The sequence below is a fragment of the Gossypium hirsutum genome, chromosome A09, assembly GCF_007990345.1.
Source record: "Gossypium hirsutum isolate 1008001.06 chromosome A09, Gossypium_hirsutum_v2.1, whole genome shotgun sequence".
Lineage (NCBI taxonomy): Eukaryota > Viridiplantae > Streptophyta > Magnoliopsida > Malvales > Malvaceae > Gossypium > Gossypium hirsutum.
The window spans coordinates 5,257,233-5,329,321 of record NC_053432.1 but is presented as its reverse complement, the minus strand read 5'-3'; the positions used below and the strand labels follow the sequence as shown (position 1 = coordinate 5,329,321).

Sequence of the window (72,089 nt, the reverse complement as noted above, 5' to 3'; positions counted from 1 at the left end):
CTTGCCCAGAGGCACACATAACAATATTTTGTAGGAGAATGACTGGGTATGTAAACAATGATCAACTATTGATCCATTGTTTTCAAGACAGCTTAGTAGGAGCAACGGCTACGTGGTACAATTAGTTGAGCCGTACAAGAATTAGTTCATGGAGAGATCATGACGCCGGACAGGATCACGCTTCAAAACATGGAGAAAAAGCCTAATGAAAATTTTAGGCAATACGCACAACGATGGAGGGAAGTAGCAATGCAAGTACAACCACCACTGTTAGAAAAAGAGACCACCATGTTTTTTATCAACACTTTGAAGGCACCGTTCATCACTCACATGATTGGAAGCACCACGAAAAGTTTCGCGGATATAGTTATTGCAGGAGAGATGATTGAGAATGCCATAAGGGGTGGTAAAATTAAGGGGGAAACGGCAAAAAGATCAGCCCTAAGGAGAAAGGACAATGAGGTGAATAGTCTCAACTCGAGGGCAATCACAGTTGGTCAACCTAAAGCAGCTGTGGTCGAGCAACAAAGTACTCAAAGATAGGAATTGGGCACAAGACAGGATTCGGAAAGGATGCAATTCATGCCTATCCCTGTGTCGTATCGTGAGCTTTATCAAAGCTTATACGATGCACATGCCATTGCTCCATTTCACTTGAAACCACTACAGCCACCGTACCTCAAATGGTATGATGCAAATGCTAAATGCGAATATCATGCAGGAATATCGGGGCATTTGATTGAAAACTGCACCGGATTCAAGAAGACCGTGGAGAGGCTTATCAAGATGGGGGTTGTGAAGTTCGACAGTACCCCTAATGCTGAAAATCCATTACTAGATCATGGCAATCAAGGAGTGAATGTCATTGATGAAACTAGGGAAGAAAGAATCAATGAAGATGTTACTAAGGTGAAGACACCCATGAAAGTAATATGGGAGGAGATAGTAAAGAGAAGTATGTTGACCTCTGGACAAGGTAGAGAAAGAATGGGGAACTATTGTGAATTCCATAGAGAGATGGGTCATATGATCCAAAATTGTGAGGACTTCAAGGCCATGGTGCAAGGCCTTATGGTTAACAAAGAGCTACAGATTTTTTAGGGTAGTTCTTGCAAAAGACAAATATGTGTGCTGGAAAATGAACGACAAGGAACCAGCCGACCAAGAATTATTATTTCCTGGCCGGGGAATAATAAAGTGGGGGCGCGAATCGGGCCCAAGGTCGTCATCCATAAACCCACTCTTTTCCCTTACAGGGATGACAAGAGGGTACCATGGAGCTATGACTGCAGTATAACAGTACCTGAGGGGGAGAGTATATCCAGTGTGTCTAGGAGCGAGCAAAATGAAGGTTCCCATACGTGAAGTGGGAAGCGTTATGATGGGAGGCATCAGAGTGGAGCCCACGAAAACAAAGGAGGTTGACATTGAGAAGAAGAAAGAGGTTGAAGTGCCTGTTAAGGAGCCGGTAAAGGAGGAGGAGGCTAAGGAGTTTCTAAAGTTCCTTAAGCATAGCGAGTACAGTGTGGTCGAGCAGTTGCATAGGCAGCCGGCGCGTATATTAGTATTAGCCCTACTTTTGAGTTCTGAGGTATATCGGGATGCGTTGTTGAAGGTACTTAACGAAACATATGTCACCCACGACATATCCGTTAACAAGTTGGATCGGTTGGTGAATAACATCAGTGCTGGCAATTTCATCTACTTCAATGATGATGAAATTCCACCTGAAGGCATAGGGTCAACCAAGGCCTTGCACATCACTACTCGGTGCAAGGGATACACGCTTCCAAGAGTACTCATTGATAATGGGTCAGCTTTGAACGTCCTTCCATTGTCCATATTGAACAAATTACCCATTGACATTTCGCATATGAAAACATGTCACAATGTGGTAAGAGCCTTCGATGGAACCGAAAGGAAAGTGATGGGACGAATTGACATCCCTTTGGAAATTGGGCCAAATACATATGAAGTTGATTTCTTGGTGATGGATATCAAGCCCTCATATAATTGTTTATTGGGGAGACTATGGATACACTCGACAGGAGCGGTGCCCTCCTTATTGCACCAAAAATTGAAGTTAGTGACAGATGGACGGTTAATAACCATCAATGCGGAGGAGGATATTATAGCAGCAGTCACTAGCAAGGCCCCTTATGTCGAGGCGAATGAAGAGGCTATTGAGTGTTCTTTCCACTCTTTAGAAATCATCAATGCAACCTTCATTTTGGAAGGAAGTGAGGTGCCGGTACCCAAAATGTCTAGAGCCACAAGGATGGCCCTGCAAATGATGATGGGGAAGGGAGCATTGCAAGGAAAAGGACTAGGAAGACAGTTGCAAGGAGGGGTTCAAATCCCAAAAATGATTAAGAAGAAGGATCGCTTTGGTTTAGGCTTCAAGCCAGACCATAAGCACAAGAGGCAAGAGATTGAGAAGCACCAAGCGAGAAGAAATGCGCACTTGAACGAAGGAGAAGTGGATTGGGAACCGATGACATTCCCACCTATATCCAAATCCTTTAAGACAGGAGGGTTACTGGTAGAAGAGAGTCATCAGATTAATGCTGTACACAATGAGGGATTGGAGCAAGGAAGCCTCGAGGGCATTCGCCCTTGCGAACCAGGGAGCTCTCTGAACAATTGGACTGTGGAAGACCTTCCTGTAGTCTTTAGGAATTTTTCAGAGTAATTCTCGAAACATGTCTGTTACTCTAGGTCCTAGGAGTAGTAAGATTTCATTTGTGAAAGAAGGATTATGATCATCTACTATTATTTTAATAAAACATAACTTTATTATCAATTTGGACGAATATGGTTTTTTTTATCAATCAATATTTCATTAAATTTTTGCAATTCTCATTCTTTCATTCATAGCACATAAATAATCATTCTTAGATTCATTCATTCTTTGTATATTCTTTCATACCCCCACAGGTCCCTAGAAATCAATGATATGAGCACTGATACTGTAATTCCTGATTTCTCTAGCGATCAAGACATGTGTTTAGAGGAATTTCAGGATTTTGAAGATGTTCAAGATTGTGATGTGTCTCCTGATCTGTTAAGAATGGTTAAACATGAGGGAAAATGAATTACGCCGCATGAGAAAGAGGCAATAGAAAATGTAGCCCTAGAGGAGGGGAAGGAGTTGAAAATTGGAACACTGATTACCAAGGACACAAGGCATGGTCTGGTTGAGTTGCTTCGAGAGTTCAAGGATATCTTCGCATGGTCATATCAGGATATGCCCGGATTGAGTACTGACATTGTAGTACATCATCTTATGATAAGACAGGATTGCAAACTAGTCCAACAAAAGTTACGGAGAGTGTGGCTGAACATTGTTCTAAAAATAAAAGATGAGGTTAAGAAGCAGTTCGATGCAGGATTCATACAAGAGGTCAAGTACTCCGAATGGGTATCTAATATTGTGCCGGTCCCTAAAAAGGATGGGAAGGTACAGATGTGCGTTGATTACAAAGATCTGAATAAAGGTAGCCCAAAAGATAACTTTCCTTTGCCGCACATCGACACTTTAGTAGACAACACGACAGGACATTCGTTGTTTTCCTTTATGGATGGTCAAATAAAGATGCATCCAGAGGACATGGATAAAACCACCTTCATAACCTTGTGGGGCACCTTTTGCTCCAAAGTAATGCCGTTCGGACTAAAGAATGCAAGGGTAACCTACCAGCGGGCCATGGTGAACTTGTTCCACGACATGATGCATAGGGACATTGAAGTATATGTTGATGACATGATTGCTAAGTCCCGAACAAAGAAAGAGCATATTGAAGTTTTGAGAAGACTATTCTTGAGGTTGAGGAAGTTTCAATTAAAGCTCAATCCGGCAAAGTGCACCTTCGAAGCTAAATCGGGAAAGCTATTGGGTTTCGTAGTCAGTGAAAAGGGAATAGAAGTTGATTCAGACAAAGTCAGAGCAATACAATAATTGCCTCCACCGCAAACTCAAAAAGAAGTTCGAGGATTCCTTGGAAGGTTGAATTACATCGCTCGGTTTATTTCACAACTAACCGAGAAATGTGATCCTATCTTTTGCCTCCTCAGAAAGCAGAATCAAGGTACTTGGGATGAGGAATGCCAGAATGCTTTTGAAAAGGTCAAGCAGTATTTGTTGAATGCTCCGGTATTATCTCCACCTAGCCCAGATAAACCGTTAATACTGTACTTGCCAGTGTTCAGTAATTCTATGGGATGTGTGCTTGGTCAGCATGACAAGTCAGGGAAAAAGGAGAAGGCAATTTATTATCTCAGTAAGAAATTCACTGACTGTGAGATGAGATATCCACCGATTGAAAAGTTGTGCTGTGCGCTAATTTGGACAACTTGGAGATTAAGACAGTACATGCTATACCATACCACTTGGCTTATCTCAAAGCTTGATCCATTAAAATACATGATGGAGTCAACGGCTCTAAATGGGAGAATGGCGAGATGGCAAATTTTGCTTTCAGAGTTTGATATAGTCTACATAAGTCAAAAGGCTATAAAAGGAAGTGCGGTAGTAAACTTTTTGGCCAGTAGGGCTCTAGAGGATTATGAGCCATTGAACTTTGATTTTCCAAATGAGGAGTTAATGTGTATAGCAACGGCCGAAGATTTTCCTTGGAAGCTAAATTTTGATGGGGCTTCTAATGCAATCGGAAATGGAATTGGGGCAGTCTTGGTATCCCTGAATAGCGATCATTACCATTTCACGTGCAAGTTGGACTTTGATTGCACGAATAATATGGATGAGTATGAAGCATGCATCATGGGACTTCAAGCAGCTATAGAGCGAGGTATAAAAACCCTAGAAGTATATGGAGATTCTGCGTTGGTAATTTATCAGCTTAGAGGTGAATGGGAGACAAGGGACCTTAAATTTATCAATTATCGAAAAGTAGTTTTGGGGTTACTTGAGGAGTTCGATGACATCACCTTCAATTATCTCCCACAAGATGAAAATCAGATGGCAGATGCGTTAGCAACCTTGGCCTCAATGATTAAGGTGAATAAAAAGGAAGAGACGAGACCAATTCAAATGAGTGTTTTCCAGGCTCCAGTTCATTGTTGTAACCTTGAGAAGGAAGAAAAGGATGATGACCTTTGGTACCAGGATATATTACGATATGTGAAAGATCGTAAATACCCTAAACAGGCTAATGAAAATGACAAATAAACTTTAAGAAGGTTGGTTGCGACTATGTCTTGGACGGGGATATCCTGTACAAGAGAAGGAAAGACCAAGTACTTTTGAGATGTGTCGATGCTGTGGAAGCTAAGCTAATTTTAGAAGAAGTTTATGAAGGTATATGTGGGACGCATGCAAATGGGTTCACGATGGCAAGGCAAATCATGAGGTTTGGCTATTATTGGGCCACGATGGAAGGGGATTGTATAAACTATACCAAGAAATGCCATGAGTGTCAGATTTATGGGGACAAAATTCATATACCACCGTCACCTTTGCATGTTATGACTTCTCCATGGCCCTTCTCCATGTGGGGCATGGATGTCATTGGACCAATATCACCGAAAGCTTAAAGTGGACATCAGTTTATCTTCGTGGTAATTTACTACTTTACAAAATGGGTAGAGGCTGCTTCTTATGCAAATGTTACTAAATCAGCTGTAAGTCGATTCTTGAAGAAGGAGATCATTTGTCGGTATGGAATGCTTGAGAAGATCATATCCGACAATGCATTGAACTTAAACAATAAAACAATAGTAGAGGTTTGCGACTAGTTCAAGATTAAGCATCACAATTCTTCTCCCTATCGTCCAAAAATGAATGGGGCAATGGAGGCCGCAAATAAGAACATTAAGAAAATAGTGGGGAAGATGACTGAGACTTATAGAGATTGGCATGAGAAGTTACTGTTTGCACTCCTGGCCTATCGAACATCTGTCAGAACCTCTATTGGGGCAACCCCATTCTCGTTAGTTTATGGATGGAAGCAGTGTTACCTATTGAAGTAGAAATACCTTCTCTTCGAATTTTGACAGAGATAAGGTTAGATGAAGCTGAATGGGTTCAATCCCGATATGACCAGTTGAACTTGATTGTGGAAAAGAGGCTAAGAGCCATTCGACATGGTCAGATGTATCAGAAGCGAATGATACGAGCTTATGACAAGAATGTTCAACCAAGAGAGTTCCACGAGGAAGACCTTGTACTGAAAAAGATCCTTCCTATTCAAAAGGACTTTAGGGGGAATGGATGCCGAATTGGGAAGGGCCATATGTCGTGAAGAAAGCTTTCTCTGGCAGTGCATTGATCTTAACGGAAATAGATGGGAAAAGTTTACCCAACCCAGTGAACTCAGACTCAGTTAAAAAATACTTTGTCTAAAGGAGAAGAGAATCCAAGGTGAAAACCCACAAAGGGCACTTTGAGGTTTCGATTTAAAAAAAATAAAAAATAAAATGGAGAGGCCATGGTGAAAACCCGCAAAGGGCACCTTGTGACCAAAGGGGTTTTGAGTTGACCAAAGGGGCATCGACAGAGTACTTTGAATCTCCTAAACACATGCCTTCATGAAGTTGATGTATAAGCGCTCAAGCGGCGATATCTAGGGCATCTAATTTTAGCCTGTTTGCTATCTTTAGATTTTTTTCTCTCTTTTCAAAGATAGGCTTTCAGATTAATTTCCTTTGTTCAAATCCAATTATTCTTAAAATTTATTCATCTTCCATTATTCTTTAAGTATGTTGCATCAAAATAATGATAGATGAACTAAAATGTTTGCAAACGAAGTTTTGCGCATTACTCTGGAATTTCTAGATAATACAAGAAACTAAAACAGGACAATTGTTCGAGAAATTCACATAAGTAAGGGATGAAGGAACTCGAGTAATTTCTTTCTTCCAGTCCAAAAGGAAAATGGACAAAACCAATGATTTACAGACATCCTCAGTGGATCGTAACATTTAAGGAAGGGTACAGGCCTGCCGGTTGAGCAAGAATAATACTTTGAGAAAAGAAAAGACAAATGAAGGAATGAGTGGTGACGTCTAGGATAGGGGTCATGTTCACAACATTTTGCATCATAACATGTTTAATTAGGAACAATCGACTTACTTCGATCATAGCATCCTAATTATCAGGCATAATCATTCTACATGTTATCAAAGACGGCGCGCCTTAATCCCCTAAGCAGTAGGGTAATAGGCCGTAGCATAGCTGATCTAGCTGAAGCAAGATCCAAGATGGTTTGGCATCCTTGTGCTTACAAGGAACAAATCGAAGACATAGCTGATTTGGCTTTCACGTGCTTACGATGAAGCAAATCTAAGATGATTTGGCATCTTTGTATTGTCAGAGAGCAAATCGAAGTTTGGCGTCTCCATATTGACGGAGAGCAGACATATAGCAGATCTGGCCTTCAGATGTTTATACTAAAGCAAGATCCAAGATGATTTGGCATCCTTGTGCTTACAAGGAACAAATCGAAGACATAGCTGATTTAGCTTTCACGTGTTTACAATGAAGCAAATCTAAGATGATTTGGCATCTCTGTATTGTCAGAGAACAAATCGAAGTTTGGCGTCTCCATATTCGACGGAGGGCAGACACATAGCAGATCTAACCTTCAGATGATTAGACTGAAGCAGATCCAAAATGGTTTGGTATCCTTATGCTTACAAGGAGCAAATCGAAAACATAGCTGATTTGGTTTTCACATGCTTACACTGAAACAAATCTAAGATGATTTGGCATCTCTGTATTGACAGAGAACAAATCGAAGAAGCAGATTTGGCGTCTCTGTGTTCAGCGGAGAGCAAATCGAAGATATCAACATGACAGTCATAAGTTTGCAAGAAGCAGATTGAAGACCATGATTTGATGAGATCGGTCAAATTTGGTCTTTCTAAATCTTTGCTCGATTCCCGTCACACAGCAATGAGCAAAGAGGGGCAGCTGTAGTAGCCCAAATTTGACCGGGCCTTAAACCAAATAAAATAAATAAATAAATGTTTTTTAAACAGTCTATATACAGAGCCCAAAACAAAAAATAATACATAACCCAGCAGCCCAAATACCCAAGTCCTACCTTAAGTCTACCCAGACCCAACAAACAGTGGCCCAATGAGACTCAAGTCACTCGGGCCCAAAAGGCCCAGTAACTTAAAGAACCAGCAGGAAACCCTAGGGTTTCCTTGGAACTTCAGCGCCGTAAGAGCCGTTCTAGAGGCTTTGCCACAATCAGTCCAAGAGTCACGCCCCTTCGACTCGTGTCCGTTCGTCGATCCAGCTACCCTTCATCAGCGCCGCAAGCCAGTGCGCAGTCAGTGAACTGATCTGTCGTCACCATCGTCAAGCCTCCATCACCGCTGGATTTTTCGGCGTTACCTGCAAAGGAAGGAAGGAAACAGCAACAAATGAACGAAATAGATATGGAAAGAAAATATTTCTTTCCCAAAATGTAATAGAAACAGTGGCTATAAAAGCCCCTTTTGTAACCTATAAACGATACGAATATAGAGGCAGAAAAAAAAGTAAATACAAGCAATTTTTCAAGAGGTGAATCTTCTATTTTATTTTTAAAGCATATACATACACAAACAGTTTGATGAATAGTTTTAAAGTGTGAAAAAGGGTTTTACCTTTCATATTGTGCTAGAAATCGAGGTATCCAACCTCTGAAGGTCGTGTACGACGATGAAAAGGGCGGTGCGTGGGCGCGTAAAGAGCGTGAATGGCCCAATGATGGAGGCTTGGCCAGAGCCTCAAGGGCCCCCTTTTTCTTCCTCTTTCAGAGGACTCTCTGAATTTTTTTTTAAAATCACAGATCAAAATGAAACTTTAGAGTTTTTTTTGTATTTATAAGCCTCTTAAACGACGGCGTATTGGGGTGATCGTTTAGTGACCGAAATGGCGTCGTTTCAAGGCCTCAAGATCTGCATGTTGACCCGTAACCCGGGGAAGATCCGCGTGTTTTTGATACTTGGGTTAATTGCTTAATTGATCCTCTCGTTTTTTTCCTTCATAATTTCATTTTTAATTCAGCCCTAATATTTTAATTTTATTTCGATTTGATCCTTTACAATGGCTTTAAAACTGGGTTGGTGGAAGCGCTGTCGTTTTAGGATTAGGGTTAATTCCCAAGGAGTCCTCTGAATTTAATGCACATTTCAATCAGGCCCAGAGTTTTCGTTTATTTTGCGATTAACCCCCTAATTCCTTAATTAGATTCAATTTTAATCTTTTTTTATATTTTTAAATTTATTTTATATACTTTACATATTTTTAAATATTAGTTATATAAGCAGTACATATTTTTTTGTTATATTTATATTATACTATATGGTATATATTTTTAATATATATATATTATTTTTATTACTATATTTTTATATAAAAATACTTATTATATTATTATTATTTTATATATATATTTTTATCATATTTCATTATATTTTATTTATGCATTTTTATTACATGCTATATTATCTATTGTTCCTTGCAATATTTATCTTTCTTATATATATTATATAGATTTTATTATATATCTTTATATTATTTATTATATGATTTGTATATATTTTATTTGTAAATTATATCACACACTCTATTTTACCATGTTTCTCCACATTATTTTTATTTTATTATAAAGTATACCCTATAATATGGTTTTTATATATTAATCTTTTTGGGTTTTCTTTTATTATTTTCATATTAATCTAAAGTCTATGAATATTTTTATTTGATTTATATTTCAAATGTTTATACTTTGCTTAGTTTTCATATTTCGTTATTGTTTAGTAAATTATTTGTTATTGTTGTCACGTATTTGCATAGAAGTTAATTATTTATATTAATTTAAGGAATATTTGCATAAAATGTTGATATATAGATGTTATGTTATTGAATTCATTATACTCTATGTTGAATTTTTTTGCATGAAACAATGATACGTGAATATTTAGGTCATTTATGATGATATATGTCTTAAGTGGTAGTGTATATTGTGTAATTTATGTCAAATTGTATATCATATATCACTTTTAAGTTAATTATTATTTTGCATGTTTATATGTTTTGCTTATTCATTTTCAATATATGCTATGTCTATCTTTATGGGCATGATCTAATTTTAAACACGTAAGTATCTAATGTATGATTTCTGCATTATTGCCATTGAATTGCTTAAATGCATGTTTTAGCTACCTATTATTTGTAATATGCTATCCTATATGTTATATTCTATAATGTTAATATGATTCCTCATGCATTAATCAAAAAGGAGATTCCAAAGTTTTCAAATAAAAAGGCAATGCTTGGTATTTGGAAGCTTCGAGAAAGGTAGTGCCCTAACTTACTGGGTTGCAACTTTTCTCGTCAAGTTCGAATAGCCAAGCACCCTTCTAAGTTTTTAAGGTTTTCAAAGTACGAGCAACTGTCTTGGAATTTCAAAGCGTTGTGTCCTAACTTACTAGATATGGTGTTTTGTTGTTTCGAGATAGAGATTTTCAAAAGGTTAGCTTAGCTTCGAATGTCTTAAAAATATTGCTTCCTAACTTATTGGATGTAATGTTTTAATTCATTTGATATAAGTGAACCCTAATTTTTAAAAACTAAAATATTCTAAAGAGGATTGCATCTTCAAACTTTTAAATTTTCGACATTAAAGACACTTGATAATCAATTAGGTACCAATTTTTGGGCGTTAGAGGGTGCTAACCCTTCCTCGTACGTAACCGACTCCCGAATCCGTTTTCTCGACTTTCGTAGACCAAAATTAATGTTTTAAAACAAAACATTTTATAAGGTGATCCAATCACACCTAAAAAGATTGGTGGCGACTCCCATTTTCATTTTTCTTAAAGTCGATTCCCATTTTCCAAAACTCGATTTAAAAATGGTCTCGACATTAGAAAATAAATAAAAATAAATTTTATTAATCGTTTGTGTAAATTTTTTTTTTAAATGTATGAATATATCCAATTGTTTAAACCTTTTAGGCTACACATGTAATGAAATAATAGATACACTATTTTAATTGGATATATTCATACATTTAAAAAAATCCTTAGACTTTAATATATTTTAAACTAAACTTGAATGAATTTGGACATATTCATTAGGGACTTAAGTTTTAAATGTTTTTATTAAATTTTAATAATGTTTTACACATTTATAAAAAACTTATTTTTTTTAAATGTAAAAAATATTAAGCTTAGAAACGAATGAATTTGAACAACTATATGTTTAGGTTCATTCTAGTTAAAAAAATTTAATATTCCTTTTAATTTTTTTTAAAAAAAACTATTTTTCTTATTTTTGTTGACATGGTAGTTGACTATCGCTGACATAAATTAATGACCACATTAATATTGTTAACAACCATGTCAACACTGTAACCGCCATAAAATAGATGAAACACCTATAATTATAAAAAAAAGGACAATTTCCATAGAGTTCGACTTTGAACGTGGCCTTTTTCAAGGCTTTATTTTTGGTAAAGTGAAAAGAAATTTAGGAGGATAGAAATATGAAAGAGTAGAAAAAAATCACATAATTATGAAAAAGTAATTTTTAATGGTTTGTTTTTATTCATTAAGATAGGAAATAGGCATTTTTTTCCCTCACTCTTCTTTTTTACCAATTACACTTAAGTTGGCAGGGTGGAAAAGTTTAGAAATAGGAGGGAATGGAAAAGTAGAAAAATAAATACATTTTGATGTACGTGATAGAGAAGAAAAATGAGTGAAAAGAACCCTTTTTCATCGTAATGTATAAAAACTAATACTTCTAAATTGGAATGATGAAAAAAAAGAAAATGATATAGAGGTGTATGCTAGTTCAAAATTATGCAATTTTAAATGTTTTATTTTCTTTCATTTCAATTTTCAACTCTACTGAGCAATAGATGGAAAGAAAATAATTATTTTTTTCGATTATTGCATTTTTCTTGCCAAGCACAACTATGAGAAGAAAAATTATATTTTCTCTCCTTATACTTTTCTCTCTAGTTTCCCATTCCTTCCACTATTTGACTCAACCAAGCACACCCTAAGGCTTTGCTTAGTAGAATGGAAAAAAAATTTGGTGAGATAGAAAATTTATATTCCATATATGTGTTTAGTAGGAAAGATGGAAAAATTAAAAGAAAAGAAAGGGTAGAAAAATGGACAGATGGAAAATAGAAAATTTCTTTCCATATGTCTGCATAGTAGGAAATCTGAAAAAATCGAAAGAAACCGTGTGGCTCACAGAAAATGCCCAGGCCGTGTGATTCCTAAAAACAACTCTTTTTGTCCGATTTTGACCCGTTTTTCACTCCTTTCACTTCTCTATGCTCACCTAAGTATAGAAACATAAATTTAAAGGATTAGGCGTATCAAATTCACTAATTCACATAATAAATCATCCAAAAACATGCCAAGAATGGATTAAAATAGAGGTGCTCATGGGCCGAGCCGAGCCGGGTTCGGGCCGAGCTCAACTAAAAATTTAGGCCCATTCATTGGGCTCGGGCCAGGCCGGGCCCAAAAAAAGGGCCTAAAATTTTGCCCAAGTCCGACCCAAATAAAAATACTAAAACCCAGGCCTGTCTCGGCCCGGCCAACCCGTATTTATTTTTATATTATTTTATATAATTTTTAAATATATATAATACATCAAAAAATATTAAAAAATCAAAATAAATATTTTCCAACAAATTGAAAATAAATTTTTAAAAATATGTAGACTTAAATAGCACTAAAATAGATGCAACTTAACAAACAAATACCTCTAAAATAATAATAAAATTAACAAATGCCTTTAAAATAATAACAAAATTAATAATAAAATAAGTTTTATATAATATTCAAATAATAACAACAAAATATGAGCAACTAATAGTAATATGGTAGCAAAATAGGGAGAAAACAATAAGAAAATAACATTAAAAAAAAAGCAAAACTTTTTTGTCATTTAGTGAATTCGGGCCGGGCTGGGCTGGGCCCGGGCCAAAAATACCTTACCCGAGGCCCGGCCCATTTTTTAAACGGGCCTCATTTTTTTGTCCAAGCCTATTTTTTGGGCCTATATTTTTGCCCAAACTCTCCCACATTTCGAGCGAGCCTTCGGGCCGGGCAGGGTAGCCTGACCCATGAGCAGGTCTACATTAAAACATGTTACTTTTATGGTTTATCAAATATCCGCACACTTAAGTATTTTCTTGTCCTCAAGCAAAATCCTCAACTCACAATTAAAATTAAACTTTCTCAACTCATAATTCTCATCAATAATGTTTTGTCATAATTCACAAATAATCATACATTGATAATTCAACTAAAAGAGCATTAAAGATTCAAACAATCCAAGTCGAACATTTTAAAGCATGAAAACATAGGTATTTCCCCTTATCTAAGTAATTACCTTTAATTCAAAATTGACAAGAATCGACATCCTCACTAAAGATTCACTCAAATCACTCAAAGTGTTTAAGGTTCCAAAATTAAGTACTCAAAAGTCAAATATGAAAAGTCATTACCATAGGCTTGCATGAAAATCAAATCTCCACCACTATATAATAAGATGATGCACAAATCAAAAGGTCTTTAAGAGGTTGTAATGGGACTTAGTTTAAAGGTGTGGAGAAAGACTGAAAAAGAGGGTTAGAATCAAGATCGAATTGATAAATTAACAAACTAGAAAAATAACAAATGCTGAATTACAAATAATTACATCAATCGAAACTATTCAAGAATAACATGAGCTTCTTTTCAAAATATGAATTTAATTGTTCAAGCTCAATTAACAAAGAACTAAATAACTAAATATGTATATATATATTTATTCTTTTCTTTTTTTAATCATTTTTATGTAAATAAGAAGAAATAATTCAGCAACTTAATCAAAAGGCTTAATCAGGCAATTAACCAAATCAAATCTCGATAAAAATAGAGGCAATAAAACGAGAAAAATTCTTAGTGAACAGAAAATGCATTATGGGTTATCATTAATGGTTAAATCAAGAAACGATGTGTTAGGCTCAAAGGGGTTCACTAAGGGTTAATTATAAATGTAGGCTTTTTATGGGATAAATAGGTTAAAACCTAAGTGCCTTTATCATCTTAGTATATCAAATCAAAGGTGTGGTCTCGACATGCATAATCGAAGCAAGTTCCAGAATAACACATCAATATTGACACATTCATAACCAATAATAAAACGAGCAAGAAAAGTTTATGCTTTAAAGGCTCAAAATCTCACAAAAAATTATGATTTTTGATCTCAACCTTGCAAATCTCAAACTTCAAGGTAATACCTTAATTCAGGGAAACAACCTAAAATTTTTAATTCTAAAAATAGACTTATCATATTTGGTTCTCTCATGTCTTAAAGTTTAAACAATCAATGCACAAATATCTATGAATTTAATCTAAAACATATCAATAAAAATTACAAGTCGATAAAAATTCATTCTAATAGTAATATGAGAAAATTACTTGAACACAAGACATAATGCAGAGATTTTCTAATAATCATATATATAACCTCCCCACACTTAAGATGTACATTGTCCTCAATGTACAAACAAAAATAATCACAGTAGAAATAGGATATCATAAGAGAGGGAGAGAATTGAAACTACCTGAATATTGGATGAAATCCCCAGAATAGTGAAAAGTGGAATTTTAGACAAATATTAAATGTAGTGCATGATTTTGAGTTGCTAATAAGAAAATAAACACAAATGGTGAAGAAGATTAAATGGTTACTCGATTAGGAACAACCATAATAAATAAAAATATAGTTCAAAATATAAAAACAAAAGAAGTCTAAGAAAATAAAAATAAATATAAAAATAGAAATAAAAATAAAAATAAAAATAAAATAAATAAACTCAATGGTTTTCATCAGACACATCGGTGTCTTGAGTCGTCGGTACTGGAGAGGAGATATGAAAATGCTGACAGATCCTCTGCATTGTCGCATCAAGACTGTCAAACCTCTGAGCGTAGTATTGCTCAAAACGAGTGAGCCGCTCTGAGACGTCCTTTAAAGTAGGAGTAGTAGGAATAGGGCGGTGACTCAAAGATGGATGCTGTGGTGGATCCTCGTGATGGAGAGGAACATCATCAGTGAAGTCCTCGGGTTCATTCTGAGAGTTAGAATGAAACAATCGATACTGAGGGGTATCCACTCTATGGTGCTGCTCGATTATCCTCATGTGTATCATGCTCAAGATTCCCTGTGGGGACATCTAGCCAACAAGTGTGAGTGTGGAGAACTACTTCGGAGTGTCTAGAAGATCGAAGTGTCGAGCGAAGAGAGTCACATAAGGGCCTAAACAGATAGGGCCCTTCCTGTGGCGATCAGTCTGATGGCGGAAGGCTAAGGCGATGAAGTACGCTAAGTCAAAGACATGCCCGGTGGCTATGCTCCATAGAAAATATGCGTCATGAGTACTAATAAATCCGGTGCTCTCCCTACTACCGGTCAGAGGGTGATCTAAAAGTGCATGAAGGTACTGTGAGGTTAGACGAAGAGAGGTCACTTTTGAGCGACTTGCATCATATAGTGTCTGACTCACTGTAAGCTCAGTCTAACAACCATGTGGAGAGTGATAGATGTGCCAATGAAGTCGAAGGAAGTTCTCGGCACTCATAAATTCCTTTGTGTAAAGTCCCATAGTAGTACCGAACTCGGGGACGCTCATGTGGTGAACCAAACCACCAAGTCAAAAAGTGATGGTGCCTGGCTTATCAACAGTCATCATGACCTGTTATACAAGAAACGTCGAGCAGAACTCCAAGGTAAGCTCCATGTAGGTGGGCTAGATGATGGACAACGGAGCTGTGGTAATGAAGGCGCGAACATCGTCAGCTAGGCAGACTTGCTTCAACTTGGCCCAATCGATACAACGGTCTAGACTGAGTGGGTGTTGTCTAAGTAACTGAAATAGATCCTCTTGAGGGTCTGTCAAGAATCAGAGATAAATGTGGCAGGCTTCGGTAGAAGTGCTCAAGAAAGAAGTCATACCATGGGTCTTCCACTTTTTCAAAGTGGGGACGGTGGCTTTACTCTTTCTGCATGTGTTCGTCATGGTGTGCCTACAAGAACAGAGAATCAAAACATGTGCAATATGCAATTATTATTGTCGTAGGAATCGACATAATGGATTAGTGTAATCATGAACAAAACGACAATGAAATCTAACGAAATCCAAATATCGAACATTCAAAGAATTACTTGAATCCAAAATGAAACATAGAAAATAAATAATAATAATCATATCAGAAGAATAGAACCTACGAATGAGTAGAATAGAAGACGAAAAACAATAATAGAAACAATAAGGAAATGTAATAGGAGAATAATTAGAAGTCAACACTAAATAATCTAAATGGAAAATCACTAAAGAGAATAACTAATCATAATAAGAATAGTCATAAAAGTAAATAGGAATGGAAAGAATAATACTAAGCAAAAATATAAATAAATAAATAAAATAAAATAAAGAAAATGGGGGTAAAAGGGGAAACCAACGGGGCGGTGGTCGGAGGTACGGAGGCGTAGGGGTCGGCGCAGGGAAAAATGATGGCAGAACGGTGGTGGTTTTGGGTAGTTGTGTGCAGGACTATCGAGGGAAGAAGGTTGAGAGAGAGGACAGGGTAGGGTGAGGGAGTCATATGGTGCGTGTGGGTGCGATGGGCGTGCGGCTGGGGTTGGGGAGGGTGAAAGGGGTCGGGGTGAGGGTGGGAAGAAAGAAAAGGAAATTGGAGGAAAAAGGAGATGGAGGGCTGGGGTGGTGGCGTGGCAAAGAAAAGGAAAAGGAAAAAGGAAAGGGAAGGGTTAGGGGCGGTGCGATTGTAAGGAGGAAAGGAGAAGGAGAAAGGGAAGGGGGCTAGTGCGGGCGAAGGTGGAGCTGCGTGGGGGTGTTCGGAGACTGGAGTGTTGAGGTAGGGGAGCGGCGGCAGTTAGGGTTGGGGGTTAATGAAGAAGACAAAGTAAAAGTAAAAAAAATAAAAATAAAATGGGATTAGGGTTTAAATGGGTGACACGGTCATGTAAGGGCTCATGTTGGGTCGCCACACGGCCGTGTCACATGCCCTTGTGGTTCTTGGTTAGCCAGTGTGCGATAAAAAAATTTAACCCAATCTTCACACGGCCGTGTTGCATGGCTGTGTACAACCTCCTCCGCTTCTCCCATGCTTGTGTAACCTACCACACGCCTATGTGGCTTGGCCGTGTCTCGCATACGGCTGTGTGTCTTGCCCATGTAACTTTTTGACTTGTTTTAAAATTGAAAATTTTAGCTCTAGGTTTCACACGGCCTAGGACACGCCCATGTGGACTATTTTAGGCCTTGTCTCTATCAATTTTTGGAAAAATTAAGTCTTAGGCTCCACACAGCCAATGACACACCCGTGTGTCCAGGCTGTGTAACTTACTGTCGATTTCTTTAAAAGTTTAAAACTAAGCCTAAAAATTCCACACAGTATGGGACACGCTCGTGTGTCAAGGCCGTGTGGGTTAAAAACACCTTTTTAGAAAAAAATTAATTAATTTAAAAAATCATGAAATAAAGTTAATAAAATTAGCAAAGTTAACACTTGGGTTGCCTCCTGAGAAGCCCTTATTTAAAGTCTAAGCTCAACTTACCTCATATTCACATGGTCACAGTGGTTCGCGGAGTCGAAACTCCCTTTTCTCTCGCTGTCAATTCTATTATTGAAATAAGGTTTGAGTCAAGTAATATTTACCTTAAAAGTGCCAAATTCAGAATGATTTACCTTGATTGTACCGTATGGGAAGACATTGAATACCATAAAAGGAGTTGTTCCGTTCACATTAAACTCTGAAGTGGCAATTCGAGGGTTCATTTTATCTAACAGCACCTGGTCCCCAACCTTAAATTGATTTGTTTCATTCTTATGCTCGTCATGGCGTTGCTTTGGTTTTACATCGTGTATTCTCAGTTTCTCTTTGACATATGTCCGCCATTTGTCTAGTTCATCGATTTGCAACATTCGTTCTTCATGAGTTGTTTTGTTTTTGTCGCATAAGCTGAAATGTGGCTCCATCATGTTTTTTCGAGGGATTTCCTACAAAGAAGGTTGACCCACAAGGTTACTCACATTAACGGAACTCATATAATCATCTCAATTACTAGATATCTTAGCAGAATCACGAGCTTAGAGAGTAATCGTGTCATCTCCTACACGAAGTATTAGTTCACCTGTACCAACATCAATGATAGTTCTAGCAGTTGCTAAAAAGGGCCGACCTAGAATTAAAGGTACGTCACTATCCTCATCCATCTCTAAGACAACAAAATCAATTGGGAATATAAATTTGTCAATTTTAACAAGAACGTCTTCAACAATACCCCTAGGAAATCTAATGGTTCTATCTGCCAATTGAATACTCATCCTAGTTTGTTTGGGTTTCCCAAGACCTAGTTGCTTAAACATTTTATAGGGCATGACATTAATACTTGCCTCTAAATAAGCCAAAACATTATTAACATTTAAACTACCAATTAAACAAGGAATAGTAAAACTCCCTAGATCTTTTAATTTGTTGGGTAGTTTATTCTGCAAAATAGTTGAGCAAACCGCATTTAGCTCTACATGCGACAAATCATTTAACTACTGTTTGTTTGTCAAAAGCTCTTTTAGAATTTTAACTGAATTGGGCATCTACGAAAGAGCTTCAATAAACAGTAAGTTAATATGCAACTTTTTCAAAAGTTTAAAAAATTTACCAAATTGTTCATTTGTATGGTCTTTTTTGGTCGTGTTGAGATATGGCACACGAGGTGTATATTCCTTGCCTACCAGTTTTCGTTCACTGTGGCTCACCTCAACCTTAACTTTACTTACCACACTTTCTTGCCTTAGTTTTAGTTCAGGTTCAACTAACCCTTCTTCATCTCGAACTGTAATTGCACAAAGCTACTCTTTTAGGTTAGTTTCGGTGTTGCTAAGCAAGCTTCCTTGTGGTCTTTCTGAAATAAGTTTAGCAAGCTTACCGACATGATTCTCAAGTCCTTGAATTGACGCTTATTGATTTTTGAGTGCGGTTTTAGTGTTTTGGAAGTGGTTTTCTAACACCAAAATGAATTTCATCAACATCTCCTCAAGGTTCGACTTTTTCTCTTGCTGGTATGGTTGTTGAAAGCCTAGAGGGGGTTGTGGTCTCTGGTTTCTTTGACCACCCCAAGAGAAATAGGGATGGTTCCTCCAACCTGCGTTATAAGTGTTACTATAGGGATTATTCTAAGGTCTAAAATTATTACCCATATAGTTGACTTGTTCGTTCTCTATGCTAGGGCTGTAGGATTGGCATTCTGGGTTGTTCATCCCTTCTCCATTCGTATTGCACTACATCACTGAATGTACCTGCATAGAACCATATAAACCATCAATTTTCTTACTTAAAAGTTCTACATGATTCGATAACATGGTGACCGCATCTACGTTAAAAACACCGACTGCTTTCATCGGTTTCGTCCTTATGACTTGCCACTGATAATTATTTAATGACATCTCCTCTATAAACTCGTAAGCCGCTTCTGGTGTTTTATTGTTCAAAGTACCACCGGCAGCTGCATCGATCAATACCCAGGAAAGAATCCACCTAGACTTCACCTATTATTCTGAATCTGATTTAAACGATTTATTCACTTGTGCCTTGATCCGTAGAAATCCCTAATTATGTTGATATCTCTTTCGAGAATAAGAACAACTGACTCTAGGTTGATTAATTGAAATCTCTTTCAAATTAAAACCCCTATTGTCACATTAACTCGATCTATGGATTCCCCTATTATATTTGACTCTAATTCGGTAGATTTATGTCGTCCTATTTCTAGGATTGCATGCAACAGCACTCAATTATGCTAGATCTACTATTAAACAGGGACTTTTGCTCCACTGAAATAAGCACATCACACTTGAATTAATATCCTGAAAATATTAAAGCAAGAAATAAGCATACATAATTGAGAACAAGAAATCAAGTATTTATCATGTAAATCAGAAAATAAATAATAAGATCCCTCCCTAGGTATCTAGGGAATTTAGTTCATAATATGGGATGGAAACATCTCAAAATTAAAATAACAACAAGACATAAGAAACCTAATAAAAGTTCGAGGGAAATTTGACTGGAGATCTTCAATCTTGTAGGATATTTGCTTTTGAGTTGATTCTGACGGTGTTCTTCAAGTAATTTTTTTGTTCTACTTCCGTCCTCCATTTAGTCCTCTTCTAGTATGTATTTATAAAATTTAGAATGCTTAGAAACTTTAAAAATTAGGTTTTTCCACGTAAAAGAGACGTAGGGTTCAAAATTGACACGGGCTGGCACATAGGCGTGTGGCTATCCCGTGTGGCTCACACGGGCGTGTGTCCATCTCATGTGAAAATGCCCATGCTGTATGATTCCTGAAAATAGATCTTTTGTCCGATTTTGGCCCCTTTTTTCACTCCTTTCACTTCACTATGCTCACCTAAGTATATACACATAAATTTAAAGGATTAGGAGCATCAAATTCACTAATTCACATAATAAATCATCCAAAAACATGTCAAGCATAGGATTAAAACATGTTACATTTATGGTTTATCAATAACAAAATGTTTTACTCTCTCAAATAAAACATTCCTTTATGAACTAATAAGTGCTTTCAAATACTTCATTACAAAACCTATACAAGTCTACCAAATATATAGAAGTTCGAGACTTGCTAACATACTAGAGATCAACTATAATCCAATCCTTTATTCATAGCAACTAAAATAGCATAAATACAATATAATAATAAAGACCGATGTAAATTGGACTATTGGAGATAAGTCTTCAAATTTTGTCCCGATCCAACATCCTTAATCCAATGGATTAGTTTTGTAAGATCCAATTCGACCCAATCCTTAAATTTGTTTCTCTAAATAGATTGATCTTCATTGATGGGCTTAAAAACTTCCACAATTTCAACATCGACTATAGACCGAAAGATTTTGTATCGCCAACTACAAAAATGACAAATAACAAACTATCGCAATGATGATGGAAGTGACCATTTCCATTAGCACTTAGCCAGCCACATCACAAACTCGCCTCAACAATATTTCTCTTTGTCAAATATTTGAACAAAACCAAACAAGTCAGGAAGCTAATAAATAAAACACCTATAATTCCCCCTTTAGCACAATCCTTAATCTACAAACTTAACTTAGAACATAATTAAGTAGATTAACCACCAATGCTTTGCCTAGAATATGCATTAACAACAAGAAAAATTCTAAGAAATTGAAAATTTGATTTCAACCATGACGTTTAGATTATTTTTGAGCACAAGTTAAAAAATCAAATTGAATTTTATTTCTTGTTTAATTTATTATTAGTTATAATTTTATATTATATAAAATAAATATTTAATTTTTAAAATAGTGAAATAAATTTAAAAAATTATTATTATTCTTTAAAAAAAACAAAGAACGACCACCATGACTAGCTAACATTGTTATGGTTTTGAAAGAAAAAAAAATTAAGAAATTTAAAATTTGATTTGAACCATGGTGTTTAGATTATTTTTGAGCACAAGTTAAAAAATCACCATTATTTGAATTGAATTTTATTTCTTGTTTAATTTATTATTAATTATAATTCTATATTATATAAAATACTTATTTTATTTTTAAAATAGTGAAATAAATTTAAAAAATCTATATAAAATGTATTTAAAAAAACACTTTATAAGTGATGTACTTCAAAATTTATTTTTTTGGGAAAATATTTATAGAAAGATTTAATGACATATTTAATCCTCAACAATTATATTATTTGTGGTCAATTTGACCATTATTCCTTTTATTTTTTAGCTAGATTTGACAATTAATCTTTCTAAAAGAGTCAAAAAAAAATTTTTAACAAAATACTAAAAAAAACATTAATCAAAATAGTAGAAATCACCAATTGATTGGATTTTTTATTCAACATAGAAAAACAAAAGTTGGATTCAATGGAGGGTACGTGTATGTCTTCTTTGCCGATAAATTTATGTTCAAAGACTTAAAATCAAGTGGTTGCTGACAAATAAGAATAGGGTAATCGTTTTTGTTCCTAATCATTATATTTTTAAGTTCTTTCATGGTTCTTGAATAATTGGTTTCTCAATCCAGTTTTTTTTTATCTGAATCGGCTTGTTTGTTCACAATCCCTTTGTGGGTATTCCAAGTTTTTCTTTCTTACTGTTGATTTTGTGTTGATTTACCTTGCAATTTAAAAAAAAACAAGTGGAAGTAATATAAGAAAATTTTACATTCTCAATCATCTGTTCTACTGCATTAGTTTTCGCTTTCTTTGATTAATTTCATTTTATATGGAATTATTTCACTTATTTTGTTTTTATTATGTGTGTGAAATCTTGTATGGAAACTCGTAATCTATCACTCTATCGTGTGTGCCATTGTTGTTGTTGATATAGAATGGATTCAGGTTGTATATGTTATTCAAAAAATGAAAATCTTTCTTGTTAATGAATAGTGGAACTGATCAGAAATTGCCAGAAACAAATTAAAGGCTACTTATTCTTATAATAGAAGGTAAGACCGAAGATCAAATTGTTAGAATAGATCGTGGATAGTACATCCATCTCTGGAAAATTTCTTGTCAACTTTCATTGGAAATCCTCCTTAACTTGATTTCTTGATATGCTTCTTAACTTGGTTGATAGCAACTTTTAGTAACTGCCTTAAAAGAGTGCTGAAAGGAAGGCATACTTTTTGTTATCTTCTTTATGTTGATGTCACACGATGTTTGTATTCAGGGAAGGAACTATATTGATTTGACACTATGCTTGTTCTTGTAAATTTGTATATCTTTCTTATGTTCATATAAATGCATGAATATAAGTACATAAATATTTATGGGTTTAAATTTAAATTTTAATATGTGTGTCTGTTTACATTGTTGGCATGGGTCATATTATGTCATTTGCAATGCAATACTTTGTTCAGGCTAAGATTAAGAAACTGAAAAAATACATTGTTTACTTAATTACATGTTACTGCTGGTGAAAAGGGCCTTCCTTTTTATTTTTTCTAATGATGATCTTATTTTTAATATAATTTGTATATCTTGAACTTAATCATTTATAGATATTATGGCAGCTTGATTCCTTCAATAAATTATAAATGCAGGTTTCATTACTTAATTACATGTTATAACCAATTTAGCATTTGACTTTAGACCTTTAAGCCGATAGTTAAGTTTTTGAAATATGTAATCTTCTCAGACTTACAGATTGATATTAAGAATTGTGATGGCCGGTAAATGCTCCCTCGATCATGTTGATGATCAAGTTGCTATAGTCCCACCATCAAATGCTCTCTTGCTTATGTGTTGTCGATCTGCTCCTGCTAAGAGTTGGTTAGAAGAAGCTAACAAGGTCAAAGAGGACAAGGAAGATCAAGGAGATAAATAAGAGTGTGAGAGGAAAGACGAGGAAAAAATAAAAAAGTTGTCCTATTTTTACTGCAAAAAAGAATTCATAATATTAGTAAGTCTATCAACTTTATCTTCTCAAGTTGAATTACTTAGCTAGTGAACCCTTCAGTAGGTTCAGGATTGGCTTGAAATTGCTAAGTATTTGCAGCCATCATGGATATCAAGTCCCTTGCCTGTTGGGAGTCATGTTGACCAATGCCCCTCCACTAGCGGCATCTACCATATTCATTTCTATGGGCTTCAAGCCCTCATAGAAGTATTGGAGTAGAGATTGTTCTGTTATTCTATGTTGTGGGCAACTTGTACACAACTTCTTAAATCTCTCCTAGTAGTCGTAAAGAGACTCCACATCTTTTTGCCTTATCCCAACAATCTCCCTCCTTAACTTAGCTACACGCGATGCTAGGAAAAATCTGTTATGAAACAAATGGGAAAGATTTGTCCAAGTTGTGATAGATCCATGAGGCAAATAAAATAACCATTCCTTAGAAGAATTTTTTAGGGAAAAGAGGAAAGCATGTAATTTGATTTGATTATCAATTACGCCTTAAGGTTTCCTACTAAGACAAACCATATGAAACTCTTTTAGATATTTGAGTGGATTTTCATTTTGCAATCCACAAAAAGTCGGCAGTAACTAGATTAACCTGACTTCAGTTCAAAGTTAGTATCCATAGTAGGATACACAATGCATAACGACTGTTGTTCTACAGGAGCTTCGGCCATTTGCCAAATCGTTTGAGCCATAGGTTGTTCTGCTAGATTCGAGTTTTCGTTAACCCTAGCATTAGGCACTTCTTCTGGTGGATTGACTCCTATTCTTTCATTCTCTAGTGTTTGAGTAGGGTTTCCGTTAATCCTAGACTCAACTTCATTGTCTGTTTCTATTTCTGATAGTGGGTTACTCTGAGTTCCTACCACCTCTGATTGTTTTTTTCGTAGCTTCGTTTCCTTGCGATTAGCTTTCGCAATCTTTTCTATTTCTGAATCGAATGCAAGATTTCCTAGAGCAGATCTAGTCATAAGAAAAAGAAACAAGATTAGTATGTTACCAGTCCCCCGCAACGACACCAAAATTTGGTGTGTCGTTGGAAGCACCAAAAATAACCTATCCCTATTTCATAAGTTTATTTTTGAAAAATAAAAGGAACAAAAAGCTAAGAGCTTTAGGGAGAGGGAGTTTCACAAAAAGATAAGTGAATATTTATGTCACTCCATCCCCTATTTATAGTACATAGAAAGCCTAGTTTGTTCCTATTTAAACTCTAAAAGATAACTAAAGATAAAAGTTGAAATTAAATCTAAATAATAATCCTAACAATAATCCTAATAAAATTTAAATTTAAATAGAGTCTTATGTTTATAAATCTCTTCTTTGAATTTTTGCCCCAACTCTTTCACACTTTGTATTTCTAGCATCACTTCTTTCCTATTTCACATGCTAGCTCATTTTGACTTTAAATTCACGCTTTTTGGCCCAAATTTCCTTTTGCCTTCAATTTAGTTCCTACAAAATAAAAAAAAACCATAAACAACCCAAATTAGTAGGATTATGCTTAAAATATATATGTAATCAATACATAAAAATATGTCATTTCAAAGTATTATCAGTATTATTGATAACTATCTATAGTAATTAACACTTTTTTTAAAAAATTTAAATTTGTAAATGTATAATTACAATTTATACTATTAAACAAGACATAAAGAATTACAGTGTAATTACACTCTATCCACCAAATGCATCTAGAAAATTATAGTTTTTTGTAATTACAAGAAGGTGACATTACTACCTTAATAATCACATTTTCATCTAATTACTCTATGGTATCAAAATACACTCTACATGTATACAAGGAAACACCTTGTACATCATGTGCTTATACTATGCACTAATGTAAAATTAATTAAAAAGACATATCAATAGTTAAAGAAGGGATTTTAGTCATTAAACTTTTTTGAAAAAATCAACTAAGCCCCTGTGAACTTTTTTCACCCAATTGAGTCCCTGAACTAACAAAATTGGTCAAATAGACCTTTTGACTAATGTTGACTGATACATAGAAAAGGATACATCAATAGTTAAAGAAGGGCTTAATGGTGTTTTTGGTCATCAAACTTTTTCAAAAAAAATCAATTACGCCCCTATGAACTTTTTGCACCCAATTGAGTCACTGCCATTTGACTAATGTTGACCATTACAACGTTGACGTAACCATTAACGGCGTTGACGTGGTGCTTCATGTTAGCGATAGTTGCTAATGTTGTAGTACCACGTCAGCTACCATGTCAACAAAAATAAAAAATTAAAATTTTTAAAAATTAAAAATAAAAAAGAATATTTAATTTTTTTAAAAAAAGGAATAGTTGTTGAAGTCACAGTACTAGGTTCATTAGTTTCGAAGCTTAAACTTTTTAAAAAAAATTAAAAAACATATTTAAAAAATTAATTTTTTAAAAATTTTATAAATTTGTAGAAAAATTATTGAAAATTTTAAATAAAGTTCAAAAATTAAACATTAATAAAAATCATTTACAAGTTAAGTCTATGTCCAACTTTATTCAAGACAATTTTTCTAAATTATACAAAGTTTAAAAATATTAAAAATTAATTTTTTTTTAAAAAAAACTGATATGTGCATCAATGTTCTAATACTATTGGTACATTTTAGGATGTATAAAAATTAAAAAATAAATAAATTAATTTGAATGTGCTTGATATGGAAGAAAAGTTAAAGCTAATGTATAAAAACTAATACTTCCAAATTGGAATAATGAAAAGAACGAAAATGAGAAAGAGGAATATGCTAGTTCAAAATTATGCATTTTTAAATGTTTTATTTTCTTTCATTTCAATTTTCAACTCTACCGAACAATGGATGGAAAAAAAATTATTTTTTATTTTGATTTTTCCATCTGTTCTACCAAGCACACATATGGAAAGAAAATTTATATTTTCCATCTTTCTATTTTTCTACCCTTTCTTTTCTTTCAAATTTTCCATCTTTCCTACCACGTACACATATGGAAAGAAAATTTATATTTTCCATCTTTCTATTTTTCTACCCTTTCAATTTTTCATCTTACCAATTTTCTTTTCACTCTACCAAGCAAAGCCTTATGGTGTGCTTGGTTGAGTGGAATAGTGGAAGGATGGAAAATTTCGAAAGAAAATTATAAGGATAGAAAACATATTGTTCTTTCCATAGTTGTGCTTGGCAAGAAAGATGGAAAAATCGAAAGAAAAAATAATTTTCTTTCCATCCATTGCTCGATGGAGTTAAAAAATTTAAAATGAAAGAAAATAAAATATTTGAAAAATGCATAATTTTGAACTAGCATATACCTCCCTCTCATTTTATTTCACTTTAGCATTCTAATTTAGAATGTTTTTTTATGCATTAGGATGAAAAATGATCATCTTTCCTATTTTCTTTCCACAAGCACACTCAAATTTATTTTCTTTCCAGATTTCCATTCTTCCCTCTCCTTCCACTTTTCTACTTAACCAAGCACACCCTAAATTTCATGTTTTCTGAAAAGTTGAGACAATTATTAGTTTGCTAAGTGAAACAAAGTATGAATGGAAGTGATATCGGAGGTGGGCACTTCAGACACAAGAAAAACAAGGAATGAGAAATTGTTTACATAGTTCAATGTTCCTACATCTACGAGTGATCTAAATTCTATCACACTCTAGTATAACAACCTCACTTTTCTATCTAAACACAAGATCTTTCACCTCTAGGTTCCCCTTTGAGAACTCATGCAATAGAATCAAATAACAAAAGGTTTTACTCTCTCAAATAAAACGTTCCTTTATGAAATGATAAGTGCTCTCAAATACTTCATCAGAAAACCTATACAAGTCTATCAAATATATAAAAATTCGAGACTTGCCAACATACTAGATATCAACTATAATCCAATCCCTTATTCCTAGTAGTTAAAATAGCATAAATACAATATAATAATAAAGATCAATGTAAATCGGACTATTAAAGATAAGTCTTCAAAGTTTGTCCAATCCAACATCCTTAATCCAATGGATTAGATTTGTAAGATCCAAATGGATCCAATTCTTAAGATGTGTTTCTCTAAATGGATTGATCTTCATTGATGTGCTTAAAAACTTCCACAATATCAACATCGATCATAGCCCAAAGATTTTATATCGCTAACTATAAAAATGACAAATATAAGAAAAACTTAGCCAATTTCAAAATCTCATTGTTCATATTTTTGTTTAGATTAATCCTAAATCTTCACTGGGATCTTGGCCTTGCTATTAAATACGATGTTACTTGAATTTGGACCTATTGTAGGCTTAGGAGCTCAATCTACTACTACTACTATTATTATTATTATTATTATTATTATTATTATTATTATTATTATTATTATTATTATTATTTTAAAAAAACAAAAACAAAGGACGACCACCATGACTAGCTAGCATCGATATGGTTTTGAAAAAAAAAATCAAGAAATTGAAATTTTAATTTGAACGATGATGTTTAGATTATTTGTTGAGCACATGTTAAAAAATCACGATTCTTTGAATCGAATTTTATGTATTGTTTAATTCATTATTAAATATACTTTTTTTATTATCTAAAATAAATATTTTATTTTTAAAATAGTGAAATAAATTTAAAAATTCATATAAAATGTATTTAAAAGAAGCATTACAAGTGATGTATTTGAAAATATAATTTTTTTAAAAAAATATTTATAAAAGATATAATGATAAATTTAACCCTCAACAGTTATATTTTTCTTTTGACAATCTCAACATATTTTTTTTTCTTTAATTCACAATTAATTTACTTCTATTTGATTTATCCTTTGAGTTGATCTATCATGCTTGAAAGCGTGAAATTGAAGGAATCTATTAGGATGGTGTCTGAATTTTTAGATCAAATTGTAGCTATCATATATAATACAGTAGGGGTGTTTAAACGGTTAACTAAACCAAATTAATATTAACTGAAATTCATATGTTTTTGTTTTTTTAGTTAAAATAAGTATAAAACATATCGAGAAAAAAATAAATTGATAATGTTCATTTCACTGAATGAACCAAATTAAAACTATATATAATTTGTATTATTAATTATTAAGTTCGGTTAATTCAGTTAATTATCTGATTTCGAATCGAATTAACTAATAATCAAACTTCCAAAAAAATTACTAACCGACCTCCTAACGGATTATATCGGTTTGGTCGGTTAATTTGGTTTAAATCTAAATTTGAAAACCTCTATAACACAGGATATGATTTACAAACAAATCATCAAAAGCATGATAAACAATATCTAATCAAGAACAAGTGCATGGAGTTTAAGCATTACAAGTTTCAGTTCTGCCTCCAATATGCATTTCACGGTTCACAAGTTGTAACAAAGAGATCATTCGAAGGGGAATTCCCAAGGATGTTTGGCCATGAAGAAACTCTTCGCAAACTTCTTTTATCGTTGGTCTAGACTTGGGTTGCGGATTTAGGCAGGCGAATGCCAAAGTAGCAATGCGAACAAGATTTTGAGCAACTAATGGGATTGTCGGAAGTGGTAAACGGTTGTCTAGCACATCAATCAGCCTCATATTTACCAAAGAAGTTGGTGATGACAACCATGATAACAATTCTTCAGGATGCTTTCCCATTAACGTTTCCAATGTCACTACTCCAAAACTATAGACATCACATTTTTCGGTGACAACCATCGTATAGGCAAGTTCTGCATACGAAAAACCAGATAAAAAGAAAATCACTTATATGTTCAATTAATTTTATAAATTCCGAAGAAAATGTCATCAAACGAAGCAAAGAAAATCACCTGGAGCTACATAACCACATGTGCCCACAATAATGGTCCGATTGGATGATTCAAGATCCAGCATTTTAGCAGTCCCAAAGTCAGCTACAAAGGCCTCAAAGCTCGAGTTTAAAAGAACATTGTTACTTGATATGTCTCTATGAACTATTGGAGGGCTGCAATCATTGTGCAAGTAAGACAAAGCATGCGCTATGCCTTTGATGATCTCCACTCTTTTTGTCCAATCCATTTCCACTGCTTCCACTTCATCTCTTAGGTTGCAGAACAAACTCCCTTTCTCCATGTATTCATAGATCAAAAACATGGACCGTCGGTGTAGACAATACCCATGAAGCTTTACGATGCTTCGATGTCGTATTTCTGTTAGAAACTTGATCTCATTCTTGAAGCTCTTGTCAAAGGCTGGATTTTCAGCTTCTAAACGATGAAGTTTCTTCAAGGCAACTACTTTACCACAAGGTAGTTGTGCTCTGTAAACACTTCCATAACCACCAACTCCTATGCAGTATCGAAAGTCGAAATCCTCTGTTGCTGCAACAATATCCTCGTATGCTATCTTTCCATCATAGTTCCATATGGAACACAAATCCCCATTCTTCGTCGGTTGTACACTGACACTGTTATTCTTGAGCTTAAACCGTGAAAATAGAAAATATCCCAAAATGGAGAATGTGGAGAAGATGGCAATAGGGAGGAATATTTTGATATAGTAAGGAATTGTACTGCTGTTGGCTTTGTTGGTTACTGGAGAAGGACACATATAGGGTGACAGTCGACTATTTCCGTCAAATGGATCAGGAGAAATCTTGTTACAGTTATTTCCAGCATCGATAATACGAAGCTTAGTGGCAGACAAGATAGGGACACTACCTGAGAGTTCGTTGAAGCTGAGGTTTAAATTTGATAGTTGAAAAAGCCTACCAATTTCTTCAGGGATAGGACCTTTTAATAGATTTGAATCAAGTTCTAAGTTATACAAATTGGATAAATTGCCAATACAAGATGGGATTGAACCACTCAATTTGTTTTGGGAGAGGCTTAATGAAGTTAAATTTGCTAAATTCTCAATCTCAATGGGAATGGAACCAATCAGTCTGTTCTTAGTGAGGTCTAAGAAACGTAATGCTTCTAAATTCCCAATCAGAAAGGGGATTGAACCACTCAATTTGTTTTGGGAGAGTCTTAATGAAGTTAAATTTGCTAAATTCCCAATCTCTTTGGGAATAAGACCTTCTAATAGATTTGAATCAAGATACAATGTGCGCAAGTTGAACAACTTACCAAGACAAGAAGGGATTGAACCACTGATTTGATTTTTATCAAGGTAAATAGATTCCAATTTTGACAAACGACACAAAGCCAGGGGAATATGACCAGTAAAACTATTATTAGTGATGCTTAAAAAGTTGATGTTCTTCAACTTTTCAATATTCTGAGGGATGGAACCTTTAAGTTGATTACTATCTAGGTACAAAGTTTCCAAATTGGTTAACTGGTACAAGGAAAAAGGTATTGAACCACCCAGTTTGTTGTTGTACAGATGCAAAAGAGTCAAGTTTGATAAGAATCCAATTTCAGATGGAATAGATCCATTAATTTTGTTTTCCGATAGATCCAAATATTTGAGATTTAATAACTGACCCAAAGCAGAAGGGATTGGACCAACAATTCCACAACTACTTAGGCTTAAAGTCTCCAGACGCCTCAAATTCCACAAATTTTGAGGGATTGTATTAATACTATCATCAAATTGATTCCTATCCAAAATTAGATGCCTAAGGTTGGTCAATAGCCAAAGAAACGGTGGAATGTTTCCACCAAGACTGTTGGCACTCAAGTTTAAAGTGACAAGGTTCACTAGATTCCCTAGTTGTTGAGGGATGGAACCATTAATTTTATCATTATAGGAAATGTCAAGATATTCTAATTGGGTTAGGTTTCCTAGAGAAGGAGGTAACTCACCGGATAAACCACAATTGGACAAGTCAAGGTGCTTCAATGCGGATAGTTTACCTATCTGATGCGGGATATTTCCACCAAGTTGACGATCACTAAGATCTAGAAGGACAAGATTTGGAAATGAAGAGAAATTCAATTTCCCAAATCTATCTCCAACCTCAATATTGGAAGCATCAGAAATGTCAATTTGGATGATGCTTCCAGCAGTGTTGCATAATATACCTGGCCATTGGCAACGTTCTGAAGCATTGTTGCTATAATTACTCCACCACCCACTTTCTACCATAGCAACGGCTTCGGACGCCAATGGCGATGGATCTGCCATTGTCACAGTTCTAGCAACGGAAATTAAAAGGATGGTAGCTTGCAGTATCCCTAAAAGAATGGAAAAGGTTGAGGATGAGGCCATGTTTAATTAGCTGAGCTTAATTATCTGCTAAAGGTTCAGTTGTATCATGTCATAGTTTCTGGTAATGAATTTATACAAGTTCATTTCATTGTAGGACTAAAAGTCACGTTTTTGTCTTTCTTTTTGTAAGCTAAAAGTTGATGGAAACAAGCAGGGCACATTGACTACTGTTGTTGGCATAGAAAGAAAATCATATACAATATGGAAACCCAGTAAAGTAGGTTGAAAAACGAGTGGAAAAGCATTCATCATTCATCACGTTTTGTTTTCTATATATATAGTATTAGTATGTTGCAACAAATGGGAAAGTATTGAATACACGGAGCAACTTTTGCCTCATTTAATTAAAGAAGTAAACAAAGATTGAATGTAATCAACTACTCCTCAACATTGAAGTGCGGATTTTTCCACAAAAGATTTTGAAACCAAAAACTTTGGCTCAATTGTTTATAATATTGTCTTCTTTCACATGTGAAATTTAATTTATTGAGGATATATTTTAGTTCTAATGACGTTGGTATTATAAAATTATAATATGTTAAATTAATTTTATATTTTTTAATAAATTTAATTAAAATCATTTTCATTATGTTATATTAATATAAAAACTTAAATTTAAATTCAAAATATAAATAAATACAACAATAAAATTTTTTAGTGAATTACAATAACAAGGCAAAGTTCAAACAACAAATGCAACTAGTGTGACTTAGGTTCACCTAGGACGGTGAACTCCTTTGATCATCACGCCACCACATGGGTTCAATAAATGCAACAATAATTTTAAATAAATAGAATATGAACATATAATTTTTTTTTTGTCTTCATGTCTTTACGCGTTTTCACATGAATTATTTAAAACAAATATGAGTATTATAATATTTTATGATGAAAATTACTTGATTTTATGTATTTTCATTTAGGTATTAACTTGTAATTAGTTTTCATTGTATAATATATATTTTTTGACAAGTTATCAATAAGTGTTGAGCGTAGTGGTAAAGCATATTATGACTTGAAAGAGAGAGCATATGTTGCAAATCTTGGAGACGATATTGTTGGAAGAGGTATTCATATACTCCAAACATAGATCGTAATATAGACATGAAACATAACAATAATATATTTTTCAATAAGTTATTATAAAATTGACTACATATATAAAAAATTATATAACTTTTTATTTGATTAATAAGTTATATAAATTTTTACAATTATAATTATAAAATTTATTTATATCTTTTATTATAATTTTTTTTGCATATGTTAGAATTGTGTGACCTAAATCTTTGTTAAAGAAAATACAATGGTAAAACTGATGGTTTCACTTTTTCCACTACGTAATAATGGAATTGGAGTTTTAAAAAGGCAAATCAACAAAATAAAAATCAACTAAGTTTACCTCAAAATGTCACAACACTTCTTAAATTGGACTCTTAAATTAACTCGGCTTAATAATCTGACATTTTGATAATATCAAGGAAGTTACATTAACTTGTAATTCTAAAGTGCATTATTATTTTTTAAAAAACTAAGTTGAAAGAGGTTTCTGAGTTGTTTCCCATCATAAAACCCCACACATAAAGTTAGTCATTTACACAACTCTTAATTATTACTTTAATCAAGAAATATTGAACATTTAACATGAAATATTGAGCAAATATCGTGGGAACAAATTTGATATTGTTTATTGTTCTTGCTAATGATATATATTATATATATATACTCGGTTAGCTTGCTGGTTTTTCAAAATATATTGAAAATATTCAACACAAATCACATATATTATATTGAAAAAAACCAATTTACATATGATAAAGAATATTGTATGTGATGAGGAGAGTTGACTTTTCCATTAAAGATTCTGAATAGGAAACTTGAGCTTGATTGTGACGAAATTGTCAATAAAGTTCAGATTATCGTCTTTCTTTGCAAATCTTCTTTGGAAATTTCTAGTGTACATTGAATTAGAAAAGAAGATGTCATGAGAGCAAATGAGGTGCATTGCACCTTTTATGGGGGCAGATACTTGCTATACTGATTAGCTTGTAGGTAATCGAGCCGAGTTTGAATATTATTAAGTTCGACTTAAAATTTGGAATTAGATATTTAATTTGAGTTTAATTGAACATTTTTTTTTAAGTTTGAGTTCACTTGAGATATAATCGAGCTACTTGAACTCGAGCTCGATTAAATTCGTTTACCAATTTTTGTAATCGAGTTCGGCTCAATAATTAAGGGAAATAATGTAACTTAATAATATAAAATATATATATAAAAGCTATTCAAGTCAAGTATTACTAAGCTCGATCGATAACTCGAGCTCAACTCAATAATTACCGAGTCAAATTCGAATCTTTTTTGAATCAAACTCAGGTAATCTTGCAAGCATCATAATCTCATTTACACCCCTAATAGAGGGCACTTAGAAGGACAAAAAACATGACTCTTAGCAAATAAGGTTGTTTTACATGTGAAATTTAATATAATATAATATATGGATAAAGTAAATTAGTTGTCACCCAACTATGGAAATGTTTTTTTCTTTTTATTCACCTAACTTTAAAAAGTTATAAAATGGTTACTCAACTATTTAATTTTTTTTATTTGATCACCCAACTATCTTAAATTTTTGGGTGTTTTAATTTTTATGTTAACTAGTTACTAACCAAAATAGAAATTTAATAATAACTGAATAACTATTTTATAACTTTTCATAATCGAGCAACTAAAAAACGTCTAATTTAGTTAGCTCTACAATACTTTATTCATAATATATTCACTTGTTTATGACCAAATCGTGTTGGCCGACTACAGTCCATAAAAACGGCTCAAACATTAAAAATGATGAACTATAAAGTATGAGTACCTTTGATCGTACTATAGACTATATTAATTATACTATAATGGTCACATTTCTTTCTCTTTTTTTTCTTGTTAAAAATGCATTGTAACATGTGCTGTATATTATTAAATATTTAATATTCGGAGTTTCTTTTGTTTATTCATTTATAAAGTGTAATTTATATAATATCTTAAAATGAAAATGTATACTAATTTTAGTTTTTCTATTTTGTTTTATCCTGTCGTGATTGAATAAGAATAGATAAAAGACTAATGAGATTGATGTAAACGGATAAGGATGACTATATTTCCAGGAACAAACTCCAAATAAATATAAAAGGCATAATATATATAAAAGCACAAATTTAAAAAAATTTTAAATAGGTGAATATATTTATTTTTCATTCAAATTACTAAATTTACGTCTAAAACAATTATAATTTATTTTGAAATCTAGTGGTGCTAATTTTAAAAAGAAAAGAAACACTAGTGGTGCTATTTTAAGAATTATAATTTACATCTCGTGGTGCTACTTTAACTCTGCTGTCGAAACCTTTTTTTATTTTGAAAAACAATGGGAATCGGCTTTGAAAATAAAAATGTGGAGTCGCAACCAATCTCTTGATTTAGGTGAGATTGGACTACCTACTAAAACGCTTTATTCATGTAAAATCAAAAAGTGGGTTCAGGAGTCGGTTACGCATGCGGAAGGGTTAGCACCCTCATTACGCCAAAAAATTGGTACCAAATTGATTTGATGTTGTCCTTATGCCAAAAGGTCTTTTAAAGAAAAGATTTTCCAAAGTATGATTCTTTTTAAAATGTTCGAATAGTTTAAATTAGTGGTCAAAATTCTCTCGTTTCAAAGATATGCAGTATCATACCCAGCACGATTAGATACGATCCCTTATACCTTTAAAAATGCGATTGATTTTCGACTTTTGAAAACTCGTACACTAAAATTATAAAAGGTTATCCAAATATTTAGTTCACAGAAAAAATCATACCCAGTACGATTGAGCACGATTTTTCGAATTCCCCAAATATTGGATATTGCCTTATTTCAAAATTTTTGAAAGATAAAGAAAATTGGAAATTTGCTCAAAACATGTTTATCCGTTTTAAAATGGAATGCTTAATGAATTGCATCAAAACATTTATATGAAAAAGGGTTAATGAGCATGAAATAATAGGATACAACAAGTCACAATTAACAAATCCACAATTATGTACAATTATTCTAAGTAAAATGACCAAATTCTTAATCATGGATGACGAACATTCAATACAAAAATGATATACAACTATAATTAACATGACATAATATAAAATGATCCATAAAATATGTACAAAATGAAATGGAATTAGAACTTAGTATAGTATAGGACATTTTCAAAATAATGATGAATTAATTAACACATAATATAAGTTGACAAGTTGGTATGAAAGCTAGGGATATATAATTATTTGAAATAAACATTGTAGAATAAAACATTTGAGTCGAATAATATGCAAAATATTTCAAACACAAAAATTAAAAATTGACAATATGCATGGTTGCTTAAATAACCTATAAAATATAAAATAAAAATAAAACACATGATAGGATATAATGTACATAACAAATTCATAAAACATGTATATATAAATAAATTTGGAAATAATTATTTGTAAAAAAATAGCATGAAATTAATAATTTATGAAAAAAATTAAGTAAATATATAAATTATACATGTAACGAATTTAAAAAAAAATAAAATAATCATATACACAAGAAGGTAAAAAACTATATTTACAAAATACATAAATTTAGTGAGGCATATTTATAAAACTATATTTATAAAAGGGAAATTTAAAACAAATAATATATAACATAATTTTACATGTACAAACTGATTTGGATTGATGGAACATATAAATGATAATATGAGAGTATAGACAATAAATAAATTGTATGATTTAAAATATGGTCCTTAAAAGAAATATATTATACGCATAAATAACTTTAAAAGAAGATATATATATATAGAAAAATATTTACATAAAGTTATATGAAAATAATAACATTTACTATAGTAAGAATAATTTAATATGGGTTATGTATATATGAAGAAATTTTTAGAAATAATTGTATATCAAAATATCATTTAATTAAAATATGAATTATAAGATTAACCTGATTTTATCATAGATTATATACGTAATAAATTTAAAAACACAATTATATACAAGTTTATTAAAAACTATATGTATAAGAATATCATGGCTTTAATAATGTATGTAAATTAAATATAAGTATTAAATATATGCTTAATAATAACTTAAATAATACATAAACTACGTGGGATTTTTTTTTAAATAATAAAGATATATAATAAAATATGTGAATTGATCTAAAAGAAATTATATGCATAAAATGCTATTATTTAATAATGTATATGAATTTAATATATATACCAAGGTTTTTGTATACGTATAGTTAGAATTTAAATAATTTATAAAACATGTGATTTCATTTTAAACATCCAAATACATGTATATATATATAAATATGTGAGTAAAAAAACACAGTTAAATGTATATAATATTCTAATATTAATAATATTTGTAGAATAAAGCTAATTTTATTATAAGGTATATATATACAGGTATAATAATGTATAAAGCATTACAAAAAAAAATAATATACAACATGTGCAAATACAAGTACCCAAATTACAACAACTAAGTCAACCAATAATATAAATGATACAATTAACATAAACATTCCCAAATAATATACATGCTAAAGAAAAAAAAACAAGATGAATCTAACAAATTACTTAATTGGAATCAAAGTAAAATAAAAAGATAATTTACAAAATAAATAAACTACTAATAATAAAATAAGGAGTCATATATGACACGCATGAATTCACAGGGACCACCATTGAAATTATCCCTGATCCTGAAACACTGCGTTGAGTATGTGGGTTAAAATGCAAAGTCATACAAATTTTGGGGAAAATTTAAAAGAAAACCAAAACAAATAAGTCACAAATAGGATCCAATCACAATGTGGCGCAAAGGGGAAGGGCCTGCTACATAAATAATCCATTTTAGGCTCAAAAGGGCCCCCCTTTTACACGGTGCCGTTTCATTAGCAGGTCATTTAAGACCTTCCATTTCCTAAATCTATTTTCTAAACGCAGCCCCCACTTCACCAAAATTCACAGCCCTAAAAATCAATTTGTTTGGGCATATTCCAGCAACCACCGAGTACACCACTTCATCAGGTGGTCAATGGCACTCCAGCGACGATCGATGATGCCTTTGGACCCTTCCAACTTCGATTTTCAGCGAAGAGGGCAGAGATCCATGGCTGATTTGCAATGTAAGACTTGCCTTTTTATTCTCTTTGTTTCAGAAAACCAAATGATGAAAAATACTTGCAGGAAAATTGATAGAAATAACAGAAAAATTAAAAGAATAAAGAAGATCACCTTTACAGAATTTTTTTTTTTGAAATTTTCTAGATTTGATATATGTATATTGTATGTGTATGCGTAGAGTGTGCGTAACGTATCCGTCCATTTGTAGGTACAATCATCGGCTTTTATAGCCAAATTTACAGAGAAAAATAAAAAATAAAAATACATTTTATTTGCTATCATCTGTTGTATTCTGTTAGCTTGGCCTCTTCTCGTGTATTCCTTTTGCAGGATCATCCGTACAAAGGAGCGAGGAGAGGCACGCATGAAAGAAACCGTGCGAGGAAACCGCTCGTGAGACCCAACCCCTTGGCACTGTTCTGGCATGTTCCAGAAGCTTCTGGTGCTTGGCTGCTGGGATTCCTTTTGAGTTTGGGCTGTTCGGGCTAGGGGTTTATGAATTTGGGTTGAAATTGTATTTGGGCTAGGGGTCAATGCAACATGCTTGCAATCAAATCATAATAACGGACGAGAATGGAATTAAACTTGAGTTCAAAATAAATCCTCCAAAGAACAAAAATGGCCATTAATTTGGGAATGTATATCTTGAAAAAAAAAATGGATAATTCAAAGATAACCAATTGGCTGAAAATGAAGACTAGATACCATTGTTATCACAATCTGAGCTTCTCTGTACGAGCCTCTTGAAGACTAATTTAAACTTGACATGTGTTTAAGAGATCAGAAGCACTTTGTCAACGCCCCAAGGTGCAATATACCCCTTTCATGGTTAATTCGAGTATAGCAAGGTCACAGCCCTCTCACTTTGAATCCATATTTGAGCCGCCCTTTTCGGGTTTTTAGCTTAAATCCCTTTGGTCACAAGGTGCCCTTTGCGGGTTTTCACCTTGGCCTCTCCTTTTTCTCTTTTTCTTTCTTTTTTATTAGAGTCCCAAAGCGCCCTTTGCGGGTTTTCACTTTGGCCCTTTCCATTTTTATTTGGTCTTAAAGTGCCCTTTGCGGGTTTTCACTTTAGCCCCCTTTTTTTTAAAGTCCCAAAGCGCCTTTTGCGGGTTTTCACTCTGGCTTCCCTCTCTTGTTAAGTGTAGTACTTTTTGACTGGATCCGAGTTTACTGGATTAGACAAATTTCTTCCATCCATTTCGGCCAGGATTAATACACCACCGGAGAAAGCATTCTTCACCACATAAGGCCCCTCCCAATTCGGCATCCATTTTCCTCTGAAATATTTTTGTGTGGGAAGGATCTTTTTCAAAACCAAATCTCCCTCATGAAACTTTCTTGGGCGAACTTTTTTATCATAAGCCCGCATCATTCTTTTTTGATACATCTGTCCATGCTGAATAACCTTTAGCCTCTTTTCCTCAATCAAATTCAACTGATCATATCGAGACTGTATCCATTCTGCTTCATCTAACTTCAATTCTGACAAAACTCGAAGAGAAGGTATCTCCACTTCAATGGGTAGAACTGTTTCCATTCCATAGACCAATGAGAAAGGTGTTGTCCCAGTAGAAGTTCTGACAGATGTCCAATAAGTATAGAGAGCAAATGGCAACTTCTCATGCCAATCTCTGTAAGTTTCGGTCATTTTCCCCACAATCTTCTTGATATTTTTATTGGCTGCTTCCACTGCCCCATTCATCTTCGGGCGATATGGTGATGAGTTATGATGTTTGATCTTAAACTGACTGTAGACCTCTGCTATTGTACTATTGTTCAAATTTAGTGCATTATCAATTATGATCCTCTTAGGCATTCCATACCTACATATAATTTCCTTTGAATCTGCTGATTGCCGATTTAGTTACATTGGCGTACGAAGCAACTTCCACCCACTTGGTAAAATAATCAATGACCACAAAAATGAAACGATGCCCATTTGAAGCCTTTAGTGAAATTGACCCTATGACATCCATGCCCCACATGGAAAACGGCCATGGAGAAGTCATAACATGCAAAGGCGAGGGAGGTATGTGAATCTTATCACCATAAATTTGACTTTGTGACATTTCTTGGCATAATTGATGCAATCTCCTTTCATGGTTGACCAATAATATCCAAATCTCATAATTTGTCTAGCCATTATGAACCCATTGGCGTGTGTTCCACAAACCCCTTCGTGCACTTCTTCCAATATTTTCTTGGACTCCACGCCATCCACACATCTCAAAAGTACCTGATCCTTCCTTCTTTTGTACAGGATCTCTCCATCTAGGACATAATCGCAAGCGAGCCTTCTCAACATTTTTTTGTCATTCTCCGTAGCTTGATCTGGATATTCTCGATTTCTCACATATCATAATATATCCTGATACCAGGGATGATCATCTCTTTCTTCTTCCTCTATATTACAACAATAAGACGGGGCCTCATACATATTCATCTGAATGGGCTTCACATCTTCTTGTCTGTTTACTTTGATCATGGAAGCCAAGGTAGCCAAAGCTTCTGCCATCTGGTTTTCATCACGCGGGAGATAATTGAAAGTAATATCATCAAACTCTTCAACTAACCCCAACACTAGCCTTCTGTAATTGACTAATTTGTAATCTCTTGTCTCTCATTCACCTCGAAGTTGGTAAATTACCAATGCAAAATCTCCATATACTTCCAATGATTTGATCTTGCGCTCTATAGCTGCTCTGAGCCCCATGATACATGCTTCATATTCTGCCATATTATTTGTACAATCAAAATCCAATTTACATGTGAATGAATAATAATCTCCACCTAGAGATACTAGAACTGCCCCGACTCCATTACCCACAGCATTTGAGGCTCCGTCAAAATTCAATTTCAAATAATGACCTTTTGTATTGTCCTCCTCAGCAGCTGCCACATACACTATCTCTTCATTGGGGATGTCAAAATTCAAGGGTTTATAATCTTCTAGAGCACGGCTAGCCAGAAAATCTGCTATTGCGCCTCCTTTCACAGCTTTTTGACTCGTGTAAATTATGTCAAATTCAAAAAGTAAAATTTTCCACCTAGCCATCCTACCATTCAAGGCATTTGACTCCATCATATACTTTAGAGGATCCAATTTTGAGATTAGCCAGTTGCATGATACAACATATATTGCCTCAACCTTCGTGTTGTCCAAACCAAAGCTCAACACAATTTTTCAATTGGCGAATATCTCAACTCACACTCAGTGAATTTCTTACTGAGGTAGTATAACACCCTTTCCTTTCTTCCTGATTCGTCATGTTGACCAAGCACACCTCCCATTGAATTACCAAACACGGTCAAATACAATATCAACGGCTTGTCTGAACTTGGGGGTGATAACACTGGAGGACTTGACAAATATTCTTTAACTTTATCAAAAGCATTTTGACATTCCTCATCCCATTCTCCTGGGTTATGCTTTTTAAGAAGACGGAATATAGGGTCACATTTCTCTGTTAATTAAGAAATAAACCTCGCAATGTAATTTAGTCTTCCGAGGAAACCTAAAACTTCTTTTTGGGTGCGCGGTGGAGACAACTCCTGTATAACCTAGACTTTGTTTTAATCGATCTCAATTCCTTTCTCACTGACTACAAAGCCCAATAGCTTTCCGGATCTAGCCCCAAAAGTACACTTTGTTGGATTAAGCTTTAACTGAAATCTTCTCAATCTCATGAACAACTTTCTCAATACTTCGATGTGCTCCTTTTCAGTTCGAGATTTGGCTATCATATCGTCAACATATACTTCAATCTCCTTGTGCATCATATTATGGAATAAAGTCATCATAGCTCTCTGATACGTCGCTCCAGCATTCTTCAATCCAAATTTGTTTTTAGGTTTTCGAGGTTTAATCATTATCTCCATCTTTTGTACTCTTCGTTCTTTTGCCATTATAGTAAAATTATCTTTGCTTGTGGTTTTTTATCCTCTTTGGAGGATTTTTTCCATGTTAAATTTTTGTGTTCAATTTCTCAATTTATTCTATTTTTCTTGTTCGTTGCTTAATCGGGTCGATCCTAACAGTGGTATTAGAGCTAGTTCAATTTTCATAGATCAACTCATTTAGAGATGGCAACAACAAGGTTTAAAATTGAAAAGTTTGATGGTGAGACAAATTTCAATTTGTGGCAAGTTTGGATGATGGCAATTCTAGTTTAATCTGGTTTGAAAATTGTTGTTACCAGGAAAAAGCCTGAGAATCTAAATAAAACAGAATGAGAAGAGCTTGATGAAAAGGCTTTGTCTGCAATCCAGTTGTGCCTCATGAATACGGTATTGCAGGAGGTATTGATGGAGAAGACCTCATCTGCCTTGTGGAAAAGGTTAGAAACTCTTTATGCGACTAAGTCTTTGGCTAACCGTTTAGTGTTGAAACAACGCCTATTTACGTTTCGCATGAACGAAGGTGAGCTTCTTAGAGATAACATCAGTCAATTCATTACTCTTTTAAATAATTTAAAGAACGTTGAGGTTCATATTGATGATGAAGATCAAGCTATGCTATTATTGTGCTCTTTACCTCCTTCATACAAGTCTTTGAAGAAGACCTTGATTTATGGCAGAGACAAACTCTCATTCGAAGATGTGAAGGGTCATTTGTTGAGTAAAGACAAACTCGACAATGAGCTTCATTTGGATAACAAGACAGATAGACAAGCTTCCATTTTGGTAGCATCAAAGAAACGAGACAAAATGTGTCGCTATTGTAAAAAGTTAGGTCACGTCAAAGTAGATTGTTATAAACTGAGAAATAAAAGAGCTGCTGAGAGTAACAAGGAAGATGTAGCTGGTGTTAATTTGGCGAATGAAAATGGTGATGAATTCTTGTTAGTGTCAACAAGCAATAACTCCAAGCTCACGTCCGAGTGGGTCCTAGATTCAAGATGTTCTTTCCACATGTGTCCCAATAGAGAATGGTTCTCCACATACAGTTCGGTTGAAGGTGGATTGTGCGCATAGGAAACAATTCATCTAGTAAGATAATTGGTATTGGTACTGTTAAAATTAAGATGCACGATAGAACGATTAGGATACTCTCAGATGTCAGGTATGTACCTGATTTACGAAAGAATCTCATCTCCTTGAGTATTTTAGACTTGAAAGGATGCAGAATTAACATCTAGTCGAGCGGCATTAAAGTATCTCATGGAGTTCTCGTTTTGTTAAAAGGTAAAAGAACCGACAGTCTTTATATTCTGGAAGGTTCTACAGTGACCGGTGAAATCGGACGTCCCTCATCCTTTACGGAGTTGAAGTCAACTCGTTTGGAGTAGAGGCAACTTGGTCATAGGAAGGAAAAAGGTATGACCGTTTTGTTGAAGAGAGGTTCTCTTTTGGATACAGGTTTTGAAAAGTTAGGGCACTGTGTTCGTGAAAATCAGACCCGGGTTAGTTTTGATTTGACAGTGCACAAGTCGAAGGCTAGAAGTCTTTCAGTTTCTAAGCACAAATTCAACTCAGTTAATTCCCTGCATAGTTCAAGATAGGCTCGTGGCGGGCTTTGGCAAAAATGGCGTTGTGGAAATATGAGTCAAGGTGGAGATTTGTTAAATATGACTCTTATTTTCAGTCAAATTTGAAAAATAATCTTTCAATTAAACTCTGTTTACTTGTTTCAATCAAACATTGATTAGTTTAGATTATTTTATTATTATTTGACCTATGAATTTAGCCTAAAAATAGGCTCTTTTACAACCTTAGAAAAATACACCCATTAGATATTAGAACTTCTAACACATTTAGAGAATTTTGTGTTTACGTTTTGAGGGTGCTTTGTTTTCGGGTTTTCGGGGTTTTTTGTTTTCGAGCTTTTGGGGTTTACTCTTTATCTCTATCTTTTCTACTCTTCGTTCTTTTGCCATTATAGTAAAATTATCTTTGCCCATCGTTTTTTATCCTCTTTGGAGGAGTTTTTCCATGTTAAATTTGTGTGTTCAATTTCTTAATTTATTCTGCTATTTTTCTTATTCATTGCTTAATCGGGTCGATCCTAACATAAATATATTTTTTTCAAATAATGGTTTTGCGTACATATTGCTAGAATACTCCTAAGCATTATTTGAACCAACAAAAGGAAAAGGAAATTAGAATGATATTAAATGAATTAAATTAGTCCCTGTGCCATAAAAAAGAATTAAAGAAAGTCAAAATTTTTATGGTTTTGTAAATAATGCTAACATTGTTATAACTTATTTTATTCTTTTTAATAGTATAGAAGCTAAATTAATCTATTTAATAATAGAGGGACTAATGTAATTCAACACTTTAACTGAATTATATGATTATAGCCTCTCTTTTTTTCAATTCATAAATGGCAGAGGGGAAATATGAGAATTATAAGTATTGCAACATGCTTTGTTTGAATACCACTAGCAACTATTACTGGTCGGAGTCTTGCCCTCCTCATTATGAATATAATAGTTACTCCACCACCCACTTTCTACCATAGCTATGGCTTCGGACGCCAAAGGCGACGGATCAGCTACTGTCACAGTTCTGGCAATGGAAATTAGAATAATTGTAGCCTGCAGTATCCCTAAAATAAAGGAAATGGTTGAGAATGAGGCCATGTTTAATTACCTAAGATTAATTGTTTGCTAAAGTTCAGTACTAGCATATATGTTATAGTTTCCAAAGTGAAGAATTTATGGTAACTGATTAAAGGAGTCAAGGTCTTATCGCAATTGCTTTAAGGGCTAGTTGTTGTCATTGCTTCAGTCGATGTAATGGAATTTACTTCTTCACGTGTCGTGCTTTATTTTTCATGGAAATTTCTATGTTGTTAGTATGAATAATATATAATAAAAGGATTGAATCTTTCTTATGGTCCATATTTCTATATAATGATACTGTCGAAACCATGTTTTATTTTTAAAAAAATTTTAAAATTTAATGAAAAACGGGGAATCGACTTTTTGTAAATAAAACATGGAGTCGCCACCGATCTTTTTTGTTTTAGTGTGATCGGATCACCTAAGCATTTGGTTATTTTAATAAAATATTTTGGTTTACTAAAACAACGATTTTGGTCTATGAACTTTTGAGAAAACGGGTTCGGGAGTCGATTATGGATGAGGAAGGATTAGCACCCTCACTACGCCCAAAATTGGTACCAAATCGATTAAATACTGTCCTTATGTCTAAAATTTAAAAATGTTTTTGAAATGTGGTTCCTTTTAATAGCATTTGAATAATTCGAGTTGGTCGTCAAAGTCTTCTCGTTTTGAAGGAATATAGCATCATATCCAGCACGATAGGACACGATCCTTTATACCCTCAAAAACACGATAAATTTTTTATTTCCCAAAGTTTATAAGTTGAAGATTACAAAAGGATGCCTGATTATTTAGTCTAACGTAAAACCGAAACCCAGCACAGTAGGGCACGATTCCTCGAATTTCTAGACATCGAGCATTGCCTTATTTTTAGAATTTTTAAGAAACATGAGTGAAATTCTAAAGGGGATATTTGATTATTTTGAACCAACAGGAAATCGCAACCCAGCACGATAGGGCACGATTCCCCGAATTGCCAAACATCGAACGTTACCTTTGTTTTATAGAATCTTTAAAGACATGGGTAAAATTTCAAAGGAATATTCGATGGTTTTGAACGAACGGGAAATCGCAACCCAGCACGATAGGGCACGATTCTCGAATTGCCAAACATCAAATATTACCTTTTATTTTAAAGAGTTTTTAGAAAACATGAATGAAATTCTAAAGAGACATTCGATTATTTTGAGCAAAAGAGAAATTGCAACCCAGCACGTTAGGGCACGATTCCGCGAATTTCCAAATATCGTACATCGCCTTCATTTTAAAGGATTTTTAGAAAACATGAATGATTATAAAACTAGCTTAAAGCGCATTTATTCGACTCGAAATAAGACGAAACTAATCATAAAAATTTGGATATTATAAAACCACATTTCGTAAACCAAGTGGAAAACATTGATATGGGATAATATATGTATGCATAAAAGTACGATAATGGAAGAGTGAAGATAATGCAATTTATTTAATCAACTAACAAACACTTTAAACAACTAAGTATAACTAACTTGGAAATATAACTCAATTTCAATTATGCATGGAGAATAATTAATATGACAATATAAAACAATGAATAAATAATTTGCAACGATAACATGCATGGCATAATATAATATGACTACTACTAGATACACAAAGCAAAATGCAAATCAAAGAAGTAATATGGTATAAAACTATTTTAAGATAACGACGAATAAATGGACACATAAAACATAGGTTGACAAATTTGTATAAAAAAAAAACTAGGGATAGATATATAATTTTTGATATAGATATTATAGAATGAAATTTTGAATCAAATTGCATGTAAAATATTTTAAACACAAATACATTTAAAAGTTGACAAACTGCATGCTAACTTTAATAATATATAATACAAAAGAATAATAAGGATACAAGACGAGACATAATACACAAAATAGATTTATAAAACATATGTACATGTAAATTTATTGTAAAAAGATCATGAGATTAGTAATAATATATATATATAAATTTTAAGTTAGTCTAAAAATTATACATACCCTTATATCAAAACATTTAAATAATAGGCTATATAAAACACAAAAGTAATATAATATAAAAAAATGTTCAAAAATAATAATTTTATAATTACAAAAATGAAGTTTCTAAAATTGTTTCATATATACATAAAGAAAATACTTGACAAATCATAAAGCAAAAAGTGTTTTAAAGAGAAAAATCTATTAAAGTAATAAGTGTATTAATATATGTACATATAAATTTAAAAGTAAGTACATGCAAAATAACATAGAAATGATAATATGTATAGGGCTAAATTAATTTTATTATAAATTACACAATAGATTTAAAAACATGCTTATATATATATAAAGAAAACTATGTGTATAAAATACATAGATTTAATAATATATATAAATCAAATATAGGTATCAATGACTATACACACATATATAATAATTACTTAAAAGATATATTACATAGGACTATATAATAAAATATAAGAGTAAAGTTAAAAGGAATTACATGTATAAAATAGCATGATATTAATAGTATGCATGAAATAAAATTGACTTTACTATAAAGTATGTATATATATATAATAGTGTATATACAAAAGATATTAAAAAAAATAGCATACAACGTGACAATCGATTACCAAAATTATAGCTTATAAATAAATGATACAAATGATACGATTAACACAAATAAACAAATACGAATAAAATAAAAATAACATGAAATGAATCTAAAAAGAAAACTTATTTGGAATCATGTTAAAATAAATAGGATAATTTACAAAATAATAAAGCCATAAGACAAATTTAAGGGTTAAAGCTTGATGCGCATAAATGTCCAAGGACTAAAGCAGAGATCATCCCCAGATTCTAAAGCACAGTGTTTAACCATTGGTTAAATTAAAACTATGTACAAATTTTAGGAACAAATTAAAAAAAACGAAAGAAAAAAAGAGAACTCAATCGAATGATAGCGCGAATAGAAAGGACTTCGCGCACAAATTTTCCTCACAGGCCCAAAGTAAGCGGATCTGGCCACGTCTAGGTCAGGTCACCGGGTCTATATCACTCGTGCGACACCGTTTTAGAGCTATGGGAGTTGGCTCCAAGCGGTGTCGTTTTGTCTCGCTTATAAGGGAAGAAAAACCCTAAAACTAATGAAAAAATAAAAAAGGGAAAAACTTTTTAACTTTCTCCTCTCCAGTCGACCGATTTAACCAGCCCCCACCTCCTTTTTCATTTGCAGACTTTTGCTTCGATTTGGACTGCGGTTCGCAGTGCGTAGGAGTGCCATGGAAAATCATCGAGGGTCATCTGTTTCAGTTTTGAAACCCCATCCTTACTTCGATTGCGACGAAGAAGACGGGCTTCGTCAACTAGGTAAATCCCTTATCTCTTTTCCTTTTTTATGCCCAAAATACACGATGTGTAAAACCAAAGAAAGAACCAAAATGAAAGAGGAGAGCAATCGGAGAAAAAATGAACCGAATATGAAACTCACCTTTCGATTTCTTGATTGTTTTTGTTTTTGATCTGCGTATATCGTGTAGTATCCGTGTAAAACACTTACAATGGCTATTACATGGCTTTATAGCCGAATGTTCAAAAGAAAAATACAAAAATTTTCGTTCCTTCTATTGGCTATTGCTCTGTTACTGTTTTGTTCGTCCTTTTGCATGTACGGAGTATGCGTTGGCGTATGTACGGGGGCGTGGCATGGCTGCTGAGACGTTGGGGCGTACGGAGGCATGGAGGCCAGGGCTTAGCTGTGGCGCAAGGTGGACCTTAGGGTTTCTGCCTGTTTCAAATTTTGGGCCACTTGGGCCGATACAATTTTGGACTAGGTTTAGTATTAGTTTTGGGCTGATGGGGTCGGACCTTTAATCATGTAATTTGGACTGTTATAAAACTTGGGTCAATTTGGGATTGGGTATTAATTGGGGTTGGGCTTGTATTTTTTTTTTGAATTTGGGCTAGGGGTCATGTAACCGAACATTTTAATAGACATTTAATTAATTATTATTTTTTATTTTGGATTTTGGTTCTGCTTTGGGCCCGGGCAAATTGGTCTGTTTACAGCTGCCCCTCCTTGCTCATTGTCGTGTAACGAGAATAGAGAAAAGACTTTAAAGAGGATCAATTTGCCTGGCCTCGCCAAATCATGACTTCTTTGAAGCTCTTCTTTTTTTCAATTAGCTTCAATATGCTCCACTGCAACTTCAGGGAGACATGGTTCGTGTGTTTTTATCCTGCTCTGCTGCACCTTTAGAGAGATAAGGATTGTGACTTCGATCCGCTCCACTGTAATTTCAGGGAGATAAGATCTACACTCTTCGGTCTGCTCCACTGCAACTTCAGAGAGATAAGATGGTGGCTCAAATCTGCTTCAATGCAACTTCATGAGAGCGAGATTCGCCATCTTTGATCTGCTCCACTGCAACTTCAGGGAAACAAGATCTACAACCTTCAGCCTACTCCACTACAACTTTAGGGAGATAGGGTGGTGGCTTAAATCTGCTTCACTGCAACTTCAGGAAGGCGAGATTCGCCATCTTCGATCTGCTCCACTGCAATTTCAGGGAGACAAGATCTGTAGAGTCGGTTTCATAGGCCTATGCATATGTCAAATAGTTAGGATGCTATGATCGAAATGAATCAAATATTCCTAACTAGACGTGGTGCTTATGTCAAATAATTAGAATGCTATGATCGAAATGAATCAAGTGCTCCTAGATGAATGATTATGAATGTAGAAATGTCATTAGAGTAATTCCCTTTTTTAAGAGCTTAAGGTATCATTGCTCCTAGTTAATCAAGGTTCTATCATTGATGTGCTATCGCGCCTTCTTGCTTAGCCGTTATCTTCGATAGAAAATTTGAAAAAAAATAGTCACAATTTGGACTATTCGTTTTCCAATGTTTCCTACTTTTGAGTCTGGTTAGTTTTGACTAGTGGCTCTGTTTCAGGTTATTGTACCATTTAGAGACTTTCCAGAGCAATATGCATAACTTCTTTTGTGTGAATATTATAAGTCCAAAAATCGTGATTTCAACAAAAATGCTCGAAAGAGATTATCATAATGGACAAGATAGAGTTTTATTGAGCAAAACTCAAAGTGAATAGATTAAACAGGATAGCAAATCTGCTAAAGTACAATATAAGATGGGAAAAAGGGTGCCCTAGGTATCGCAGCACGAGCTTCATCATTCTGACTTCTCAAAGACCATTTCGAGCTAAATATGTGTTCAGGAGATCCCACATATTTTGTTGATGCTTCAAGGTATACTGTTCTTCTCTCTTGTTAAAAAAGACTACCACATGCCCCACATTCAAAATTTGAGCTGCCCGTTTTTGGGTTTTCAACATTTGGTCTCAAAGTGCCCTTTGTGGGTTTTCACCTTGGCCTCTCCATTTTTTTTTGAGTATCAAAGCGTCCTTTGTGGGTTTTCGCCTTGGCCTCTCCCTCTTTAGGTAAAATACTTCTTGACGGAATATGAATTTACAGGATTGGGCAAGTTTTTACCATCCATCTCGGCTAGAATTAATGCTCCTCCGGAGAAAGCTTTCTTCACCACGTAAGGCCCTTCCCAATTGGGCATCCATTTTTCTCTAAAATCCTTCTGTATAAGAAGAATCTTTTTCGAAACCAGGTCCCCCTTATGGAATTTCCTCGGGCAAACCTTTTTATCATAGGTTCACATCATTCATTTTTGGTACATCTGACCATGGCGGATAGCTCTTAGCCTCTTTACTTCAATCAAGTTCAATTGATCGTATCGAGACTGGATTCACTCTGCTTCATCTAACTTTAACTCTGGCAACACTCAAAGGGATGGGATCTAGACTTCAATTGGCAAAACCGCCTCCATTTCGTAGACCAAAGAGAAAGGGGTTGCCCAGTTGAGGTTCTGACTGATGTTCAATAAGTAAATAGGGCAAATGGTAACTTCCCATGCCAATCTTTGTAGGTCTCGGTCATCTTCCCCACAATCTTCTTAATGTTTTTATTGGCCACTTCCACTGCCCCATTCATCTTTGGGCGATATGGTGACGAATTGTGATGTCTGATCTTGAATTGAATGCAGACTTCCACTATCTTACTATTGTTCAAGTTTAATGTATTGTCAGATATAATCCTTTTCGGTATTCTATATCGACATATGATCTCTTTTTTTAGAAATTTACTCACTACCTACTTTGTAACATTGGCATACGAAGCGACTTCTACCCATTTGGTGAAGTAGTCAATAACCACAAAGATGAACCTATGCCAATTGGAAGCCTTTGGTGATATTGGTCCAATCACATCTATGCCCCACATAGAGAAAAGCCATGGGGAAGTCATGACATGCAGCGGCGAAGGAGGCACATGAATTTTGTCTCCATAGATTTGACATTTATGATATCTCTTGGCGTAATTGACACAATCTCCTTCCAGAGTGGACCAATAATACCCAAGTCTCATGATTTGTCTGGACATTGTAAAGCCATTAACGTGTGTCCCATAGATGCCCTCATGGACTTCTTCCAGAATTTTCTTAGACTCTACAGCATCTACGCATCTTAAAAGCACTTGATCCTTTCTTCTTTTGTATAGAATCTCCCCATCTAAGACATAGTCGATGACCAATCTTCTCAGCGTCCTTTTGTCATTCTCGCTTGCCTGGATCTGGTACTCACGATTTTTCACGTATTGCAATATATCGTGATACCAAAGGTGATCATCTTTTCCTTCATCCTCTTCAATATTGTAACAGTGGGCTGAAGTTTCATAAATGCTCATCTAGATGGGTTTGACATCTTCTTGTTTGTTCACCTTGATCATGGAAGCTAAGGTGGCCAAAGCATCAGCCATCTAATTTTCATCCCGTGGAAGGTAGTAGAAGGTAATGTCATCAAACTCTTTAACCAATTCAAGGACCAGTTTCCAATAATCGATCAACTTGGGATCTCTGGTCTCTCATTCTCCCTTGAGTTGATAAATCACTAGTGTAGAATCTCCGTACACCTCTGGTACTTTAATCTTGCGTTATATGGCTGCACGGATACCCATGATGCACCCTTCGTATTCTGCCATGTTATTCGTACAATCAAAATCCAATTTACTAGTGAATGGATAATGATCTCTGTTTGGGGATACCAAGACTGTCCCAATTCCATTACCCACAGCATTTGACGCCCCATCGAAGTTTAGTTTCCAGGGAAGTTCTTCCAGAGCACCTTCTTCAGTGGCTGCCACATACATCAGGTCTTCATTCGGGAAATCAAAGTTCAAAGGCTCGTAGTCTTCCAAAGCTTTACTGGCTAGAAAATTTGCTATTGCACTCCCTTTTACTGCTTTTTGGTTCACATAAACTATGTCGAATTCAGAGAGCAGAATCTGCCATCGGGCCTTCCTTCTATTCAAAGCTGATGACTTTATCATGTACTTTAAAGGGTCTAATTTTGAGATAAGCCAAGTAGTGTGATACAATATATACTGCCTCAACCTTCGGGTTGTCTAAACTAGGGCGCAACACAACTTTTCTATCGGTAGGTACCTTGTCTCACATTCAGTGAACTTTTTGCTAAGATAGTACATAACTTTTTCTTTCCTTCCTGACTCATCATTCTGACCCAGTACGCATCCCATGGAATTCTCAAATACTGCCAAATACAGTATCAATGGCTTATCGGGGTTAGCTGGCATCAATACCGGAGCGTTGGCTAAGTACTGTTTGACCTTGTCGAAAGCCCTTTGGCATTCTTCATCCCATTCACCTGGGTTGTGTTTCTTGAGGAGGCAGAAAACAGGATCACATTTCTTGATTAGTTGTGAAATGAACCGAGCGATGTAATTTAATCTTCCTAGAAAGCCTCGAACCTCTTTCTGGGTACACGGCGGAGATAGCTTTTGTATGGCTTTGACTTTGTCTGGATCGATCTCAATCCTTTTTTCACTCACCATGAATCCGAGCAACTTTTTAGACTTGGCTCCGAAGGTACATTTGGCTGGATTGAGTTTTAGCTGAAACTTCCTCAACCTTAAGAACAACTTCCTCAGGACTTGTATGTAATCCTTATCAGTTCGGGACTTTGCGATCATATCATCGACATAAACTTTAATTTCTTTATGCATCATGTCGTGAAAAAGGGTTACCATGGCCCTTTGATATGTTGCCCCTGCATTTTTCAGTCCAAACGGCATCACCTTGTAGCAGAACATCCCCCATATGGTTACGAATGTGGTCTTTTCCATGTCTTCATGATGCATCTTGATCTGGTTATATCCGGAGAAACTGTCCATGAATGAAAACAGTGAGTGTCCTGCCGTGTTGTCCACTAGGATGTCAATATAAGGCAGTGGGAAATTATCCTTCGGGCTGGCTTTGTTCAAATCTCTGTAGTCCACACACATTCGTACTTTTCCATCTTTCTTAGGGACGGGGGCGATGTTGGCTACCCAATCTGAGTATTTTATCACCTTTAGAAATCCGGCGTCAAACTGCTTTTGAACCTCTTCTTTTATTTTTAGCAAGACGTCGGGCCTCATTCTTCAGAGTTTTTGCTGAACTGGCTTACATTCTTCCTTTATGGAGAGTCGGTGCACCACGATGTCAGTGTCCAACCCGGGCATATCTTGGTATGACCATGCGAAGACATCTTTGAATTCTTGAAGTAATTCAATAAGGTCTCGCTTTATCTCCATGGTGATACAAGTTCCGATCTTCACCTCTTGTCCCTCTCCAAAGCTCACAATTTCTACTGATTCTTTGTGAGGTAGGATTTGTTTCTCGTCTTGTTCTACCATCCTCAACAAATCAGGAGATAGGTTACAGCCTTGTTCATCTTCAAAATCTTGAGGATCCTCCATACACATATCTCGCTCAAAAGGAGACTCTGAGCCACTAGCAGTGTCGCTCATATCATTGATATCTGGAGACCTGTTATGAGGATGAAGGAAGATACAAAGAATCAAAAGAATTCAAGAACACTTATCTGTATGGTATGATTATGAATGAAGAATGAAAGAATATTTAGAAGAATGTTCGAAGATCGAAAGAGTCTGAAAGTAATCGTTGGTATAATATGATTATGAATGAAATTGAAAGAATGAAAGAACATCCGCTCAAAATGATAATAACTGTGCATTTCATTAAAGATAACGTTTTTAAACATAAGCCTATTTCACAAAAGATTCTTATTACTCCTAGGCCTAGAGCAATAAGTGTGTTTTGGACATTACTCTGAGTCAGTTCTAAAAGTTATAGGAATCTCTTCTGCAGTCCAGTTATCCAGAACACTTCCAGGTATGTAGGGGCAAATGCCCGACAAATTTTTTCTTCCATTCTCTTCTTCATATGTGGCATTGATGTCCAAGCTTTCCAACCTTTCTTCTATGGCTCCCTTCATTGGCGTGCTTTTCTCGGGATGAATGATTCCTCCGGACACAAAATTTTTCAATATATGGGGGAATATCATCGGCTCCCATTTGATTTCCTCCCCTGTTAACCGTGCTCACCTTCTCTCTTGCTTCTTTTCTAGCTATTTTCTCATTTGTCTTGCATCTGGCTTAAATCCTAAGTTGAAGCGGTCTCTCTTATCCTTCAACATTGGCGTTTCAACCCTTCCTTAGAGATGTCTCCCAAACCCTCTTCTGGGTAGGGCCCCTTTTCCAACCATCAACTGTAGGCTCATCCTCGTAGTTTTGGACAATTTCGGCGTTAGAATCTTGTTTCCCTCGGTAATGAACGTCACGTTAACAAATTTCAAAGACCAAAATGAGCATTCGATTGCTTCGTCATTTGTCTCCAAATAGGGCGCATTACTGCTTACAGTTGCAATTATATCCTCTTCAACGTTGATCGTTATCAACCGCCCCTCCGATACCAATTTCAACTTTTGATGCAACGATGAAGGTACTGCCCCCGCTGAATGTATCCAGGGCCTCCCCAATAAGCAATTGTATGAGGGCTTGATATCCATCACTAGGAAATCTACCTCATATGTGCTTGGCCTGATCTGAAGAGGTACCTCGATTCTACCTATCACCCTCCTCTTTGTGTCATCGAATGCCTTACAGCCGATCCATTGTCAATCAGTACGCCTGGCAGCGTATACCCTTACAGCGCGTGGTAATGTAAAAAGCTTTAGTCAACCCCATGCCACCGGATGGTATATCGTCATCATTGAAGAAGATATAGTTGTCAGTACTTATGTTGCTAACCAAACAGTCCAGTTTGTTGACGGAGATATCATTGGCAACATATATTTCATTCAAAACTTTCATTAGCGCGCTGCGGTAAACTTCCAAACTTAGGAGTAAGGCCAACACCGAGATACGAGCTGGTTATTTACGTAGCTATTCCACCACACTATACTCGCTGTGTTTTAGGAATTTCAAAAACTCCTTAGCCTCCTCCTCATTAATTGGCTCATTAAAGGGAAGTTCAGGTTTGGTCGCTTTTTCCTTCATCTCTTCGACTACTAGGGCTTTTCATTTTACGGGTTGTGTCTTCTCGCTTGCCGTATCGTAACGCCTCCCACTACGTGTATAGGAGCCCCTATCTTGGTCCTCTTTTGAAGCGTCGACCAGGCTTTCCTTTCCCGGAATCGTTACGTTACAATCATAATTCCATAGGACCCTTTTACTGTCTTTATAGGGGAAGACTGCAGGTTTCTGGATTATGACCCTCGGTGGCATTTGCACTCCAGCTTCATTATTTTTGGGTCTCGATATGATAACCACGGGTAGTTAACTATTTGATTTTGCACCGTCGATTCTCCCTCCGACGCACATATATCTCCCTCTATGGGGTCTTCTGTCTCTTCATAGAACTCCATTTCCTTATTGTTCATCATGTTCTGTACTAAGGCCTTGAACTCCACACACATTTGGATTTCATGCCCCACCTCGTTGTGAAATTCACACTAGTTCCTCCCTTCTTCAGATTCTTCTCTTGAATCCAACACGATCAACCCTCTCTTGACCATCTCCTTCCACACCCGTCTCAACGGGGTCCTAACTTTTGCAACCTCATATTTGATCTTCTTGTTCCTACCTTCACTTATCCAGTTCACTCCTTGGTTAGTATGATTGGGGAGTGGGTTTCCTACTACATTGGGTGCGGCTGGGTCGTCAAATCTCACGATCCCTATCTTAATGAGTCTTTTGACTACTTTCTTGAACGCGGTGCAGTTTATGATTGAGTGCCCAGTGATTCCCGCGTGGTATTCACATTGGGCGTTTGTGTCATACCATTTGGGATACGGGGGCTATAGTGGCTTCAGGTAAAAAGGGGACACTACATGAACGTTGAATAGGTTTTGGTACAGCTCCCTATACATCATTGGTATAGGGGTGAACTGTGGCCTTTCTGTGTTCTCCCTCGCGTTGGATTCTTGTCTCACAGTGCTGTGTTGATTGTGGTCACCGTTTTTGGTTAATTTACGGTGAGTGACTTGGATTGACCCTTACCGAATGTGCTCGTGTTGTTCACTTCATTATCTCTTTTCCTCAGGGCCGATTTTCTGGTACTTTCTCCTGATTCTATCTTTCCGCTCCTCACAACATTTTCAATCATTTCACCCGTCATCACTATGTCTGAGAAGCTCTTGGTGGCGCTTCCCAACATATAAGTGATAAAAGGGGACTTCAAGGTGTTGATAAAGAGCATCGTGGTTTCCTTTTCTAGAAGCGGCGGCTGAACTTGTATGGCCACTTCTCTCCATCTTTGTGCATATTGCCTGAAACTTTCATTTGATTTCTTCTCCATGTTCTGGAGAGTGATTCTGTCGGGGGTCATGTCCGTCACATGATTGTATTGTTTCATAAAGGCCTGAGCCAGGTCCTTCCATGAGTTAATTTTAGTGTGGCTTAATTGGTTATACCACTTAGATGCCGCCCCAACCAGACTATCTTGAAAGCAGTGAATTAATAGCTGGTCGTTGTTAACGTATCCCGTCATTCACCTGCAGAACATAGTGATGTAATTTGGACTGTTATAAAACTTGGGTCAATTTGGGATTGGGTATTAATTGGGGTTGGGCTTGTATTTATTTTTATTTTTTTTGAATTTGGGCTAGGGGTCGTGTAACCGGATATTTTAATAGACATTTAATTAATTATTATTTTGAATTTTGGATTTTGGTTCTGCTTTAGGCCAGGGCAAATTGGCCTATTTACAGATACCTCCTTGGTTTTAATTTAATCACTCCCATAATAAAAAAATTCATTTACTTTGAAAAGATAATAATAAATAAGCATTATCCTTATATTATTATATACGCGACGTTAGAGTATAAATTAATAAGATGTTGACCCCTGACAAAGACGACTCCGTGTTTAATTGTGGCCCCAAGCCTTTTCTATTATTTTGTGGACTTACTTTTCCATTAAGTTCCTAATTATGACTCAAGGGAATTTTTGGTTCAGTCGTGATGGAATTTATTTTCCAAAGACTTAGGGTTTTAATCTGGTGACATAAACTCTCATTATATGTTGACCTTCATACATTGATTCATCACTAAATGAATCCGTATTGGTAGGTGCTTAAAGTAGGATGTTTTAGATATGGTATGATATATGAAGGTGATAGAGTGGTTCGGAAAAGATTCATCACATAAGTGATATGAGGAAATGGCTTGTATAACTACAAGTCCTTAGTGAAATACAAGGAATTACAAGTCTAACATGGATGAACAAAGACAGGCACTGTGTCATGCCTTTTAACTTATTCGGGTTATATAATGAAAATATTTAATTACACAAAAATATTAGACACTGAAAGTCTTTATCCAAAAAAAATCAATTTTAATTTTACTAATAATTGGGGTCATGATAAATTGCTAGATTCTATAATTGAAATAGAATATATTTATTATCAAGATAATTAGAAGTTTAATGGGTCACACACAGTAATAAAATTTAGAAATTAAAACGAGTGGGGCTAAATTAAATAATTTAATAAATCTGAAAGATTTATGTGGTAATTAACGAAAAGTTGGTTAAAACCCTAATCTATTTATTCCTCACTTAACCCCACACTACATAGGTTAACCAGTCTAAGGGGTTTGTTCTTTCTTGTATTTTCTCCCTACTCGCACAAAAAATAAAAAAATAAAAATCAGTTGTTGTTATTGCTTCAGTCGGTGTCACGGAACTTAATTTTACATAGGCAATACTCTTTTTTTTTCATGGAAATTTCGTGCCAACATAGTGATTAGAAAAGATGAGTATATATTTTCATGTTGTTATTAGTATCAATTATGAAAATGTAAGGGGTGAGCGTTGAATCGAATCGAGTTTCATTTTATTATTCTAATTTTATTTTATTTTTTTTTTAAAATTAAGTTGAGTAAAATGAAATTTAATTTAAGTTGGATTGAATAAAATTGTTCAAATTAAATTAAAAAAAAAGTAAACATATCACATTAAAATATTACTACAGTATAATTAATTTAAGAGGCTTAATTGAGTTAGCTCAGTGTTAGAGTTATTTCCTTGAGCAGATTAAACTGGATTAAGTTTTAGTATTTTCATATTTTACTGTATAAGGCAAAATGTCTTATATAATATTTTAATGGTTGAAATATTATTAATGTGATATCTTATTTGAAAATTCCAATGTGAATTAATTATTTGAAAACAACTTAATTTCATGAATTTTCTTTGCAATTGTTTGGAAAAAAAATCAGTTTAATTCAGACCCAAAAGTGGATGATTTTGAAATATCTTCCTTCGTAGTTAAACCAAAATATTGTTCACAATCATAAATAAAAATAAAAATAAAAAGGAAGGAAAGAAGTTCTTCGCAAAACATTAGAAATTCATTATTGTAGTGTTTGAAAAATCACCTAATAATTATTAAATTCGAGTATAATTACTTGTTATTACAAAGGTGTAATATGTTTAACTAACCAATGTAATTGGTGGGTTCACTAAATTGAATGTAATTATAGTACCTCAATTATATAATTCTTCTTAGGGGGTTGAGAGTTAGGGTAGTTACGAGAGTAATTACAATCAATTATTAATTACCTTAAAAATTTTCAAACAAACCTACATGATTTAAGATATTAATTTTTATACAAGTTTATAAAAATTATTTTAATACAATAATAATAGAATATTTTAATTTTAAGACATATATTTTATATTTTTAAAATATAATTATATATTTCTTATTGGGTCAAAATTGCTTTGCTATTAGACACATAAGTCCAAATAATTCGTGCAAAATTTGACCTATCAAATGTTATATTATAAATTTTATTTTATTTTTTATCTAATTTGCATGAAATAATAGCTATCGGAATATTATAAAAATGTTATAAAGTTGGTTTACTATTCAACACAATAAATTACAAATTAGGTTTATAAAAACTATTATAATTGAAGGATTACAAAGTTAGTTTGTGCCTTAAAAATAGATCAAAATTGTATTTGATAAATATATTAATAATATCATCACCTTGCTATTATTTTATTTTTCTCATAAATTATTTAAATTGTAACATGTTTTTTAGGAAATATTATGTGGTAGATGTTGATTATGCAAATGCAAAAGGTTTTCTTGCAGTATACCACGGGGTACGATATCATTTGAAAGAACAAAGGTAAACACAAGTATCAAAGACAACTCACAAACTCTTTATTTAAAGCTTAGAAATGTGGTTATGAGGATATTTATTGTTCTAAAAAAATATTTCCCATATTAACAAACTACATCAATATAGTCTAAAAAATAATGTTCGATGGCGCTAACTATACTTCACAATTCCATTTATAGGTGGAATCGGAGTTATCAATACTTGAATTTCATGCCATAAATAAACTCGAACGCTCAAGAAATCCGTTGGACAAGAGGATTCACATATCTTACAACCAACACAATCTTCTGTTCTTGGAGCGAAAGCAATTTGCTTAGCTTTACATCCATCCCAAGGTATCATTTCTAACACATTGGTGGGGCAGGCTCGGACACATTGAGTACACCCAATACATGTATCATAAATTTTTACTGAATGAGACATGGGATCTATAAATTTTTGAACATCATAAAATTTCAATCTAGTAAACTTGTAAATAAATATAGTTAAACACCAGATGGATCAACGATTTTTCAGAAATTTTCTAATCAATTTCCTTCGGGATCAACTCATAAGAAAGGACCAAGATACTTTGATTTCTTACGTTTTCGAAAACATGATGTAGATTCCAACATATTGTACATGCTAATTCAAATTGGTGAATCTTATAATTTAATATTATTAATATTACTTATTCAACAAAGTTGATTGATTGATACGCGTTGATTTTCTGTTACGATAAATCGAGGACACAATAGCTGATCCAATAGCTGCTTCAGCGGCTGCAATAGCTATAACAAAAATTGAGAAAATATTTCCCTTTAATTGCTGACTATCAAAAAAATCAGAAAATGTTACAAAATTTATAATGCATAAAAAAAATATCCTGATAATATTAATGATACAGATAAAAAATGATCTCGATAATGTTAATGATACATATTCAGATTTTGATTTAGATAATGAATGTTATACCCCTGCCACATGGACATGTGTCAGCAGCATAGACAACATTGACCCTCTCATTAAGTTTGCCTGAGAAGATGTCTCGTTGGACCATCCACCAAGATCAAAGGAGCACCAACCTTTCAGAAAGGCTAGGCACCTGCTTTTTTGGTGTGAACACATCTCCGAGGCCATTAGGACCTGCATGGGCATAACAACCTTGTATTGATAGAATGAAAAATAGAATGTGGCCCATCATGAATATCCTTCACATTCGTGAATATCCTTTACACATTTGGTGGGAGTAGACATTGATCCTACCACATCATTCTAATGGATAAGTGAACCTCTCTTATAAATACCTCTCTTATAATATCCTCTTTCAGCAATCAACCTGCCCTCTTGTTCATTTCAGACTTTCAACCTCTTTAAGTGAACCAGGCTCTACAAAACCACCATTCACTCTGCCTTACCTCCTTCTTACTCCCCTCCATTGTTGTACCTTGTATCAACAATGAAGAAATTGGTCAAGGGCTAATAGATGATGATAAGAAGTACATGTCAAATGCTAGAAAAGGAATAATGCAACAAACATAGAATGCTAGAGCAATAATAAAGTTGCATATGATGTTTATTTTTCTTGTACTTTTTTATTGGTAATCCTGTTATTGGTTACTTTCTTGGACTAAGATAAAATGGTTTGATTTTAATTTATGTTACTTGTTTAGATTTGTTTCTCAAGTATTATTGATAACTATTTATAGTAATTAATACTTTTTTTAAAATTTTAAAATTTGTAAATCTGTAGTTACAATTTATACTACTAAACAAGATAGAAAGAATTACAATATAATTACACTCTATCAATCAAATGCATCTAGAAAATTTTAATTCTTTGTAATTATTAGAAAGTGACATTACAACTTTAATAATCACATTTTCATCTAATTCTTCTGTGGTATCAAAATACACTATACATGTATACATGGAAACACCCCATACATCGTGTGCCTGTACTATGCGCTAATGTAAAATTAATTAAAAAAAGACATATCAATAGTTAAAGAAGGGCTTAATGGTATTTTTCTCATCAAACATTTTTAAAAAAATCAATTAAGCGCCTGTGTACCTTTTGCACCTAATTGAGCCCCTGAACTAACAAATTGGTCAAATAGGCCCTTTGACTAATGTTGATGATACATAGAAAAGGATATATCAATAGTTAAAGAAGGGCTTAATGGTATTTTTGGTCCTCAAACTTTTTCAAAAAAATTAATTAAACCCCTGCGAACTTTTTGCACCCAATTGAGTCACTAAACTAACAAAATTGGCCAAATAGGCCCTTTGACTAATGTTGACCGTAACAACGTTGACGTAACCATTAACGACGCTAACGTGGTGCTTAATGTTAGCAATAGTTGCTGATGTGGCAGTACTATTTCAACTGCCATGTCAACAAAAATAAAAAATTTATTTAAAAAATAAAAATTAAAAAGAATATTTAATTTTTAGAAGGAATAGTTGTTGATGTTGCAGTACCAAGTTCATTCGTTTTGAAGCTTAAAACTTTTTTAAATTTAAAAAATATTTTTAAAAAAATTAATTTTTTAAAATTTTATAATTTTGTAAAAAAATATTAAAAATTATAAAAATATTAAATAAAGTTCAAAAATTTTAAAATTAATAAAAACCATTTACAAGTTAAGTTTATGTCCAGATTCATTCAAGACAATTTTTTCTAAATTATACGAAGTTTAAAAATATTAAAAATTAATCTTTTTTAAAAAAAATTGATATGTGTAAATTTTCTAATTCTATTGGTACATTTTAGGATGTATAAAAATTAAATAAATATTTTAACGTGAATGTGCTTGTTATGGAAGAAAAGTGAGAGAAAAGAACCATTTTCCATCCTAATGTATAAAAACTGATACTTCCAAATTGGAATGATGGAAAGAAAGAAAAAGAGAGAGGGTGTATTCTAGTTCAAAATTATGCATTTTTAAATGTTTATTTTCTTTCATTTCAATTTTTAACTCTATCAAGCAATGAATGGAAAGAAAATATTTTTTCTTTTGATTTTTTCATCTTTCCTACTAAGCACACATATGGAAAGAAATTTATATTTTCCATCTTCATATTTTTCTCCCTTTCTTTTCTTTCAATTTTTCCGTCTTTCCTACCAAGCACACATATGGAAAGAAAATTTATATTTTCTCTTTCTATTTTTCTACCCTTTCAATTTTTCATCTTACCGATTTTCTTTCCACTCTACCAAGCAAAGCCTTAGGTGTGCTTGGTTGAGTCGAATAGTGTAAGGATATAGATGGAAGAATATTGGAAAATTGGAAAGAAAAATGTAAGGATAGAAAATATAATTGTTCTTTCCATAGTTGTGCTTGGCAAGAAAGATGAAAAAATCGAAAGAAAAAATAATTTTCTTTCCATCGATTGCTCGGTAGAGTTGAAAATTGAAATGAAGGAAAATAAAACATTTAAAAATTGCATAATTTTGAACTAGCATACACCTCTCATTTTGTTTCATTTTAGCACTCTAATTTGGAAATGTTTTTTTAAGCATTGGGATGAAAAATGATCATCTTTCCTATTTCTTTTCACTCACTTTTCTTCTCTTCCAAGCATACTCAAATTTATTTTCTTTCCACTTTTCCATTCTTCCCTCTCTTTCTACTTTTCCACTCAACCAAGCACACCTTAAATTTCGTGTTTTCTAAAAATTTGAGACAATTATTAGTTTGCTAAGTGAAACAAAGTATGAATGGTACTAAGTAAAGCACAAGAAAAACAAGGAATAAGAAATTGTTTATGTAGTTCAATTTTTCTACATTTATGAGTGATGTAAATTCTATCATATTCTGGTATAACAACCTCACTTTTGTATCTAAAGACTAGATCTTTCACCTCTAGGTTCCCCCTTGAGAACTCATGCAATAAAACTAAATAACAAAAAGTTTTACTCTCTCAAATAAAACGTTCCTTTATGAACTAATAAGTGCTCTCAAATACTTCATTACAAAACCTATACTAGTCTATCAAATATATAGAAATTCGAGACTTGCCAACATACCAGATATCAACTATAATCCAATCCCTTATTCCTAGCAGCTAAAATAACATAAATACAATATAATAATAAAGACCAATGTAAATTAGACCATTGGAGATATGTCTTCAAAGTTTGTCTCGATCCAACATCCTTAATCCAATGGATTAAATTTCTACATAAGATCCAATCTGGTCTAATCTTTAAGACGTGTTTCTCTAAATGGATTGATGTTCATTGGTGGGCTAAACATTTTCACAATATTAAAAACAATCATAGCTCAAAGATTTTGTATCGCCAACTACAAAAATGACAAAGAACAAACTATCACAATGATGGTGGAAGTGATCATTTCCATTGGCACTTAGCCAGCCACATCACAAACTCGCCTCAACAATCTCTCCCTTTGTCAATTTTTTGAACAAAGCCAAACAAGTTAAAGAAGCTAATAAACAAAACACCTATAGCTCCCCTCCAACACAATCCTTAATCCAACAAAATTAACTTAGAACATAATTAAATAGATTAACCACCAATGCTTTGTCTAGAATATGCATTAACAATAAGAAAAACTATAATTATAGCTTAGTAAGATGTAGATAAAAAAATGTGCACCATAATTAATTCACCAACGAAATTCAAAAGCTTTAGCTTTACAATAAGAATCCAAAAGAATGACTCAAAATATTGAAAGATAAAGCCTGTAAAGTCAAAAATAACTCTTATTAGTATGATTACCAAAATAAAGCAATAGAGCATGCAGCTTCCTTATAACTCTACTCCCCCTATTTAACTAATAAGCAATTGAAAAATCAAAGATGGAAAAGGTAGAAGGTATCTAGGATAAACCTTCTCTGCATATTTGACCATTTCTTCATAGATCAATTGGCGAAGGTCAAACTCTACCATCTCAACAACCTTCCTAATTAGGATGAAAACTTTTTTCATTTATGGCCTCCGTATTAAATCGGATGTTACTTGAGTTTAGACCGATTTTAAGCTTAGGAGCTCAACCTACTACTAATACTATTATTATTATTTAAAAAACAAAAGCAAAGGACGACCGCCATGATTAGCTAGCATCGTTATGGTTGAGAAAAAAAAAAAGAAATTGGAAATTTGATTTGAACCATGATGTTTAGATAATTTTTGAAGTATAAATTAAAAAATTATGATTATCTAAATTGAATTTTAGTATTTGGTCTAACCTTTTTCATAAGTCCATTAAATTTAATTGGTGGCCTTTTCTAAATTTATACGTCATTTTTGCAATTACACGTTGGAGGTTATATGGTACATCATATCTAATAAAAAGAAAATAAAATAAAAATAAAAATATGTATATTATTATTTGAGAATTTGATGGAATTTGTGCTAGCTCCATTTTGACTACCCCTTTTGTTGCTTTTAAAGTTTGGATGTTACCTAGCCCAGATCTGTGTAATCTCACTTCCATTACATAAGTGGAGAGATTGTTCAATGAATTATAGTTAGTTCAGGTGAATTCTTAATGTATGTATTGATTGCATTTTGTTGCTTTAATTCGCCATTAATTTACTTATATTTTATTTATCCTTTGACTTGGTCTTTCATGCTTGAAAGAAGCACGAAATTGAAGGAAGCTTTTAGGAAGGTGTTTGAATATTTGGATCAAATTGTCGAATTTATGTTATGTAAAACAAATCATCAAAGCATGATAAATAATATCTAATCTAGAACAATCACATGGAGTTTAAACATTACAAGTTTCAGTTTTGCCTCTAATATGCATTTCACAGTTCACAAGTTGTAACAAAGAGATCATCCGAAGGGGAACTCCCAAGGATGTTTGGCCACAAAGAAACTCTTCGCACACTTCTTTCATCGTTGGTCGAGACTTGGGTTGCGGATTTAGGCAGGCAAATGCCAAAGTAGCAATGCGAACAAGATTTTGTGCAACTATTTGGCTTCTCGGAAGTGGTAAACGGTTGTCTAGCATATCAACCAGCCTCCTATTTACCAAAGAAATTGGTGATGACAACCATGATAACACTTCTTCAGGATGCTTTCCCATTAACGTTTCCAGTGCCACCACTCCAAAACTATAGACATCACATTTTTCGGTGACAACTAACGTATATGCAAGTTCTGCATACAAAAAACCAGATAAAAAAGAAAATCATTTATCTGTTCAATTAATTTTATAAATTCCGAAGAAAATGTCATCAAACGAAGCAAAGAAAATCACCTGGAGCTACATAACCACATGTGCCCACAATAATGGTCTGATTGGATGATTCAAGATCCGACATTTTAGCAGTCCCAAAGTCAGCTACAAAGGCCTCAAAGCTCGAGTTTAAAAGAACATTGTTGCTTTATATGTCTCGATGAACTATTGGAGGGCTGCAATCATAGTGCAAGTAAGACAAAGCATGCGCTATGCCCTTGATGATTTCCACTCTTTTTTTCCAATCCATTTCCACAGCTTCCACTTCATCTCTTAGGTTGCAGAACAAACTCCCTTTTTCCGTGTATTCATAGATCAAAAAAATGGACCGTCGGTGTAGACAAAACCCATGAAGCTTTACGATGCTTCGATGTCGTATTTCTGTCAGAAACTTGATCTCATTCCTGAAGCTCTTGTCAAAAGTTGGATTTTCGGCTTCTAAACGATGAAGTTTCTTCAAGGCAACTACTTTACCACAAGGTAGTTGTGCTTTATAAACACTTCCATAACCACCAACTCCTATACAGTATCAAAAGTCGAAATCCTCTGTTGCTGCGACAATATCCTCGTATGCTATCTTTCCATCATAGTTCCATATGGAACACAAATCCCCATTCTTCATCGGTTGTACACCGACACGGTTTTTCGTGAGCTTAAACCGTTAAAATAGAAAATATCCCAAAATGGAGAATGTGGAGAAGATGGCAATAGGGAGGAATATTTTGATATGGTAAGGAATTGTACTGCTGTTGGCTTTGTTGGTTACTGGAGAAGTACACATATAGGGTGATAAACGACTATTCCCTTCAAATGGATCAGGAGAAATCTTGTTACAGTTATTTCCAGCGTCAATAATACGAAGCTTAGTGGCAGACAAGATAGGGACACTACCTGAGAGTTGGTTAAAGCTGAGGTTTAAATTTGATAGGTGAAAAAGCTTACCAATTTCTTCAGGGATAGAACCTATTAATAGATTTGAATCAAGTTCTAAGGTATACAAATTGGATAAATTGCCAATACAAGATGGGATTGAACCACTCAATTTGTTTTGGGAGAGGCTTAATGAAGTTAAATTTGCTACATTCCCAATCTCTTCGGGACTAAGACCTTCCAATAGATTTGAATCAAGATCCAATGTGCGCAAGTTGAACAACTTACCAAGACAAGAAGGGATTGAACCACTGATTTGATTTTCGTCAAGGTAAATATATTCCAATTTTGTCAAACGACACAAAGCTAAGGGAATATGACCAGTAAAACTATTATTAGTGATGCTTAAAAACTTGATGTTCATCAACTTTTCAATATTCTGAGGGATGGAACCTTCAAGCTGGTTATTACCAAGGTGCAAAATTTCTAAATTGGTTAATTGGTACAAGGAAAAAGGTATTGAACCAACCAGTCTGTTGTCGTAGACATCAAAATAAGTTAAGTTTGATAAGAATCCAACTTCAGGTGGAATAGATCCATTAATTTTGTTGCCCCAAAGAATTAAAGATTTGAGATTTAATAACTGACCCAGAGCAGAAGGGATTGGACCAACAATTCCACAATGACCTAGGCTTAAAGTCTCAAGACCCCTCAAATTCCACAAATTTTGAGGGATTGTATTATTACCATCATCAAATTGATTCCTATCCAAAAGTAGATGCCTAAGGTTGGTCAATAGCCCAAGAAACGGTGGAATGTTTCCACTAAGACTGGTCCAACTCAAATTTAAACTGACAAGGTTCACTAGATTCCCTAGGTGTGGAGGGATGGAACCGTTAATATTATAATTATAGGAAATGTCAAGGTACTCTAATTGGGTTAGGTTTCCTAGAGAAGGAGGTAACTCACCGGATAAACCAAAATTGGACAAGTCAAGGTGCTTCAATGCTGATAGATTACCTATCTGATGCGGGATTTTTCCACCAAGTTGACGATGACTAAGATCAAGAAGGACAAGATTTGGAAATGAAGAGAAATTCAATTTCCCAAATCTATCTCCAACCTCGATAAGGAACGCATAAGATAAGTTAATTTGGATGATGCTTCCAGCAGTGTTGCATGATATACCTGGCCACTCGCAACGTTCTGAAGCATTGTTGTTGGTGCAAGAGGCAGCAGCAAGCTGTTTCTAGTCTTGCTTGAGTAGTAAGCCTCGAGGCTTGGTGAAGAAGCAAACTCGGAAGCAGAAAACAGAAAGATGAAGCTAGCAAGTGAAAAACAGAAAAAGAGAGAAAAAGATTGAATGAAAATGAGCTGATATCTTTCATTAAGCAAGCCAACAAGGCATTAAGCCATTACATATATCAGTCAACAAGTAAAACAAACAAGTAATCACCTAATAACATACCTAACACCACTAAATTGCCTAGTAACTTGGTAAACTTGATTGAAAAACAAAAAGCTTCTACCTAAACTTGTCATTCAGCACCTAATTACATCAAAATGCAGCTACCAACTAAGTTTGATCCTAACTAAATACAAAACATTCAATTAAGGAAACTAAATGGATAGCTTCAGCTTGCTGCACACCATGGCACCACTGCCTGCTGCGATTCCAGAAGCATGACCACCTTTGCATGTCGTGCATGGCCACCTTTGCATGGGAACTAAACTTAACACTCCTCCTTAGTTTCCATGCTAGTAACACCTAATTCCCTTTTGAATTTAACAAATTTAGACACATTGAGTGCCTTTGTGAAGATATCAGCAATTTGCACTTCTGAATTGCAATGAATCAGCTCGATTTCATGAGCTTGTTCCATCTCCCTTATAACATGCAACTTAATATTGAAGTGCTTGGTTCTGCCATGAAAAATGGGATTTTTGCAATTGCAACAGCAGATTTGTTGTCACAATAAATCTCTGTTGCCTCCTTTTGGTTTTGGTTTAAATCAGTCAAGATTTTTCTAAGCCATATGGCTTGGTTCACAGCAGATGCAGCAGCAACATATTCAGCTTCTGCTGTTGACTGTGCCACCAGACTTTGTTTCTTAGAACTCCAGCAAAACATGCCTGAGCCAAGACTGAATGCATATCCGGATGTGCTTCTCATGTCATCACTTGATCCAGCCCAGTCACTATCAACATAGCCTATTAACTTCATGTTTTTGGCCCTTTTGAACAATACACCATGACCAATGGTGCCTTTGATGTATCTCAGCACTCTTTTAGCTGCTCGAAAGTGCTGATCATTGCAGCAATTCATGTATCTTGATAGCACACTAACAGCAAACATGATATCGGGCCTTGTGGCAGTCAAATACAACAGACTACCAATGAGACTCTTGTACATGGTCTCACAAATTGGTTCACCACTCCCTTGCCTCGAAAGCTTCACTCCAACAGCCATTGGTGTACTTGTTGGCTTGCAGTTCTTCATAGAGAACTTGTCCAGGATCTTCATAGTAAAAGAACTCTGACAAAGAAAGATTCCCTTTTCTGTTTGGTTCACTTCCATTCCAAGGAAGTAGTTCATTCTGCCTAAATCAGACATTTCAAACATTTCCATCATTTTCTTTTGAAATCTTCCAGCATTCTTCCATCTCCTCCAGTTATCAATAGATCATCAACATAGAGTGACAGAATAAGCTGAGTTTGAGCTTGGTTCTTCTTCACATACAGTGTTGGTTCACTGGGACTTCTTTCAAATTCCAAACTGAGCAAGTAAGAGTCAATTCGAGCATACCAAGCTCGAGGAGCCTGTTTCAGGCCATATAAAGCCTTTTTCAGTCTGTACACCATGTGTTCTTTGCCAGTGATCACAAATCCTTGAGGCTGCTCGATGTAGATCTCTTCTTCCAAGAAGCCATTGAGAAATGCAGACTTAACATCAAGCTGATGAATGGTCCACTGATGTTGAGCAGCCAAGGCAACTATCATTCTAACTGTGTCAAGCCTGGCTACTGGTGCAAATGTCTCCAGGTAGTCCAGACCATACCTTTGGCTAAATCCTTTGACAACAAGCCTGCCTTTTAGCTTGTTCAGACTGCCATCTGCATTCTGTTTTACTCGATAGACCCATTTTACTCCAATGGTCTTCTTTCCAGCAGGTTTATCAACAAGCTCCCATGTCTGGTTCTTTTCAATCATGTTGATTTCATTGATCATAGCTCGTTTCCAGCCTTCATCTGCCTCAGCCTCTTCAAAACTGCTAGGTTCTGCTATTGCAACCTGTGCCCTTTCATAAATATCATCTAGGGGCCTTGTGCCTCTCACAGGCACATCATCAACATCCATTTCAGGTCCTAGCTGCTCAAGTTCAGCTTGGTTAGGCACTAGGTCTTCTGAAACTGCTTCTGGCTCATTTTTCTCCCAATTTCAGCAGGCTTTTTCATCAAAGATGACATCTCTACTCACCTGGACTTTGTTTATCAAGGGATCCAGAACCCTGTAGCCCTTCTTGACTGAGCTGTAGCCTACTAGAACACCTGGTTGATCCCTTTTAGAGAGCTTGTCTCTCTTTGTTGCTGGTATTTGTGCATAACACAGGCAACCAAACACCTTCAGATGTGCTAAGGAAGGCTTGAAACCAGACCAAGCCTCGAAAGGTGTCTCGGATGCAAGAGCTTTAGTAGGAAGCCTGTTTTGAAGGTAAACAGTAGTGTTTACTGCCTCAGCCCACATGGTCTTGGGCAGTTTCTTCTCAAACAGCAGACATCTGGCCATATCCATCAGACTTCTATTCTTTCTTTCAGCTACCCCATTCTGCTGAGGTGTGTAGACATTTGTAAGCTGATGTTTGATACCAGCATCATTGCAAATGGCTTGAAACTGAGCTGAAGTGTACTCAGTGCCATTATCAGTCCTTATCGATTTCAGCTTGCAACCTGTTTCTGTTTCTACAGCATTATTAAACTTCACAAACACTTGAGCTACCTCAGACTTGTGTTTTAAAAAGAAAATCCAGCAAAACCTTGTAAGGTCATCAATAAAGAGGATGAAATACCTGTTTTTGCTGAGTGATTCAGTCCTCATCGGGCCACATACATCAGAGTGCACCAGCTGCAGTCTTTCAGTAGCTCTCCAGGTTGAATTTGTAGGAAATGGCAGTCTTGCCTGTTTCCCCATTTGGCAAACTTCACACACATCATCATGCTCCACTGAGCTGATGAAGTTCTCTGCCAAGCCCTCTTTGGCCAATCGAGCCATTGATCTGAAGTTGGCATGTCCAAGCCTTTGATGCCAAAGCTTGGAGTCTTCAACAGAGGCTGTGTATGCTGAGTTTGAGTCATTTGCCCAGTGAACCTCAAAGCATTTATCAGTCATTGTGACTGTCATAAGGCTTGATCCACTTGGATCAGTAATATGGCATTGTTTATCCTTGAACACAACAGAATAACCTTTCTTGAGCAGTTGAGCTATGCTGAGAAGGTTTCTGTCAATCTGTGGTACCAACAGCACATTTGGAATGATCTTGTTGCCTGTGGGAGTACATATCAGCACTTCTCCTCTTCCTTCAGCCCTTATAAACTGACCATTTCCAACCTTGACCTTGGTTTTATAACTTTTGTCCAAGGTTTTAAACAAGGAGGCATCTGGTGACATGTGGTTAGTGCAACCACTGTCCAACAACCAGCCTTTAGAGCATTTCTTCTCAGAAGCTACACAGGAAACAGCAAAGACCTGTTCTTCTTGGTCACTACTGTCCTCAGCTACTCGAGCTTCAACCTTTGACTGCTGAAATTGATTCTGCCTTGGCTTACTTCTGTTTTTGCAGACCCTTTCAACATGGCCCTTCTTCTTGCAGTGTTGGCATACTGCATCTGGCCTAAACCAGCATCTGTCTTCTGGATGGCCAGGCTTCTTGCAATATCTGCAGGGCTGGTCATTACTCCTTGCAGCATCAGGCTTAGGCCTGTTTTTCCAAGGCCTTTTGCCTCTTTGAGCATTAGTGCTCGAGGTTTCTCTGGCCTTGGCTTGAAATGCACCTTCTTGGTGATCTTCAGCTCTGCTAGCTCTTCTTTGTTCCTGAGCATAAAAGGTGTTGATTAGCTCAGTCAAAGAGATGCTAGCAAGGTCTCTTGAGTACTCTAGAGAGGATATCTTGGCCTCATATCTCTCAGGCAAAGTGGAGAGGACTTTCTCCACAATTCTTGCCTCATCAAAGTGCTCACCTAGGAGCCTTATGCTGTTAACCACTGCCATAATTCTATCTGAGTACTGCTTCACTGTTTCTTCTTCCTTCATCTTCAAATTCTCGAAATCCTTTCTCAAGTTTAACAGCTGATGTTGCCTTGTTCTCTCAGTGCCTTGAAACTCCTCCTTGAGCTTATCCCAGGCCTGTTTTGGAGTCTCACAGGCCATAATTCTGGTGAAGATGACATCTGACACACAGTTCTGGATGCAGGACATGGCTTTGTGCCTTTTGGTCCTCTCATCAGCATGTTGCCTAATCTGAGCTACTGTGGATTAGCCCTCAGTGGTGCTGGCTCAGTATCTGTGTTGACAACTTCCCACAGATCGAAGGCCTGTAGGTAAGTCTTCATCTTGACCAGCCATATGTGAAAGCCTTCTCCATTGAAGACTGGTGGGGCTGCTGGTGAAAATCCTGAAGAAGCCATCAAGTTCTTTGTTTTGAAGCAACAGGTCCACTAAGACAAGAGCTCTCGATACCAATTGTTGGTGCAAGAGGCAGCAGCAAGCTGTTTCTAGTCTTGCTTGAGTAGTAAGCCTCGAGGCTTGGTGAAGAAGCAAACTCGGAAGCAGAAAACAGAAAGATGAAGCTAGCAAGTGAAAAACAGAAAAAGAGAGAAAAAGATTGAATGAAAATGAGCTGATATCTTTCATTAAGCAAGCCAACAAGGCATTAAGCCATTACATATATCAGTCAACAAGTAAAACAAACAAGTAATCACCT

The 72,089-nt window shown here is 34.7% G+C and overlaps 2 protein-coding genes, 1 long non-coding RNA gene and 1 pseudogene across 3 annotated transcripts; 1 reads left to right on the top strand and 3 right to left on the bottom strand.

The window, feature by feature from the left end:
• Nucleotides 1-28,734: 28,734 nt before the first annotated feature.
• Nucleotides 28,735-31,669, bottom strand: LOC107920304 (MDIS1-interacting receptor like kinase 2). Its single transcript, XM_016849951.2, has 2 exons — nt 29,302-31,669; nt 28,735-29,202 (listed from the first exon to the last, which is right to left on the bottom strand). The coding sequence occupies exons 1-2, from the start codon at nt 31,667-31,669 to the stop codon at nt 28,808-28,810; spliced, it is 2,763 nt and encodes a 920-aa protein (XP_016705440.1). The 3' UTR covers nt 28,735-28,807.
• Nucleotides 31,670-37,235: 5,566 nt separating this feature from the next.
• Nucleotides 37,236-38,603, top strand: LOC121206485 (uncharacterized). The gene is made up of 2 exons (XR_005901524.1): nt 37,236-37,886; nt 38,215-38,603. It is a non-coding gene; the product is annotated as an uncharacterized lncRNA (long non-coding RNA).
• A 26,165-nt stretch (nt 38,604-64,768) lies between these two features.
• On the bottom strand, nt 64,769-65,961 carry LOC107889878 (MDIS1-interacting receptor like kinase 2-like; annotated as a pseudogene).
• Nucleotides 65,904-68,726, bottom strand: LOC107889877 (LRR receptor-like serine/threonine-protein kinase ER2). The gene is made up of 2 exons (XM_041076098.1): nt 68,246-68,726; nt 65,904-67,318 (listed from the first exon to the last, which is right to left on the bottom strand). The coding sequence occupies exons 1-2, from the start codon at nt 68,724-68,726 to the stop codon at nt 65,904-65,906; spliced, it is 1,896 nt and encodes a 631-aa protein (XP_040932032.1).
• Between the last annotated feature and the right edge of the window lie 3,363 nt (nt 68,727-72,089).

Coding starts and splice junctions, on each gene's coding strand:
- LOC107889877 (XM_041076098.1), bottom strand. CDS start 68,726: ATGTCTGATTTAGGCAGAATGAACTACTTCCTTGGAATGGAAGTGAAC. Junction 67,319..68,245: donor TGCATTCAGTCTTGGCTCAG/GCATGTTTTGCT, acceptor ACAATGCTTCAG/AACGTTGCGAGTGGCCAGGT.
- LOC107920304 (XM_016849951.2), bottom strand. CDS start 31,669: ATGGCCTCATCCTCAACCTTTTCCATTCTTTTAGGGATACTGCAAGCT. Junction 29,203..29,301: donor ATGTGGTTATGTAGCTCCAG/GTGATTTTCTTT, acceptor TTTCGTATGCAG/AACTTGCCTATACGATGGTT.